This window comes from Rhinolophus hipposideros (genome assembly GCF_964194185.1).
Source record: "Rhinolophus hipposideros genome assembly, chromosome: 3".
Taxonomy (NCBI): domain Eukaryota; kingdom Metazoa; phylum Chordata; class Mammalia; order Chiroptera; family Rhinolophidae; genus Rhinolophus; species Rhinolophus hipposideros.
Window position 1 is genome coordinate 102400915 of NC_138049.1, and position 71722 is coordinate 102472636.

Here is a 71722-nt window from a genome sequence, read left to right on the forward strand (position 1 = left end):
CGTTGGCCTTCGTGCTTTAGACTTCAACCAATTTTAATTCCCAAGTAAACAGTAAGCACTCAGTAAACAATGCTCGACCAATGGGGTACTCTTTGGGGGGGACAGGGGGTGCGACCTGGGATCATCCCAGGAGTAGCGGCGGGAAGGAAGGCGGGTGAAGCCGCATTCCGCGGGAAGGCACGTGTGCTATTCGCTTCGGGTCGGAAGGGGGCGCTGGTGTCCAGGAAATCACACGCGGATGGGCGGGGCGTTGGCAGAGCCCTGGACCGCTGCAGTGAGTTGTGATGAGTCAGTTTCCTGCAAATGACTCCCCGCCCGCCAAAACTTCGCTTCCACTCTGGCTGCGCGTCACCCTCAGCTGAGGAGGGGGGAGCGGAGGGGGACCGGGGGCCGCAAACACGTCACGCTGACCCAGCCAGGCCTTCCGAAAGCCCCGCCACTGTTGGGAAACCGCGCGTTGTCCCGCCATCACACACACACACACACACACACACACACACACTCCCACTTGGCTGGCTCTCGCTCTCGCTCTGTCTCCTCTCACTCACGCACGCACAGGCGGGCAGTGATCTGGTCCCTCCTTATCTCCACGCCCAAAGCACCGATGAGTCAGATCTTTGGAAAATAAAAATAGACGGGAGCAAAGAAAACAAAACCTCTCGAAAGTCCTCCCCGAAACGCGACGTGGAGGGAGAAAAAGAGGGAGGGCCGCCCTAAAGTGTTTGGGCGTCCTAAAGTGCCAAACCCAGTTCCAAGATTTTTTTTCTGCAAGAGGAGGGCGCTGTCCCCCGAGGGCCCGGGGACAGGGCGGACGCCCTGTGGCCGGCGCTGGGCGGCGGCACTCGACGCGCGACTCGCCCTCCTGCTCCGCTCAGCCCTGTCGCCCTCGGAGAGGGAGTTCTGGACTAGGTCCGGGGCGCCCCCAGACGCTGGATGCCGCTGACACAGGCCGGGAGCAGCGTTGCGCCCCCGAAGCCCCCGGAGCCTCACCCCTCCAAGTGGCGACTCCACCCAGCCTACCACCCGGTCGCTGCGCACGGCAGGGTTCGGCTCCCGACCGCAGTCCCGCAGCCCCCCCTCAGCGCTGGCTGGGCCGGGGTCTCCCGGGGGTGGTGGGAGAGCTGCGAGGGCGTCCTGAGCTTCCTGAACCGAGTGGCAGGACGGCGCAGCCCACCCAGCGTCGGCCGCGGCTCCAGATCCCGGAGGACGCGTCGCGGGGCGGGGACCGGACGCCCGATCCTGAACCTCCCGGTGTCCCGGCTTCCTTGGGAACATTTTGTACCAGCCAAATAGGTCACTGTGCTGATGGGGGTGGGACAGAGACCGCGGAAGGGCAGGGCAGGGGACTTCTGGGGCGCCACTGTCCCCCAGCCCGGGCGGGGTTCTGACCTCACCCGGCCGGTTGCCCGGGGTCTCCTTGTCACCGTGAGTCACCTCGCTGACCCTAAGGGATGTGTTCAGACTTGTTCCCAAGAGCTGGGGACACAGCCCACTCTGACCTCAGAGCCCAGCCGGTTGGCGGACGCGACGGCGCTGGGGACCCAGACCTCAGGGGTCTGGGCGGGGGCGGTACAGATTGGATCCGAGAGCTGCGGGGAGCGGATCCCAGGTGAACCTGCTCGGATCCTCGTTCCTCCCTCGCCGGACCCCTCCGCGTACAGGGGCTTCCATCGCAAGCCGCGAGCCATCCGCGCCGGGTCCACGCCTTTCCTCGTCCCGGCTGAGCGTTAACGCGAGGGGAGCGTGGTAACGGATACCTCGTACTCTTGTACTCTCACCGCCCGAAGTCTCCGCCATATCCCGACTTCCGTGACACACGCTCTTCCAGACACACCCATGGGAGCAAAACCGAGACCCACGCACAGACCCACGCACGTCATTCACCTGTGGACACAGCACACAGACACCCTCGCGGACACACACTTAGGCGCATGCATGAACACAAACGCGGACACGCTCAGCTCAGCTCCCAAAAGCCAGCCCCGGGTCTGCCCTTGACGACCACGGCTCCCTCACCTCGGAAAGTGTCTGTCTCGGGGAATCTGCGCCGGGCTCCGGAACTCCAAGCCACCGATTTCAGCAGCTGCTCACACCTCAGCGGGTGCCGTCCGCCGCAGCCTTATAAAGGATACGGGGGGCGGGACTAGCGGGCTGCTCGGCCTTCTGCGCCTGGGACCGCCCTCCCCGGGGACACCGGCCCCTCCTCCACGCCCGGCTCAGATGCCAACCTTGCGAGCTGCTGGAGGGCGCTGCCCTTCTCCCTGCACTCCGCTCCCGGGTTAGTGCGCTTAACCATTTACCCCAAGAACTGAGCCACAAATGTGGATTTTTTTAATTGGGAAATGAGTTGGCAATCCCCTGGAGGCGATGGCACTGTTAGAATGAGCCCCCTTTCTGGCCCCCAGAAGATCACAAGGGATGACATGAATAGTAAATAAAAATCCATAAATAATAAAAATGGTGTACCTCACTTTGCAATTCCCAGAAAAGCCCCATTATACCACCACTATTCCCACAGATCCCTCATTAGACCACCTCTCCCCAAGCACCTCAGGCACCTAGACATCCCAACAAAACCTCTTGGAGGCCTGAAACGGATTCAATTTCCTCCATTTCACAGATGAGGAAACTGAGGCTCACAGAACAAAACCTATACAAAGTTGTTGGTTGGCAACACCTCAGGGAAGGAGGGAATTGGGAACACTTTGCCCTGGTCTCCAGGGCAAATGGGGAAAATTGGCATTGAACAAATCTCCTTGCACTCTCCTCCTCGTTCCCCATACCCACCTCTCTCGCCTCAACAGAAGGAACCTCTATGATTGTAGCAGATTTGATGGCTAGGAAGGGGAGGAGGAGTTGGTGAATGAGTTCTCTCTTGGATACTCCCCACACAGCCCACATACACTTCTGGGGAAACTGAGGCTCAGAGTTTAGTGACCTGACTCAGATCACACAGCAAAGAAATGGCTATGGTGTTTTGCTTCCCAACCAGAGCTCTCAGCTTGTTGACCTCTCTATTTCAGAAGTTCTAAAATGAGGGAAACACCCAGGATTTCTCATTTTTAGACAGCTTACTGAAGTGATATTGATGAAGAACAATTCTAGAAATATTCCCCCTGGTGCTTCTGACAGATACAGAAGCAAGTGAGGTGCCCACATACTTCCACCCACCTCCACACCCTAGCCGCCCTGACACCCCACTTTTGCTCCCTTCCTTCACCTAATACATTTGCAGTTCCTGCTTTTTAAAAATTGCAGAGAACAGTGTTATTCTGAACAGAAATCCTACTAAAAAATAGAATCCAGGCTTGGAGCAACTTTAATTACTAACATCTAGGGCTGTTCGGTGTCTGGAAATCTCTGCCCGGGCATGCCTAGTCTTCTTCCTCTAACACAGCTGACCTCAGGAGGACAAGCCTCCGTCTCCTCCACTGACAGGATGGCAGCACGGGTGGGGTGGGAGGGCACAGCACCAGACCCCCTTGCCTGCCTGCTATTGGAGTCAGGCCAGGATTGTAGCCTGACCTCAAGAGGGTCTCAAAAAGGCCAAGACCCCAGGACAGGCCCCCTCCTCCCCAGCTCCTTTCTCCAGCCTCCCTTTACCCCCTAACACATGCATACCCACACCACCCAAAAGCTGGGCTGTCAAATGTCCAGCTGAAGACAGGCACATCCTCCTACTGCCTTGAATCCCCTCAGCTTTCAGGCACTTCAAATAGACTTGACATTGTCTGACTGTTTACTTTGGGGGGGGAAATTTAATGAAGGCTTGTATTGAATTACTTAAAGTTTTGTGGTACTGAGCTTCACAATGAAATAATTCTTTCTGTTGTTTTTGTTGGGAAGTGAAGGTTGTTTTTTTTTATTATAACTTTTAGCTCACCACTACCACCACAACAGAACTCAACAAATATTATAAAGCACCTAAGTGCTTCCAACCATACACTTAAATGTGTAGCCAAGCATGTCCTTATAGGAGGAATTCTGCCCTGAAGATGGCAAAGGAGCAGGTTGTTAGAAGTCACATAGGACATCTGACGAGAGAGAGAGAGAGAGAGAGAGAGAGAGAGAGAGAGAGAGAGAGAGAGAGAGACCCCAGGCCAATGCCAAGGGATATGCTTCAAACCACATATTCTGTTCAGAGAAATCAGACCAAGTTCTTCCTGTGGTGTCTGGGGGTCTCCTGTCCCCTACTACCCCCTTTTCCCTCCAAAGCAGGCAGCAACAAGGACAAAACAGCCATCAGCCTCTTCTATGCCAGGCCTCAACATGTTGGGACTTGTTTCTGAGGGCCAGAGGGCCCCGTCAGAGCCACAGCCTGCTGCCTGGGCATGCTCCCCAGAAAGCAGGCGGCTTAGAGAAGGGTGATAAGGCTCAGCCTGGGTGACAAGAGGGTCCAGGTCAGCCCCCACCCAGGAGGGAGGTGATGACAGAAAGAAAAGGTCGAAAGCCCAAGCCTGAAAAAGGAGGATGTGAAGAGGGCTCAATGGTGGTTGCAGGAGCTGCCTGGGAAGGGAGAGGAAGTGCTGGGAACAAAGTCACCATTTCTCAGAAAAGGCCTGGGGAGTCCCAAGTCAGCTTTCAGAGGAATTCACCTCCAGACTGGCTCCCAAGAAGTGAGACCCCAGAGAAGAGGCAGAACAGACATATTACATTATTACATTACTAAGCAGAAGAAGCCCTGCTCACTTTTTTTTAAAGGAATAATGAGATGAGATCCAGAGCCCCAACCCTGACCCACTGGGGCCTTTATTCAGCCAATACAAAAATCAGGACTAACCATACAGTGAGAGAGAGAAATTTGTGTGAGAATTTGTGCTACAAAACACTTCCAGCCAGCCTCCCTAAACTGGAAATTTCACCTTGCCTAAGCCTGAAATTTCACCATGAGAAATTCATTCCTTTGGCATGAACTCTGTTCTTCATTAAGTAAGACCATATAGGAAAAGGGTTTAGTATAGTGCCTGGCACATAGAAATCATTCTATGAATATTAGTTATTATTATTGCTATTCAAACACCTCCCAGAAAGGCATTCCTTGAAATTGACTAATTACTTACACTTTAGTGGTATCTTTGGTAGGTTTCCCAGCAAACATACTCTGAAGTGGAGATTTGATTAAAGAATATTTCTTGAGAAGGGCATTCACAATCAACACCGGTGGAGGTATAAAGGAAACAGGATTGGGATGAGAGAGAGGAGTTGGGCTGTGATGGAGGCTGGAGGCCCTAGAGAGGCCTCAGCTGATCCAATAGGGAGCTCTGGCGCTAAGATGGTCCTGCAGAGTTTCCTGAATTGAAGCAAGGGGGCAGGGCCTTTATATCCTGCTTTGACAAGTCATTTGGATATGGCTGCCCCTAGAGTAGGGGGATGCATGACCCGGGGAAGGGGGGGGCTCCCTTATGTGAGGCTGATTCCTAAAAAGGACTCAACTGTAAGCATTGGTAGCCAATATGTCAGATATCCAGTGGGGAGAATGAGCGCCTAGGTCCTGCAAGGGGTTCTGGGTGGCACAGCAAGGTGTGGATGAGTTGCTCAGATCAGTTAGGGACTAGAAGGTGGTGAGGAAATCAGTGAATACAGGCCACCTGAGGAGTGAAGGGCTTGCACATATTGTTCCTTCTTCCTGGAGTGAGTGTTTCTGACCAACCTATGCTATCTCCACTCCTTTCTCCACTGCTTGAACTCCTGTTGATCCTTCATGGTCCAACTTACATGACCTTTGGGGAGAGTCCTTCTCAGGGCTCCCTCTGACTCCTAGAGTTCCTGGTGAGCAATCCAGTCCACTGTGTTTTGCTGGCCTGCTTGCTTTGTGTGCCTGATACATCCCCTGAGCTGGGAGCCTGGAGGGGATGAGCCGATATTTTATTTATCTTTGTACCCTTGAGACCTAGCAGCCTCAGCTGGAGCTCAGTGAATATTTACGGAAGTGCCATTTTTAGCCTGCACTCTGAGATTGGGCTTTACAAATCACTGACACCTTCCTGTGAGGTTTTCTCCTATCCTAACCCCTTCCTCCCCTACCTCAAAGTAAACACTCTCTTGAATTTTATGAACTTTTTTTCATTTTCAATAATTTTAGCACATGAATGCTCACCCATTTTTCTATGTAATCTTCTACATTTCCCAGCACCCTCTTGCAGGTTAGGCAGGGTCATGTGACTAGATCTAGCCAGAGAAATGTTAGTATAAGTAACATTTGTCTCATTAGAGCTGAGGCCAAGTGAAATTCTCCGTTCTTTCTGTCCTCCGTGGCTGTGGCAAAAGTGATGCCTCATATTCCAGATGGTGTCCACTCATCATGGTGGAGCCTCGATCAGCCTGGGTTCCTGAGTGACTGTGTGGAGCAGACCACCCCATCAACCTGTGTGGGATAGGTATGTGAGAGAGAAGTAACCCTTTGTTGTGCAAAGTCACTGAAATGTGGAGGTTATTTGTTACTGCAGCATAACCTACCTAAGATTTATCCATGTGGCTATGGTTTGCGGAAGTCTGCGGCATCCAGTGAAGTATACCTCTGGGTATTCACACTCTTTTGTAGCTGCCTCCCTTGAACATGTCTGGCTTGTACCCCTCTCTCTCTCTCTCTCTCTCTCTCTCTCTCTATATATATATATATATATATATATATATATATATATATATGTAAATATATGTAAATTTTATTGGGGAATATTGGGAAACAGTGTGTTTCTCCAGGGCCCATCAGCTCCAAGTCATTGTCCTTCAATCTCGTTGTGGAGGGCGCAGCTCAGCTCCAAGTCCAGTTGCCGTTTTCAATCTTTGTTGCAGGGGACCTAGCCACCATCCCATGTGGGAATTGAAATGGCAACCTTGTTGTTAAGAGCTCGTGCTCTAACCAACTGAGCCATCCACCTGCGCCTCTGGCAGCTCAGCGGCAGTTTAATGTCTTCAACCTAGTTGTGGAGGGCACAGCGCACTGGCCCATGTGGGAATCTAACCGGCAACCCTGTTGTTAAGAGCTCATGCTCTGACCAACTGAGCCATCTGGCCGCCCCTTGGCTTATACCTCTAGTAGCCAACAGAATGGGGAAGAAGTAACCTTGTGCCCATTCCAGGCCTAAGCCTTGAGAAGGTCTAGCCAACTTCTGCTTTTGCATTCCTGGGGACCTTGAGTTACATGTGAGAAGTCTGATTACTCTGAGACCGCCATGCTGTGAGAAGTCAGGTGAGGCCACATACATGCAAGATAAGCAAGGGCTTCCCCCACAGTAACTCCAGCTGATCTCCTAGCCGACAGCCAACCTCAACATGTCAGCCATGTGAGTGCGACCATCTTGCAAGTTGATCTTTCAGCCCCACTTGAGCTTCCCCAGTTGAAGCCACATGAAGTAGGGACAAAACATCCCCAATGAGCCTCTTCCTAAATTGTAGAATTGTGAGCAGATAAATTGTTGTGGTCGCCACTATGTGTTAACACGGTTTGTTGTGCAGCAACACATTATGAAAACAGGGGTCAATCATTTTCACTCTTAGCATCTAGTGATCACTTCTCCTGTTGATGGGCATTTGGATTATTTCCAATGTTGTGTTATTATTATATATAAGGCTGCTATGATTATTCTTATCCACATCTCTGGTGCACATGTACACCAGAACCCCTTGCTCTCCCCTAGTGCTACAAGAGTCGTTTCCTGCTGAGTGTCTGGACAATGGCCGCAAGAAGAACAGTGCCACCTCTGAGGTGTGTGATCTTCGACCTCAATATCTTCATCTATAAAATGGATACTTTCATATCTGTGATCTTACAATCTCCCTCAGAAGTTGAAAAAAAAACAAACAAAAAAAACACGAGGTAGACATGATGCTCCCCAGTTCCCAAAGGAGGAAACCAGGATACAAAGAGACAGTGTGACTTGTTGAAAATCACACAGCGGGACCCAATTTCTCCCCACTGGTATACAGATTGGTTTTGTTTTGTTTTCACAAGTCAACATCAAAGACGGCTGAGAAGTCATTGGACTGAAATGCAGGAAAATCTCTTACTCAGCAAATCCATCAGAAAACCTCCTGGGGCCTTTTACTAAGAAAAGGCCTTTGATTGTCCAAAATGCAGGTACAGAGACCCTGACAGGTTCTTCACGGGATATATAGGACCCGCCCGGACCTGGTGGGGGTCAGGGGGCTTACGTGGTGAGACTTCAGGGAAGGCCCAGTACTCCTTTGTGCGGGATGCCCGAACTCCCTCCATTATAGACCTTTCTTCCCCTAGCTCATTGATTCTCAACCTAGGAAGTGAAAAATGCTCTGGTCCTACATGGAAGAAGACGCAGGAAACAATCACAGTGGTTGCCTTTGGAAAGACAAACAGGTCCATTGTGTCACCAACTTCCAGGGGCACCATTAGCACCATTGAGTCCATGTGGACAGCGCCCCCTGGAGTTGTGCTGTGCAAAGCCGGCCTGTCTCAGGGTGCAAAGTAGGCTTATTCCTCATAATATATTTTTTAAATAGTTAATACCATTTTAAATAATAATTAACACAATGAAAAACCTATTCCAATTTCTGGTTCTATCTGAACCTACTGAATTAAAATTGGGTGAGGGTCAGCCAGCTACACAAGTGCACAGGTATTTTGAAAAATCTCCCTGGTGATTGAAACCTCCTCACTCTCCACCCTCACAGCTTTGGGAACCCTGATTTAGTCCATCTGTGTACAGGGCCCCCTTCCACTTCGGCGGAATTGAGAGAACTAGGACTAGGTGGGGTGGGAGCTCAAGGCTGAGTGAGAGGAGGCCAGCGTTGCCTCCCGGGTAGTCGGTCCGCTTTCCCCTCCCCCTCTCCACCGCCAAGCGTCGCTTCAACATCTCTGGCCGGCGCAAGTCGGCTGGGCCTTGCCCAGGCTTGCCTTTTGTTGCATCACTCTCTGGCCTTGCCGGGTGCCAGAGGAGCAAGCCGCCCACTCACCACTGGATAAAACCAGCTAATTATATCACCGGGAGAGCCAGGGTAGGAGCGTGTGGGCATTTTTCAGCTGACCCAGCCTGTTTCCACTTGTTTTGCACGATGGTTCTTGGTTTTTCAAAATAATAATAACAACTACCAACCAGGAAAAAAATCGCCTGGGGCTGTGCAACGTGCTGCTGAAGCAAGAGCCAGCCAGGGTCCACCTGCAGCTCCAGGAGAGACCCACTCCGCACTCCGAGCTTAAAAAAAAAGAAAAACAAGTCTCTTGATTCCCAAGTCTGGGCCCTGAGGACAGGATGCACTGGAATCAGCAGAATCAGAAAGACAAATATTGTTCTGACAGCAGCACAGTAATTTCTGTTCTCAAAATTCTACTTGTAGTTTAGTTTAGTCAAAAGTGCGGGGAGTTTTTGTGTTCCCATAATTTCCTGTAGTTATTATTTTTTATTTTTATTATTAGTTTCATGTGTACAAAACAATGTAATAGACATTTCACCCCTCACAAAGTGATAACCCCCGCTCCCCTAATCTACCCCCTACCCCTTTGACATCATATATAGATGTTACAGTTCCAATGACTCTATTCCCTAGGCTGTACTCCTGTGACTATATATATATATATATAAAATTATAGTTGACAATCAATATTATTCAGCTTCAGCTTCAGGTACATACTGCAATGGTCAGGCATCTACACTGTCCCGGAAAGGAGGAAGCTAAAGGAATTCATTACCATGGAATATAACCTGCATTTATTTTTTGAGAAGAAACTACATTCACATAGTTCACCGTCGTCAGATACAAAATGATATGCAGTGAAAACCCTCCCTCCTGCCCCTGCTGTCCTCCAGGCACCTATTTCCTTTCCAGAGTCTGTGGCTGGTTGTTTTTTGTCTCCTTCCAGAGGCAGTCCACAGCCCTTCATCCAAAATCCTGGAAGACAGATGAGTTTCAGAATCCAGAACTTGTCAGATTTTAGGCAGGCACTAAGGTGCATGTAACGTGTATTGCGTAACACCCCAGTAGGCTCTGTCCAGGATGACCCATTGTCCAGGTTTTAGCACTGTAAGCTCCATGTCCAAGGAACTTCTCAGTTCCAGGCAAGTAGGACGATTAGTCACCCTAGGTCTGCGGTGTGAGGTATTCACACTAATAGGGGTAAATAACAACTGCAAATGGCTGCACATCCTTTCAGCTCTAATTTGCTACCAAATAAACTTGTCACAAACCAAAGAAAAACCCTTTGATTTCAGATGTTTTTGGATTTTGGAACTGTGGATGAGGGATTGTGGACCTGTAAGCAAATATGCATATATTCTTTTCACCCGCCCAAATGGAAACACAGTGTCAGGTACCTTGCTTTATTCACTCATATTATCTTAGCGCTGCTCCACATCAGTACAAAGAAAGCATCCAATTCCTTTTTACTGTGGCATAGTACTCCATAACATGCATGAATGTCTGGGCTGTCTCCAGGCTTTTGTTATTACAAATGCACATAGTTTTAGATGTAGCTAACGCCACGGGCAGTGGGGTAGCAGAGGAGGCAGCGGATTCTCATCTCGAATGCTTATTTGTGACTGAATGTGTAAGTCCAAGCCTGCTCAGAAGTTAGGGGGAGAGACAAGAACACTTGCTGAGGTCTCCCAGATCTCATACGCGTGTCCAACCACTTACCATCCTGAAAAAGGCATTCACATTAAAAATAATTTTTCCAAGCAAGACAACAAATTACATGCAGACCTCCTGTATCAGGGTTCTCCAGAGAAACAGAAATATATATGCATAGGAATTGACTCATGCATTTGTGGAGGTTGGCAAGTCTATGATCTGTATTGCAGGCTGGCAGGCTGGCAATTTCAGCAGGAGTCCATGTTGCACTCTTGACACCAGAGGCAGTCTGGAGGCAAAAGTCCTTCTTCCTGGTAGTTGGAAATGGACTTAAGTCTTTTCTTTTAGGTCTTCAACTGATTGGATGAGGCCCAACCACAGATTGAAGGGTAATCAGCTTTACTCAAAGTCTACTGATTTAAATGTCAATCACGTCTACAAACACTTTCACAGCAACATCTAGACTGGTGCTTGACCAAACCATTGGGTACTAAGTTGACACAAAATTAACCATCACACCTATGTATAATAACCAACTCCTCAGCTTTGAGGGTTCCTCAGGGATGGGATGTGGAAATCCCCACCTACCCAGAGTGAACACTTACAGAGGAGATAAAACTGGGCCTGTGAATCAACCACAAAGAGTGTGTAAAAGTATCTAATGTGGGGTACGTTGCGAGGTTCTGAATACAGCCTGGAAAAGTTCCCTCAAATATAGTCCAGAAAGCCAGAGAGACACTAGAAGTTCATGAGTGACATTGACACATGCAGGCTTCCTCTTCTGTTGATTTTGCTCATTTTTAAATAAAAACATAAATTTTTAATGAAGTGTACCAACAGAGCAGCATTCATAAAGCCTAAATGTAAGGAGAACACAAGCTCTCAATAAAGAACACAGGGACAACAGGCTCCTTTCTCCCTGACCTGTGATGGTTCAATTTCAGCTTCTGGATAAGTCTCCAGACTTAACTCATTTTCCCAACTAGACATGGAGTTGCGTTCCTAAACTGCCAGTCACTCTGGGGTTTCAGAGGCTCCTTGACCCTCATGGATTCAAACGACCTTCCAGCTTCTCCTGTCTGCCAAGGGCTTTGCTCCACCCCAGGACTAAGCAATTTGCTACTGGTTTTCCTTTAAGAACAAAACAGACTAGAGTATATTTGTTCATTCGTTCATTTGTTCATTCATTCATTCATTCATTCATTCATTCAAGATACTAACAGCCCAAATGGTGACAAGTAGAGGCTGTGGATATAAGAGGAGACATGAAATACTATGCACCAGTAACAAAGGAAAGCAGGCTCACGTGGACAAAAATACCACTCAGGTCTCTGGAGACCAGGCCCAGTTAAAGAAAGGGACTGGATTTCAGCAGATGGGGCCTTGGAAGTCCAATTTGGGAGCTCCGTTCCTAAAACCAAGGGAAGATCCAGGTGGGGCCGAAGTTGATGCAATGATGGAAGTCTCCCATAAAAATAAAAGAAGACACAATTATAAATATTGCCAGGGCACTTCCCATGCAAATAAAGAGTTCTGGAAGCCTCCCTTTGTCAGCTTCACCATATGTCCACCTCTATGTGTGGCTAAATAAGGACCAGAGAGGTAGTGGTGTGTGTGCAAGGAGTGGCACTCAGGTCCACAGTTTTAAAACTCAGAATAACCTGAGCTGGAGGAAGACACAGGAGAGGCAAGAAAGAGAGGATGGGGACATCCTGCAGTGCCCAGCGCAGCCTGTCTCATGCATCCTGGACACCCCCTGCTGGCTCTACACAGGGTGTTCCGGGGGTTCCTTACCCCTATTCACTGCCTCCCCCAATAGTAGTAATAGTAATAATAACAATAATAATAATTAGTATTAATTAGCACTGTAGCAACTCACACTTATTGAGCATTTTTTATGTGCCACTCTTCTAAATAACATACTTTATCCATAGTTACTCGGTTAATTTTCATAACAAGTCTATGAATGAAGCACCATTACTTCCATCCCCATTTTAAAGATTAGGAAACTGAGGTAGAGACAGAAATTATATCATTTGCCTAAGCCAGGCCGAGACGGAACATGGATTTGCACCCAGACAGAGTGGCTCCAAAGGCAAAGCTCTTAACCACTAATAAGTAATAGCTAACGTTTTGGTCATGATTACCCAGTGCCAGCTGCTCTTCTAAGTGTTCACATGTATCAGCTCAATTAATCCTTACAGGTACTATTATTATTCCCATTTTATAGATGAGGCAACCAAAGCACAGAAAGGTCAAGACACATGTCAGGGTCACACAGCTCGGAAGCTGCAGAAGGACTTGACCCCAGACAGTTTGGTTCCAGAGCCCCATTCTTGTGCACTGAACTGTACCCTGGTGCCATGACTGGATTTAAGGGTAATCTGAGAGCAGTGGCCAATGTAAGCAGTGGCTTATATTTCTGTACATCACGTGTGGTGCCAACACTGTAGAATTTAATAAATACTCGATACATAGTTAATGAATTTTCTCCTACAATAATCCTTTCTGATATGTACAAAAATCGTATTCCAAGTTCATCACATAAAATCAGGAATATACAGATAGGTTCCAAGAAGAAATGCAAGTCATCTTCACTACAGCGGTGATAACAACAGCTAACATTTTGGTACCTTTCCAACATGTTACAAAACAGGGATCCCACTCTATGTCCTGTTTTGTAACCTCCTTTTTTTCTCACTTATCATTACATCGCAAATATTTTCCCATGTTCTTACATTTTCTTCTGCAACTTCTACACAGGGATAATCTGTGATTGCTCAAGTGGCCTGCTCAGAGTGCTGCCAGCAATGAACCAGAGTGTTGGCCCCCTCCTATCTACTCTGCATCCCCCACAGATGCCCGCTCTATACACTCGCCTCTCTCCTACTTCCTGGCGTCTTTGGAAAGCCCATGGCATTCCCTCTGCCTTCTTCCTTAGACTCAGGGTCTCCTCCACTCCTGCCAAGGGTGTGTCCCCATCCTTCCCAACACCCCTTATCTCTACTATCCTTCTTTCCCCTCTCCAAGTCACTCTACACCCATCTCACACCCTCCCTCAGTCACAATCAAACTTCCCATCCTGTGCCTCATTCTCACAGGACTTGCTGGAAACAATCCAATTCCATCGGCAAGCTGGCATTAGGCAATGTCTGTTGCAATGCGCAGAGTGACAGGGGATACAATGTCAGCTAAGGTGTTAGAGGCTACAGTGTAGGAGACCCTCCCAGGGATACAGGTGCATTTTGAGCAGGGCCCTCCGAGGGACAATTCCTTATACCTCAAAGGGGTCTCTCCTGGTGTGATTTCAAGCAAACAGACAGGGCCTGTGAGAGCTATTTTGGTGCAGGGAGCTCTTTTGATGTACTTTAAACCCCAACAGGGAGGCGGAGGCCTAATCCACCCTGAGGGTGGGGCAGCTTGGGCGCCTTTCACCATTAAGATGGAATGAAAGGCTTTTGAAGGTGGTGGCTCAAAACAGGTGGCTTCTTGATTCTAGCCAAGGTGTCTCAACCAGAATGGGGAATGGAGGGGGCCTGTGCAGACAGCTGGCAGGATGGAGGAAGCCTGGGTGGGGTGAAGAAGGAGCTGGGACTTCTTCCAGACTTGCTCTGCCTGAGACCTTATGCTGTGTGACTTCAAGCAGGTGCCTGTATTTCTCTGGCATTGTTGTCATAATAGCACCTATGCAACCTACCTCACAGGTTTTTGTAAGGATCAGATAAGTTCAGTAAAAGTTGTCCGCCAAGGGTGGCCAGTTTGCGCTGCCAGTGGTTAGAGCGCAGTGCTCATAACACCCAGGTCGCCAGTTCTTTTCCCACATGAGCTGCACCCTCCACAACTAGATTGAAAATGACGACTTGACTTAGAGCTGATGGGTCCTGGAAAAACACACTGTTCCCCAATATTATCCGATTGAAACAAAAAAAAAAGTGTTCTGCCAAGGGTAAAACCCCAAAGTCACGCATGGTTAGGACTCTGCCTTGGAAGGTGCAGAGAGGTGCACCTTTTCTGAAGGTGCTGACAGCAACTTCATTTTTAAAGCATTTCCTCCCTAGCTGCATTTCCCCTTAACAAGTGGAGGGGGCAGCGGGACTTGGTACTCAAGGAACCATGCCTGGGGCCCCTTAGCTCTGGGCCACTGCGGCCCCCTATTTATTGAGCGGCCCTCCAGAGCGGCTCAAATTTTATCACTGGTGTTAATTGGGAGTCCAGGCCTGATTCATTTGAACATTTGGGGTGACTGTGGCCTGGGTTGCCTGAGATTGAGTGGTTTTCCAAAACATACCGTATTTCCCCGAAAATAATACCAGGTCTTATATTAATTTTTGCTCCAAAAGACGCATTAGAGTTGATGGTCCAGCGTGGTTATGTGTGTGCATAGTGGGTGTAGCGTGGATCTGTTGGTACATTTAGATTTTGTGCGTTGAGTGTGTGTTGCTGAGCGTGTGAAGATGTGATGTGTGCATGTGTTTGTGAGATGCATTCATATGTGTAGGGCTTGTATGCTCGTATGTTGTACGTGATGTGGTAAAAGCGATATATGCATGCCATTTGTGTACAATGCATGGGTTTTCTTCAGCAGGGGTTTAAGCGCCTATTTTGTATTCCGTGCAGTGTGGAATGTCGCATGTCACTCGTGTAAGGAGGGAACAATGCGTTGTGGTGTGCGTGAAGTGTAATTCCGTGTGTGGGTGTGAGTCGTGTAGTCTCTTGGCAAGACACATGGTGCTTGTAGTGAGTGCATGTGTGGTGTAAGGGGCGCGCTGCGCGTGTTGGGTGCTGTGTGGTGTCTTACGGGATGTACTCCCGTCTTCCGCACGCCGAGCGAACGCTGTATGTACGTTCTGAAGTCTGGGTGGGGGTTGAGACATGCCACTAGCGTGTGGACGCATCGGCGTTCTGCTTGCCCATGCTCCGCCTGCCGTGGTGCGTGGGCTATGCTCACGACCGGGGAGACGTGTGGCATCGGTGGGGCCGAACGCGGAGTGCGCTGTGTGGGGACGTATGTGCTAGTGCATCTGTGCCGGGCGCGCGGAGTCCACCGGTGCATGCTGCGCGGCTGGGGTGCGCGGTGGGACGTTGCAGGAGTGCGCTGGCACGATGGGGACCTCCGCGGTGGGGCCGGGACCCCGTCGCGCAGACATGCCCAGGCCCGACCCCCGGCCTCTGCCGCCGCCGGAGCCGGAGCTGCGGGGCATTCTGGGAAGCGGGGCCACGCCCGCCGCAGGGGCAGCTGGGAAGCGGCGCGGGCGGCGGCGCTGCAAGTGGAGGCGCCGTGGGGCGTCTCGCCCCTCACCTCCCAGGCTGGGCGCTGTGGGAGCCGCCGGGGGTTTACGTTGTCGTACTTTTACTTCATAATGGCTCCTGTTGACCTAGCGCCTTGCCCTGGAAGTGTGTTTCCCCTTGTAGTCCTCACGGCCAGCCTGAGGGGGGTGCTTCTCCCCGTCGCGCAGGTGAGTTCCCTGAGGCTCCGAGACTGACGGGCCCGCCGGCCAGTCGCTAACACCTCGGCTTGCTGCGAGGGAGGTACGGAGAGAGAAACGGGAGAGAGAAACGCCGCGGGGAATGGAACTGCCTGGACGGCGCGACCCTGTTGAAAGGTGCTCGCCAACGTGTCTCCTAAGAGCTTTCTGAGTTTCTCACCCGTGAGGGACGGGGAGCCGAGGTTGAATGCCATGAAAACAGCGTTGGCAGGAGGAAGATGTTAGATAAACTTGTGTAAAATACTATACTTTCCAGGGGGTATGTAGTTGAATAATAAAGAAGCTAATTGTCCAGAATTATATTTAGTTCTCCTGTGGCGCGAAGGATGGACATCTCTTTTTAAGCTCCACACGGTCATGCTTCAGATTGGCTTCCGGTGGAGTGTAACCTCCTCCTCCTTCCTTCCTCTTCTGCCATTTTTCTGTGGATTCTATCGTATAGAATTGCCCGGTGTGTAATAAAAGCTAGGCAACTAACGGCAATTTCTTATGTTCCACTTAGTGCACTTTGGGAAGTTCTTTTATATGTTACAACACGCAGGGGACACGTTTATGTTTGACTAGATTTGCAGACGTCCGGAGGTTCTCGCTCATGGCCCTTCTGTAGTGTGGCTGGAGGAGTGGCGTGGAGGAGTGCTGGCTCGCCAGGTCATCGTCAGACATTCAAGAACTTTGCAAGCTAGTTGTCAAACCACTGGTCATTTGGAGTTGGCCGCGGAGGGAGTGCGTACACCCTGGACATCGGCTTCCCGCCCCCCTTCCTGGGATCGCGTTGACCGGCACACTGCTGGCTGTTTGCTCCTCTTAGGCCAAGGGAAGTCAGTCTCCCCAGAAACACATCCCCAAATAGAAATCAAGACTGTGGGAAGAGTGGACTGAGTGCTGGGGAGGCAACGAACACGCTCAGTGGTTTGGGGAGGAAACTCTGAAAACTTGGGGATGAGCTATCGCTCATACTTATAGTCCACTTTAGTTAATAATTATTTAAAATTTACCATGTGCCAGGCACTGCATGAAGCACTTTGTATGTGTTAACTCATTTGATCCCCGCAATGACCTTATGAGGTGAGTATCATTACTGTATCCCCCATTTTACAAATGGAGACACAGGCTCAACTGAAAAACGTGGCCCAGGTTATGCAGATAGTACAGTGGTACCTCGGTTTTCTAATGTAATCCGTTCCGGAAGACCGTTCGAGTTCTGAAACGTTCGAAAACTGAGGCACAGTTTCCCCATAGAAAGTAATGCAAAATGGATTTATCCGTTCCAGACCTTTAAAATCAACCCCTAAAAACTGCAAATTTAGCATGAATTTTACTATCTAATGATACCATAGATCCATAAAATTTACCGTGTTCGTAAACTGAAATGTTCATCTACAGAGACGTTCAAAAACCAAGGTACTACTGTCAGTGGTAGAATTTTGCTTTGACCCCAGGCTGTCTAACTCCAGGACACATGCTTTTAACTGTTATGCTACCCTGCCTGGATTATATCTATTAGATTATGCTTCAGTAACAACCCCAAAATCTCAGTGTCTTACAATAATAAGGGTTTGTTCTTGCTCACATTAGATACGGGCTGTGTGTCTGTTGTGGTTTTGCTTTGCATGTCTTGTTCTGGGATCCAGGCTGAAGGAGCAGCCCCTATCTTGGCCTTACCCCCAGAGAAAAGAGCAATTCTAGTAACATGATGATCCTTAAGAGTCAAGTAATGAGTAGCATACATTACTTCTCGTCACATTCCATTGGTCAAGTGCATTATATAGCCAAGCTTGACTCATTGGGGACTGAGAAATAGATTCCCCTACCTCTAGGCATTGCAAGTCACATGGCAACCTGTTCAGTAGTGAATGATTGGAAACTGTGTGAGTTTCCCCAGAAGTCAACCCTGAGTCAAGAATTTGTGGTAAGTGATTTATTAAGAAGTGTTCCTAGGAGAATTCAGAAAAGGAGTTGGGGAGCGGGACAGGGATGGAGACAACGCTAAGGGTCAATTTCAGGCAAAGTCCTAGGCTGAGCCTCCTCCTGCGGGGGTTTCTGAAGTGTAAATTATACCTCAGAGTCTATCCCAACTCAAGACAGGAAAGCTAGGCTTTCATATTTCCACAGCTCTCAGTCATTGGTTAAGGACAGCTCCAAGGGCACATAAGCAACTGGGCCCTTCGGGTTTTCTGAACCTGCATGCAGCAGCTCCCGTACTCCTGGAGCAGTCCTTCAAAAAGAGTCACAGTTGTGTGGCTCTTAGAAACAAAATTGCACATTGAGAGAAGGAACAGAGCCTAAAAAGGGATGTGAGAGATCTGGGCAGAGCACCAATAATGTCCACTAAAGGAACATTAATGCCATCTACCACACTGCCTCTATTTTATACTGTCTTATTTTGACAAAAAAAGGTACCATGTTTTCCCAAAAATAAAACCCGAACTTATACTGTATTTCCCAGAAAATAAGACTGGGTCTTATATTAATTTTTGTTCCAAAAGACACATTAGGGTGTATATTCAGGGGGTATCTTATTTTTTCACGTACAACAATCTACATTTATTCAAATACAGTCATGTCATCATCTTCTGGAACATCGTCATAACACTAAATGCATCCATCTGGCTGGCTATCTTAACTGGGGCTTATTTTTGGGGAAACACGGTATGACATTATTTTTCCTATAGTTAATGGTGTGGTTTTTTGTTTGTTTTTATTGGGGAAGGGGAACAGGACTTTATTGGGGAACAGTGTGTACTTCCAGGACTTTTTCCAAGTCAAGTTGTTGTTCTTTCAATCTTAGTTGTGGAGGGTGCAGCTCAGCTTCAGGTCCAGTTGCCGTTGTTAGTTGCAGGGGGCGCAGCCCACCATCCCTTGCGGGAGTTGAGGAATCAAACCGGCAGCCTTGTGGTTGAGAGCCCACTGGCCCATGTGGGAATAGAACCGGCAGCCTTCGGCTAGAGCACAGAGCTCCAACTGCCCGAGCCACTGGGCCGGCCCCTAATGGTGTGTTTTTGATGTCAGGCAGAGGAGCCACAGTTGGCTCCTATTGGAAGTCATTACAGGTTTCTCAGTAACTCAGTGTAGTATTTGATGAGCACGTGTCCAACATTGAAATCTTCCAGAGTGAAGAAAGATGTGTGCAATAACCACAATGCAATTCTGGCAGTAATCGCCCAGAGTTAGCGCAACTTCCACAGGTTAAGGGCACAGTCCCCAATAAGACTCCCCTACTTAGATCCAGCTGCAAGTTCAAGAGTCTCCAGGCCATCCTCACTTCTGACCAATTGGCTACAAATTTAGGGGTTCTCATGACTCCCTCAGGTTCCATAATTTTCTAGGATGATATACGGAACTCAGGAAAATGCTATAGTTAATGATTACAGTTTTTAAAATAAAGGATATAAATCAGAACCAGCCAAATTAAGAGACACATAGAGTAAGGTCTGGGAGGGTCCCAAATACGGCCTTTCCATGCCGCCTCCCTATGGAATCAGGATGTGTCACCTTCCCATACATGAATGCATTCACTAGCCAGGAGACTCACCAAAGCATTGGGTGTCCAGAGTTTTTACTGGGGTTTCATTTTGTGATAGGCGTGATAGACTGCATTCAATCTCTAGTCCCCCTCTAAGCACATGGTTGATCTGTGATTCTGGTGTGATCAGCTCCACCATGATTAATAAAGACACTGCTGCCACTCAGGAAAATCGGGAAGGGTTTAGAAGCTCCCTTCCAGTAATACAGGACAAAAACCAGAGAGATTCTTTATTATACAACATGAATCATCAGATTAAAGAATCATTGGAACCCTGAGCAAAATTTTTCTTAACTCCATGGGTAGATAGATATACGAGGGCTGACAGTTAAGTTCATGAACTTCTTGCAACAATGTTGCTAACCTTTTTTTGACGTCAGAGGGATTATTCATTATGAATTTGTACCAACTGGATAGTTAACCAAGTTGACTATTTGGAAGTGCTGAAAAGGCTGCGTGAAAAAGTTAGATGACCTGAACTTTTTGCCAACAATTCATGGCTCTTGCATCACGACAATGCACCAACTCACATGGGAGGGAGTTTTTAGCCAGTAAACAAATAACTGTATTGGAACTCCCACCCTACTCACCTATCTGGCCCCCAATGACTTTTTTCTTTACCCAAAGATGAAGGAAATATTGAAAGGAAGACATTTTGATGACATTCAGGACATGAAGGGGTAATACGATGACTGCTCTGATGGCCATTCCAGAAAAAGAGTTCCAAAATAGCTTTGAAGGGTGGACTAGGCACTGGCATTGGTACATAGCTTCCCAAGGGCAGTACTTCGAAGGTGACAGTAGTGATACTCAGCAATGAGGTGTGTAGCACTTTTTCTGAGGTGAGTTCGCGAACTTAATTGTCTGACCTCGTACATATACAAAAGGTGCTAAAAAAAATGTATACACATTTTAAGAAAGGAAAACTATTAAAATTGTAATACTCACTGTATACCAATAACAAAAGATGAATACAAGTCACATTTGACTTCTGCAATTACAAGAGGTGCTCAGAGTGGTTCCCATCAGCATCCAGACACTTCTGATGACAGCGAGCTACTGCTTGAACAGCGTTGACCAAAGTGTCCACTTGTATACATTATTGTGGCATCCCCGGTATACGTATGTTTTATGTTATATACAGTTGACCTTTGACCAGCGTGGGTTTGAACTGTACTGGTCCACTTATACATGGATTGTTTTCAATTGACCCGAGCAGTTCAATTGACCCACACAGGCCAAACCTGCTTTGTTCAAGGTTCAACCGTACGTTCAACCGTATGGTATGGGTTTGTTTATTTATTTAAACCCCTTGGGTGGACTGGGTTGCTTCTGTTGGGTTCAGCAAGATCGGAGTTTGGGATTTCACTTGATTTTGCCTAAGATTTTTTGCGTTGGGACAAGAAGCAAACTCTCAAAGCTGGAAGGGAAATGGGAGATCATAGATGGGGTCTGCCCTCTCCTTTCTCACACGGTGAAGTCGAGGCCTGGGAGAGGAAGAGAGACGAGCTTAATGTCATGTGGTAGCAAGGGGCAGATCTGGGACTGGAGCCTGGAGCTGGTGATTCCTAGGCAACCAGTTCTTGCTGCTGTGTCCACTGTGTTCTGGAGACAAGAAGGAAGCCCCACTACGGAGCTCAAACAAAGGTTTTCAAACCATAGAGATGTTTTGGGGGTTTGTATGTATTTGGCTAAGATTTCATTGTAAAGTAGATTTAAAGCATTAATATTTCTATTTTGCCAATTTATAACAATAAAATACTAGTAGCTTTAGGAGGAAATGCAAAGGGTCAATTTCCCATTGTTACCCAGTGGTCAGGACTTGGTTTTCTGTATCTTTCCTGCCCTCCACTCGGATCTAGCGTGGCAATGAGGACACGGAGGATAGATAGCAGCGTTGTTGTCTTACGTCTCGGGAGGTAAAAGAAAGGTGGTCTATTAAAATGATTCCTTATTTTTTAGTTAAAAGTGGGTGGCAGGATTTAAAATTTTATTCTTGATAATCTGAGTTCATGCTACTTGATCACTCCTAAGGAAAAAAAAAAGGAAAATGGGAAGAAAACAAAGTGTGCATGTGAGGGGGAAGAAATAACAGAAGATTACCATTGAATAAAGAAAAGCCGCAAGCAGAAAATAATGACGAGAAAACAGAAGTGAGAAAATGTTCTTCCTCTGGCTTTCTCCTCTCTCGCTCTCCCCACCCTTTCACCCTTCTATTTCTTTTTGGACTTGAGGAGCATAATCCAATTAAGAAACTGTTCTCAAATGCTTAATAATAAAAAAGGAGGAAAATCACCTCGTTTTGAATTTAAGAATCTTTAAGGAAAATTAATAAGGCTATTTTTGTGGTTATTCTATATTATTGATTAAAAAGACTTAAGAGGTAGTGTTCTGTCTCTTCAGTACATTGTTATGTCTTAAACACAGCGGCTACATAGAATGTGTGGACTTTGTTTGGATCCTGGTTTGAGAAAACCGACTATAAAGTGTCATTTTTGAGCCAAATCAAGATATTTGATTTTGGACTGGGTATTAGATGACATTCATTTTGTTAGTGGAGCTAACAATATTGTAGTTATACACAGAAATGTCCTCATTTTTGTTGTAGGTGCATTGAGACATGATGTATGAGATTCGCTTGAAAATATTAAAATATTACTGCAGCAAAAATAAAAAAAAAAAGAATGTAAAAAGAAATAGATGAAACAAACATGGCAAAATGGCCACACTTGAATTTGGGGAGGAGTTCATTATATTGCTCTGTTTGCAGTCTTTCAGAATAAAAAAGTTTTAAATGATCTCTAGAGTTCTGCAAGTTAAAAAGAAATGATGGTCGTTTTAAACCTCTAAGTGTGGGGTGATATCACTTATAGAAATAGATAACTGGGAAACTGTGTGACCACGTTTTACTCACTGCTTCAAAGCAGTTCCATGTCCCGTTGGTTGGAGACCTTTGGGAGCTCTTCACGCAAAGGTGTTCTTTGCCAGCTGAAAGGAAGTTCAAACCTTATAGATTATTTCCAGTTTCTTCCTGCTCTAGACAAAGCTTCTTAGGTTTCAAGGAAGAGAAGAAACTCATTGAATTTACCTCAGGAAAAGGGAGTTTAATGAAAGGATACAGAGCGCTCATGGGAATCCAAGAACAGGAACTGCTGCTCAGCACGGCCTCGTGGAAGCTACAACTGTTTTTTGTATACATATACATGTCGTATCCATATCCATATATATATACATACACACACACACACACACACACGCACACAGGGTAGCTTTTCTGCCCCTCTCTGTACATATACTCTGCTCTTATTACATACAGAGACTTGGCTTATTTATTCATCAGCTCAGAACTGGGTCATCAGGCCTTTCCCCACTTCCTAGTCCCCTTTCTACATCATAGCATTTATAATTCAAGTACCACTACTTCTTCAGTGCCTGTTTCCAATTTTTGAAAAGGCATCTGATGAAAACAGCTCCTCTTTGTTAAGCAAAGTCCTACAAAGCACAGGTAGCTGTGCTAATTACATCAGAACTGACCTTGGCCAGGGATCCACCTTGGAGCAATTAGCTGGAACTCTGGAGGGCAGGTCTGGAAGTAAAGTGTCCCCCAGAAGGGGTGTGGGCGGGCCATGCAGTGATTGACATCTCCAGAGCCCCTCCTCATTGAGGGGTTAACTGCTTCTGGTCAGAAAAATGAAAGCCGAGATGGGCAGGAGCATGACCTCCAGATGAGAGTAGCACACAATCAGGAACCACCAGCCCAGGGGAGGATGAGGAATGAAGGAGGGTGAAGAGAAGCCATGTCTGGCAGCAGATGGTGGGACCTGCAAGCCGTGGTAGTGCTTGCAGGTGGCATGTCACCTTTGAAGGCTCCATAGTGTTCTACATACAGTCTCTGGAGTCCATCAGACTCTGCGTTCAAATTCCAGGTCAGCTAATTCAGAAGCTGTGAGACCTCAGGAAAATTACCATCTCTGAACCTTGATTTCTTCATCTGTAGAATGGGGGTAATAGTACCACCCTTGCAGGGCAAGGGTGGTGATTAAATGAAATAACTCTTAAGTATTTTAACACTTATGAGTGTCTGGCTCATCTCAGCCGCTCACTAAATGTGAACTCCCTTTTTTCCCTCCACTTGGGATTTGAAGCTCCCCCATCCAAGTTGTGAAATGTGCTGGGACAAAGATCCTGAACTGGAGGTCAAAAGGCTTCTCACCCCACTTACTCACACCCTCAAATGAGTTCCCTGCCTCAAGGCCTTGCACTGTGCAAAGGTGAAACAAGCCTGCATAGGTCCAGAGATGCCCTGAGGGGGTTACCAGCCCTTTTCGATTCCTAAAAGTCTGCAAACCAGAATTAGACCACACATGGTTTGGCGTCGTAACTGAGAGATGTGCACATTAGAAACCAATGACTAGAAACATGGTGCAACAACATTGAAGCAATGCTCTTGGATGAGCCTCTCTCATTTTGAGAATTCACTGAAATTATGAAACCACCTGGCAGATCTCAGTCCCCTGCAGACTCTCGCTACCCTGAGGCATCTCGGCAGCTCTGTACAGCAGCAATTGGGGAACATCCAGCATCGCATGTCAAATGCCAGCACTGGGGGGCACTCAGGCTGAGGGGAGGGACACTGCAGTCCCAGGCCTGGGGTTCCCAGTCTTGTTGCCAACTAGCTCTTGTATCCTTGGGCAAGTCACTTTCTCTCTCTAAGCCTGGGTCCCCACATCTCTAAAATAGGAAGGTTGGACCAGATGATTTCCAAGAGGCCTCAAACTCAGGTAGGGAAGGGTTGTCTTGGTGTTTAAAAGAACGCTTAGAGTTACCCAGGCATGACATCCTCTCTCGCACTACTAGTGGTGTGACCCTGGGCAAATTGTTTAACCTCTATACACCTCAGTTTCCTTATCTGTAAACTGGGGATAGTTTATAGTGTAAGGTTGTTGTGAAGATTAAGAAAGATAATCCATGAGCGCATGTAACACAATGCCTTGCCCATAGAGAGTTTTCAATGAATGTTAGATATTATTATTCGGAGTGAATGGAGATTAAAAAAATACTTTTGAGAGCCGGTCCGGTGGCTCAAGTGGTTGGAGCTCCCTGCTCCTAACTCCGAAGGCTGCCTGTTCGATTCCCACATGGGCCAATGGGCTCTCAATCACAAGGTTGTCAGTTCAACTCCTAGAGTCCCACAAGGGATGGTGGGCTCTGCCCCCTGCAACTAAGATTGAACATGGCACCTTGAGCTGAGCTGCCTCTGAGCTCCCGGATGGCTCAGTTGGTTGGAGCGCGGGCTTTCAACCACAAGGTTGCCTGTTCGACTCCCAAGGGATGGGTGGGCTTTGCCCCCTGCAACTAACAACGGCAACTGGACCTGGATCTGAGCTGCGCCCTCCACAACTAAGATTGAAAGGACAACAACTTGACTTGGAAAAAAGGCCTGGAAGTACACACTGTTCCCCAATAAAGTTCTGTTCCCCTTCCCCAATGAAAAAAAAAAAAAACTAAAAAAAGGAAAAAATACTTTTGAAAGTGTAGCTCTATTAATCATGTTGACCTCTCAGGCTCCCCAGACTAGAATCAGCAGTTTTCTGGAGCAAAAGAGGAGCAAATACCAGTTTGTACAACAAAGTCATTTCTCTCCTACCATTCCCAAATTGCCCTTTATTGATACATTGCAATGAGAGGACCCTTTGCAAAACAATAATCTTGAAAGCCAGGCTTTAGGAAGAAGGAAATGATGTTTTTAGCCTGGAGGGCTTACCCGTTAAGGTTACTGTAAGCCAGGCTAAAGAGAACTCAGTATATGAACAATATTTCTCTAATTTCCCTGAGAGGGAACTAAATACGGATTCTTGGGTCCTGCTGCAAATCTACTTGCTCATACTCTTAGTGCCCCAGTTACCGCTTCTTGTCAGTACGTTTAGTAAACCCTGAGAGAGGTGTGTTCACCCTTTAAGCCCAGTGTATTGTGAGGAGGAAAAGGAAAGGGGCAGGGACAGCCGTGGTTCCCATGTGGAAGAACTGACCCCCAAGGTAGCATGGAGAGAGGGAAGAGGAGGAAAGGGAGAACTGTTAATGAGGTGACTGAATAGTATCTGTTAGATGTTGGTTAAATGGGAACAGAGCAAGATGCCTAATTAGCAAGTTGTCTCCTCCCTTCCCAGCTCCCACTCCCTGATGTGGGGCTCATGAAGACAGATTAAATCAGTAACAGGAAAAAAAGAAAAAAGAAAGGAACAGCATCTTCTTTGCACATCTGAGTGTCCTGTGAATGAACTGTTGCTCTTATTATGTCATATCATCGTCATCGAAATGTCACATCATTATCATCAAGAAGTCTTCATCTCGGGGCAGATGGGTGGCTCAGTTGGTTAGAGCATGAGTTCTGGGCAACAGGGCTGCCAGTTGGATTCCCACATGGGCCAGCGAGCTGCGCCCCCCGCAACTAGAATGAAGACAACGAGCTGCAGCTGACCACTGAAACTGGAGCTGAGCTGCGCCCTCCACAACTAAGATTGAAAGGACAACAACTTGACTTGGAAAAGTCCCAGAAGTACACACTGTTCCCCAATAAAGTCCTGTTTCCATTCCCCAATAAAAATCTAAAAAAAAAAAGAAGTCTTCATCTCAACGTCTCCAGTTCTGAACCCTTACAGGTCTGGGGTCATTCAGGAGCTAAGCCAGGTTCAGGCCCCTTTATGTCCCGGAAGCTGCCCTGTGCCCTCAGGGCAGGAACCAAAACACACTCTTCCAGTCTGGCTGGGAAATGGTTTGGGGGCAGGAGGCTGGGAATGAAACCTTCCCCATGGGATCACCCAGCCACTAAATTAAAGGGTGAGCCCACGCAGATGGATTTTGAAATTCCCAGATCGGAGTGCATCCCCGGCCTTGGCACTCTGGGCTCCCCTCTGGTTGCACTGCTCCCGGGTGGATGGTTCATGACCCAGAGGCTCTGCACAGTTTCTGAGTGTAAGTTCCTTTCTTTCTTTTTCTAGTCACTTCTCACGCTGCCTGATACAGAGGAAGAACTCTGAAAATCTGGACATTTAATCCTTTTGATGATTCATTATGGAAATAATCGTATAGGTTGGTGCAAAAGTCATTGCAGTTTTTGCAATTATTTTTAACTTTTTAAACCACAATTACTTTTGCACCAACCTAATAATAATAAACTCAGATCTTTTTTTTTAATTGGAGAAGGGGAACAGGACTTTATTGGGGAACAGTGTGCACTTCCGGGACTTTTCCAAGTCAAGTTGTTGTCCTTTCAATCTTAGTTGTGGAGGGCGCAGCTCAGCTCCAGGTCCAGTTGCCGTTGTTAGTTGCAGGGGGCACAGCCCACCATCCTTTGCCAACTGGCAACCTTATGGTTGAGAGGACAGGCTCTAACCAACTGAGCCATCTGGGAGCTCAGTGGCAGCTCAGCTCCAGGTGCCGTGTTCAATCTCAGTTGCGGAGGGTGGAGCCCACCATCCCTTACAGGAGTCAAGGAATCAAACCAGCAACCTTGTGGTTGGAGAGCATACTGAGCCATCTGGCCATGGGGAGCTGACCTCATTCTAGTTGTGGAGAGCGCAGCTCACTGGCCCATGTGGGAATCAAACCGTCAGCCCTGTTGCCCAGAGCTCGCGCTCAAACCAACTGAGCCCCCCATCCACCCCAATAAACTCAGATTTGAATCATCTATTTCTTTTTCAGTTTCTAAAAGTTGTAGTAAAATACATATAACAAATATACTATTTTAATCATTTTTAAAGTGTACAAGTCAGTGGCTTTAGTATATTCACAATGTTGTGTGACCATTACCACTATTGGTCTATTCCTGAATATTTTCATCACCTTAAAAGGAAACCCTGTACCCATTAAGTAGTCATTCTCCATTTCTCCCTCTCCCCAGCCTCTGGCAACCACTAATCTGCTTTCTGTCTCTACGGATTTGTCCATTCTAAATGCTTCATTTAAATGGAATCATATAATATGTGGCCTTTTGTGTCTGTCTTCTTTCTCGTAGCATAATGTTTTTGAAGTTGATCCATGTTGTAACATATATCAATACTTCATTCCTTTTTAAGATTGAATAGTATTCCATTGTATTGATATATCACGTTTTGTTTATTCATTCGTCAGCTGACATCCTTTATACTTTTAATGTGCTTTTATATGCATTGTGTATCCTCATAAAAACTGGGCGGTAGTCAGGGCAGGTACTATTCATTATTATTACGATTCTCCCCATTTTACAGATGAAGAGACTGAGGCCCTGTCCAAGGTCCCATAGCTGGTTTTTTGTTTGTTTGTTTGTTTTGGGGAATATTGGGGAACAGTGTGTTACTCCAGGGCCCATCAGCTCGAAGTCGTTGTCCTTCAATCTAGTTGTGGAGGGCGCAGCTCAGCTCCAAGTCCAGTTGCTGTTTTCAATCTGTAGTTGCAGGGGGCACAGCCCACCATCCCATGTGGGAATTGAACCGGCAACCTTGTTTTTGAGAGCTCGCACTTTAACCAACTGAGCCTTATGGACGCCCCTCTGGAAGCTCAGTGGCAACTTGTCTTCAATCTAGTTGTGGAGGGCGCAGCTCACTGGCCCATTTGGAAATCTAACCAGAAACCCTGTTGCTCAGAGTCACACTGTAACCAACTGAGCCATCCGGCCGCCCTCCCATAGCTGGTTAATGGCAGATGCAGAATCAGAACCCAGGTCTCTTGACTTTGGATGACCAAAACTTCCGTCGGACAGTTTGCTTGTTAAGCGTTAGTGGGTCCTGGTTGGACAGGTGCCCACTATATGGCAAGACAGGTGAGGACCAGTGAGAATTCAACCCTGGACTGTCCTAATTTTGGACGGGCCTAGTTTTGTCCACTGGCAAAGCTTGTCACTGCCTACAAGGCCAGATGCTGCTAGGCCTCTGCTCAGACCTCACTGAGAACTCACTCCCCTTCCATCTCCACAAGAAGCACCCCTGCTTTAGGACGCCATAGGAGGCTGGAGCCCAGGGAGGGCAGGGACTGTGTCTTACTACCCTTTCCTCTCCCAGCACCGAGCCTGGCTGTAGGGGCTCCATAAATGTTGGCCCCCTAAGGTATTTTAAGGGACTAAGGGTACTCTGATTTTTTCTCTCTCTCTTCGGCAACATAGCACGAGTAGCAATATCCCACCATCCAGGGCAACCCCTTCTGCTTTGTTACTTGCAATGAATAACAAACAGTTAGGAGCTCCAGCTCTCTCACACGAATCAGCAGGTCTTTGGGGAGTGAAATCCTGCTCTGCAGCAGCAAGGGTTTTATTTCTGCTAAAATAACAACAAAACCACATAATGAAAATTTGGAAAATTGAACAAAGCAGCAAAAATGACCCATAGTCTTACTACCGTAACATAACTGTTATTTTGAAGAATTCCCTTCCACTAGAATTCCTTTCTTCCTCCCTTCTTTCCTTCTTTCCTTTCTCCCTTCCTTCCTTCCATCCATCATGAAAGTAATATACAATATTATAATATTGAACAAATTATAATACTGAAAAACCTAATGTCTCACATCTAGAGACAACCACTGTGAACATTTTGTATATTTCCTTCCATCTTTTTTCAATGCCTTGTTTTCATAATTGAAATTATACAGAATACACAGTTCTCCTAGTACATACGTATTTTTTGTGTCATTAATTTTTCTAATAATAAATTAAACATATCTTATAGAAATTTCTAGAAAATTTACAAAAAAAGAAGGAAATCAACATTACCTAGAATCTTCCTGCCACAGATAGAAATTTTAACCCACATTTATTTTACGTAGTTATAATCCTAGTGAATACAGGTTTTTCCTACCTACCTTATAAGCATTATCCAATGTTGCCTCATAGTCTTTATAGTTAAATTTATTCTTTTATTTTAATTTTTAATAGGGAAAACATTTACGTGGTACAATATTCAAAAAATTCAAAAGGTGTTTCGTAGAAAGATTTCTTCCCACCTTGTTCCCCATCTGCCCATTTTTCCTGCCATGGCACCCACTATTACCCATTTCCTGTGAATACTCCATTAAGGACCCTTCTATGCATATCTAAACAAATACATATATACTTAAATGTATTCCTTCCCCAGCGCCTCCACTTTTTACACAAAGAATAAAGAACTACTACACTCTTCCTCACCTTTTTTTTTTTTTTTAGATTTTATTGGGGAAGGGGAACAGGACTTTTTATTGGGGAACAGTGTATTTTCAGGACTTTTTATTGGGGAACAGTAATGTGTTTTTCCCAGGACTCATCAGCTCCATCCAAGTCAAGTTGTTGTCCTTTCAATCTTAGTTGTGGAGGGTGCCGTTCAGCTTCAAGTTGTTGTCCTTTCCGTCTTAGTTGTGGAGGGGGCAGCTCAGCTCCAGGTCCAGTCGCCCTTGTTAGTTGCAGGGGGCACAGCCCACCATTCCTTGCAGGAGCCAAACAAGCAACCTTGTGGTTGAGAGCCCAGCTCAGCTGCAGCTCGTTTGTCTTCATTCTAGTTGTGGAGGGCGCAGCTCACTGACCCATGTGGGAATCAAAGCGGCAGCCTTGTTGCCCAGAGCTCATGCTCTAACCAACTGAGCCACCCGTCCGCCCCCTCACCTTCCTTTTTAATTCAACAATATATCTTAGAGTCTTCCTATTTATATTCAAAGAGAGCTTCTTCAATCGTTTCTTTTTTTACACCTTGTAGGATTTCCATCTATGTATAATAGATATAGCATAATGTATTATACTAATTTGTAGTTGTATATTTGTTTCCAACCTGTTACGAACAATACTTACGTGACTAACATTGTACACATATCATTTTACATGTGTGAGCATGAATCTCTCAGTAAACTCCTAGAAGTAGGTTTCTTCTGAGGCCTCTCTCCGTAGCTTGCAGAGAGACTGCTGCCCTCTTGCTGTCTCTTTACAAAGACGTCCCTCTGTGCATGCGCGACGCTGGTGTCTGTCTAAGTGTCCTCTTCTTATGGGTATACCTGTTAGATTGGATTAGGGCCCACCCTAAGGGCCTCATTTTAACTTCATTACCTCTTTCAAGGCCCTGTCTCTAAACATAATCACATTCTAAGGAACTGGGGGTTAGGGCTTCAAATTTGGGGGGGGACACAATTCAGCCCATAATAAGACCTACTATGTGCACGGCATATTAGCTCATGCCTCTTCACCCAGCACAGACACTGTGGGCCTTATTCCACAGACACTGTGGGCCTATTCACCAGATGAGAAGGCTGGTGTTGGGACAGGCTGGTAATGGCTCATGATCAGGCAGCTGACAAGTAATTTGATGGACCCAGCTGCCATCCACCCACCAAAGTGCTTTTCAAATTGCAGGTCATGGAATCAATTGAGTGAGTCACATGAGTGTTTTCAAAAATAATGGCAGTATTTGAGTTCATGCTCTGCCCTCTTCCATGTCGCCCTTCAGCGGGAAAGCAGATGGAACTGGACTGCGTTTTAAAAGGCCATCCTGCAGGCAGATGGGAGATGAGTGAGGCTCGAGGAGTGGGAGGAGGAAGTACCTGGGCAGGACCTTGTCCAGATGGAAGCAAGAGGAGACGGCTCTCCAGACAAGAATGGTGAGCGTGGAAAGGACCTCCTAGAACTCAGTGTGCCACTCCCATTTCATTGGTGAAAGAAACTGAGGCCCAGAGAGGAGGAAGTGATGCAGTGCTCTAACGTCCTGTCTTCTCCCTCTCCTCAAGCCAGCTGATTTCTCTCTGTTTCCCCGGGGGCCCAGCACACCATTCAGAATAGAGAGTCAGGTGTTTACAGGAGACTCAAAACCTGGGAGGAAATGGGACAGTGGGGCAAGAGTCCCAACTATATGCCCCTGACCTCTAGTGGTGTGTAAATGTGTGCGCTGCACCTGAAGGAAGAGCAAGCAATTGCTAATCACAAACAATCTTAGAGCATGAGGATGTGGATCACACACACACACACACACACACACACACACACACACACACACACCCCTCCTTTGGAGACACCCATCAGCCAATATGGAGTCAGCATCAGAGGGCTTCCTCTCTCTGGTCTCCTCTTCCCTCTTTTGCCTGCATCGACTGGAATTGTCCAAGTCCTCCCATGTTTCTTCAAGTGAGGTTTTTGCTAGACAAGCCAGTTTTTCTTTGGCTGAAATCAGTCACCTCACAAACTTGTCTGCTATTCTGCTAAAAGACCCACTCGCCCAGTGTAAATGGTAAATGTGGAGCAACCAGCTCTTCAGGGGAAAAAGATAGATCAACAACTTCGAAAGAATCGATAATAGTAAAATGGCAGTAAAATAACTAGGAAGTAATGAGTTTTGAATAAATGTTACTTTTATTTATTTTTTTTTGTTAAAGATTTTATTGGGGAGGGAGAACAGGACTTTATTGGGGGAACAGTGTGTACTTCCAGGCCTTTTTTTTTTTCCAAATCAAGTTGTTGTCTTTTCAATCTTAGTTGTGGAGGGTGACGTTCAGCTTCAAGTTGTTGTCCTTTTAGTCTTAGTTGCAGGGGGCAGAGCCCACCATCCCTTGCGGGATTCCAGGAGTCCAGCCGGCAACCTTGTGGTTGAGAGCCCACTGGCCCATGTGGGAATCGAACCGGCAGCCTTTGGAGTTAGGAGCATGGAGCTCTAACCACCTGAGCCACTGGCCCGGCCCCTGTTACTTTTATTTGTAATACAATTTATTTAATTGTGAGTTTATATCATGCACTCTCAGCAGGGGTGACAATCAGTTCTTGGTGGGGGACAAAAACAGTCTTACTCTTTTTATATATAAAGCACAGATTTACTCCAGTACATAAACAGACATCCAGTATAGCTGTGATATTAACATGTCATGGGGAGGGTGGTAGGAGATTAGGAAAATAATATCTGAAAAGGCTCCTTAGGAGGCAATAATGAACAAAAGGTTGAGAAACACTGGTTCGTATAATTTAATTTTTAATGATGGCTGGGTTTAACAGCCAGCTCACAGAATTCCTGAATAGGTAGCAGTTGGCTCTTGAAGCCTGTATGAGCAGGCTCCAGCCCACCTGGAGTGAGGTGGGTGGGGGGCAAAGTAGAGAAGGGAGAGAGAAACCCCATCTGCCACCCAAGCAGTTCATCAAGCTGGTAGGAAACGTGGCAGCGTGGGGTATTAAGAGGACAAAGAGAGTCCCTAGCCCCCCAACAAATCAGTGGGGGCCACCCTTGTTCAGCCATGGAGTCTTCACCCAAGACCCTGGGTCGTGGTCCAGGTCATCCCATCAGGTGGTTGGGTCCCAAGTCCTCCAACAGCTCCATCAGTGTGGCAGATGGGCCATGGCGTCCTGCAGGGTCCCCCAACCCAACAGAGCACAACAGATATTTGTGCACACACCCTCTCACCTGTCCCCTGGAAGGGAGGCTCAGAAAATTCAAATCATCTTTGTTCAGTGCCTCTGGTTGGGTGGTTCTGCTGAAAGGCCTACCTTAGGCCAGTGCGGGAGTCAGAAGGGGCAGGGCTCGGTTTCCCACTGGGAGCCCAAGGGGCCCATTCAGTGATGTTTCTTCCTCATCAGATGTTCCCGGGAGAGTAATGAGGATGACACAGCCCTCAATGCTTGATTAGGTAGAGCTCCCGGAAACTTGGACGGCTTTGGGCACCTTTCAGTGCTGGCTGGGTTGGGGGAGGGGAGTGGGGACGCTAAGCACGCAGTTGCCAACAGACACCAGCTCGGGCGGTGGGGCCTTCGGCCACTGCGCAGGAGCAGGGTTGGGGAGGAGGGTGTCCTCCTGGAAGCACTGACAAGGAGCTGCTCTGATTACTTCAGGGGAACTTGTGCAGTCACCAAAGGCACTTTGTTTTCTGTAAACAGGGCAGAGAGGAAGCATCAGGGAACTTAGGAAGAGGTGGTGCCCTCTTTCCTTTAGTCTGCCTCTCCCCCTTTCCTGACCCATTAGGAGGCCTAGGCTCTTGCCCGCTGGCTCACAGGCCCTCTGGATCCTGCACAAAACCTGTGCATGGCTCTCAGAACCTCATTCTGCAAAGGCCCAGCTGCATCCCAAAAGGGTCAGGCTGAAACCCACCACCCCCAAACAGGCACACTCCTCTGCAGCTTTGCCTTTCTGTCTTCCTGCCGTGTAAAATGGGCCTAATCACTGCCTTCCCACCCAATCAAGGAGTGGGGGATCATTGGTGTGCGCCATGCTCCAAGGCTCCCCCATCAAGGCTCTGTTGGTTGTGGAGAGGAGTGGATCCCTGCCGTGTGTGGCCCCGGCTTCTCTCGGCAAAGGTCATTTACACGGTGTGCTCATTCACTCACTCTGTAAAGCCTCTGTGGGCACTTGCTCCGCTCACTACCCACAGGATTGTCTCTGGTGGTCCCTAGACCAGCTTCCAGCTTTGGGGCTTTTCCAGGCTTCCCTCAGGAGTTTCCTGAGGCCAGCCTGTTAGGAGCTGAGGGAGGCTGGGACCTGCCCTAGCAGGTGATGGCCAGCCTCCAGCATGATCTAGGAAGAGTGGTGAGGGTCCCAACACGTGAGCTACATGCCTGGGAGGGCTGGCCAAGGAGAGGGGCCAGAGTTCAGGGGTAGGACTTGTCATTCTCATAGTCAGCATGCCCTCTCCACCTCAGAGCCTTTGCCCACGCTGTTCCCTCTATCTGGAACTCTCTTCTTTCTTTTTTCATTTGATTAACTCCCACTCAGTGTTTATGCACTAGCCCAACCATCACTCCTCATTTCCACATTTAAGACAAATCTCTGTGATTAGTGTTCATAGCAAAGGGAAATTGTTTATGGGAACTAACTTTTTTGGGGTGAGAAAATTTGATTAAGGCCCATGTCTCCACTGGAAGTCTCCCAAGAGCAGATAGAATGTCTGCTTTTGCTCATCAGTACACCCCAGTCGAAAGATTTATTGAATGAATGAGTGAAATGAGTTACCACCGTCCCCATGTGGCCTTCTCCCCTTTGTGCTGCAATCAACCATTTACATGTCTGTCTCTCTAGACCTCGAGGCAATGAGATAACTCAAGGGGCAGGATATTGGGGAATGGAGCCACGCTGATTGAATTCATATCCAGGCTCTGCCGTGTACTAGCTAAATAATAACCTTAGGCAAGTTATTCAATGTCTCTGTGCCTCAGTTTCCCCTTCTGTAAATTGAGGATAATAGTACATGAGTTCATGCAGGTGAGATGCTTAGAGCAGGGTCAGGCAGGTAGATGCTGCAATGAAGTGGGTGTCTGTACCTCTGGCACCCAGACCAGGGCCTGGGGCATCACAGGTGCTCGCTCACTGAAGGCTTCTTGATTGAACCAGCAACATGTGGGGCTGGTCCTGGTAAGAAGAAAACTGAGGGATGGGCAAGTACAAGCTGACATGAGGATGGAGGGTCCCCAAGGTTACAGAGAAGTTAGATGACCCAACACCCCCATACTCTGGCAAAGCTTTTTCCACCTGACAGCAGCAGTTCATTCCAGGATAACAGTTGATTCCAGTTTGTTTTTTTTCCCAATACTTGGAGAACCAGCCGCATGGATTCCCCCCCCACCCCTACCCCGCCCAGGGACACCAGCGCCACCAGCTGGCACCTTCTCCCCAAAGGGTCTGGGTTTCAGCTCCCTGGCCTGCCATCCTCCAAACTTCATTTTAACAACTGCAACCTTTTCCCTTTGTTCTTCTAGCCCTAGAGATGCCCTAGCTGCTTCTGCGCTTGTGACCTGTGATACTTCCGTATTCTCTCTTTGCCTTTTCAATTCTTCAGTTCCTAATGAACAGTTTTTCATATTTGATTCTGCCTGTTAAAATGACTGGTGTACTTTCTGTCTCCTGATTGGACCCTGACTGATAACACTCATCAGATCCCCAACCTGAGTGGGCTCAGGCTGTGACAGTCAAAAGCAGGAGCCAGCTCCCCACACACCTACCCGGCCTCCACTCCAAGGGAAAACAGCTGCTTCAGCCCCTTTTCTGGAATCCTACGGACTACAGAGGGATGTGCCATCTAATCCGCCCTGGAAAAACCGGGCCAGCAGTTAAACCACACAAACAAAAGAGCTGCAGCTCCACACAGAACGCCGCTTGGGCCGAGGCCAAGACAAACAAACAGTCACAGCGATCTGAGCCCCACCAAGGCTTCAGGCTTCCTGGGCCCCCACAGAGGGGGCTTGAGGAGGAGGGGCTGAAACCCAGAGTCTCTCCTTCCTGGATTCCAAGTCTCCCCTCACTCCCTCCAGTATTCTCCAGAACAGGCTGCCCTGTTCTACTCTAGAACCTTCTGGAAAATGTGGAGCTTTTCATGGCTTACCTTCCTGGTACACATCAAAGACCGTGAAGTGAACATGAGGAGCTTCTGAAAATATCGCTGCCTGGACTCCACCATTGGTATTTATTTATTGGTATTTACTAAAGCTCCCAAGAGTTGCTTGGCAGTCACGATTGAAATCCAGGGAGTTAACAAAATGTATTAGAAGCAACTCTCAAATTTGATATGCATTAGGATTACCTGGAGGGCATGTTAAATCACTGCCAAGACTCCCCCCCAGGTTTCTCATTCAGTAGTTCTGGGGAAGGGCCTGAAAATGTGCATTTATTACAAGTTCCCGGCTGATGCTACTGGTCTGGGGACAACACTTTGAGAACTCCTGGCTATGGAGTCGGAGGGCCCAGGTTCAAATCCCAGCTCTGCCAGATGCAGTTGACTACTTATAAATGTTTAAATGCTGGACAAACAGCCACACAGTGTACCTGCCCGTAATAATGTTCAATGAATATTGTTATCACTGTGAATACAATGATTAGGAGGCCAGGCTGCAGAGCTACAGCATGTGACTTTGAACCATCGTCTTAATCAGGGCCTCAGCTTCCCCATCTGTAAAATGGGGATAATGACACCCTGGCTCAGCCCACTTAACAGGTTTGTGGAAGGATCAAAGGAGTTCCCTGATGTGAAAGTGTTTTGGATACTTATAAAGACCAGTAGAGAGTTTTATTAGAAAGGGGTAAGGCAGGCACAGCCCCATCCTGGAGCCACAGGCAGGGCTCCTTGCTCACCGAGGACATCTTCATGTGGTGGTGAGAGAGGCATCCTGGTGCCTCCCTCCAGCTGCCTGATGCTTCCCTGCCATCCTCAGTCACTGACTTTCCTGGGTCGGGGAATGGCTAGTAGGTCTTCAAATATCTAAGTGGAAAAAACAGGGTGCTGTGGGTACAGCACCCCCCACCTCACCAGCATTTCTGCTAAAAAAAGAAACGTGGCAGAGACCAAAAGTGTGCAAAGATCTCCCTCCCCAAGCCTTTACCACACTGGCCGGCCAGGGCCCCTTCCTCCTTGACCCTTCTGCTCCCTTTCACATCTGCCCACCCACGAAACTCAGCCCCCCCTGCCACCAGGGAGGGGACATGGGCAAAAGCTGCGGTCCCCAGAAAGCCAAGAGGGCTGGAGGAAATGACTGTTCTGCTCAGGACAGGAACTTGTCCATTTGATTCCATTCCTTTCAGTTCAAGGCACAGACACATCGCCTGTTAGTAAATATGCTAGTTAATGCTTTCTACATTAAAAACAAACAAAAACAAAAAACAACCTATAGATTTGGGAGGTGTAGCAGCCTCACAAAAGCTGAGTTGCAAAGAGCTGGGAGCCCCTGACAGCGGAGACATAAGAAGTGAGTTGTCCCCTGACACGGCTGGTGGGGAGGGGCACTCAGGCTTGACTTTACTCAAGGCAATTTGGCAGAACAGGTCAAAAGCCTGAAAATGTGCGTACTCTGACCCAGGGGTTCAGGTTTAGGAATCCATCCCAAGGAAATAGCACAAAATGATGATGCTGCTTTGAGTCTTGGCTCCAATGGTGGGTGACCTTGGGCAAGTGACGGGCTGGTCCCTAAAATGGGGCTTAATACTTGCATCCCATCCCACAGCGTTGAGGAGGAAGGGACACAAGGCTTTGCATGCAGTAAGTGCTCACGAAGGTCAGCATCTTGGTTGGGGATTGCCCCAGCTGCAATCCACAAGAGGATTTGGGAGGTGAGTCCCGGAGGTAGGTGGCCAGTGGCACAGGAGGAAAGAAAGCCCACACAGGCACCATTCTCCACACGGAACGAGCTGCCTGCTTCCAGAGGTGAGAAAGACCTAGGTGTCTCCGTTCCTTTACGTCTTGCGTTTAAATGCTCAGGACCATCTGCCTCTGCAACTCTTTTCTGTGAGAGAAAAAGAAAGCTTCCTCTGGTTTGAGCCATTCATTTTGCTTTTCTGGTACATGCCGCTGAGTTGAATCCTTATCTGAAACTGGAGGCCAGTGGATGTCCCCTCAGGATGTTGTCCAAAGGACCCATTGTGAAGACCCACTGGGACAGGCAGGTGCTGTGGTGCCAACATCACATCAGGGAAATCATCTCGCCAAGGGACCCCATTCAGCCTACCCACCCCTTGGAGCCTGAATCCTCAGTGAAGAAATGCCTCCTCGGCAGGCGTTCATCCCTTTTGCCCCAGTCTCTGGCTGACTGGCATGGACACCCCCCCAGGCATACGGTCCATGCCCCCAACGCTTCCTAGAGGCGTCTTCATTACTTACCTGTATTGGGTCTCTGCTCTGTTAGGCAAGCCAGCACATCTGACAAGTGAATTGGTGTCAGTGGGTTAACGTGTCACCCTCCCAAGTAGCAAATGTGCATTTCTGACAGCGCCAGGACACAAGACTATATACCCAGAGCCAAATGCCGTGACACAAGAGGCTGCCCTGCTGCTGGTCTCGTTTCCTCTGTTCCACTCCCAGTTCCTCCTTCCTCCCTTCCCCTCCCTTGGCACAGCTGGCTATGGCCACAGCTCCTACCTCAGCAAATGCCAGGTCTCCACCCTCCAGCTCCATTTGGCCTGAACTACCATACTGAAAGCAAAAGGAGCTGGAGCAGAAAGGAAAATAATAAAACCACTGAAAGAGAAGAAACAGCTGGCAGAATATTGGAAAAATTCCCAGGCGGGAATTCCCAGCCCTCAAGGGCTGTGCCAGGCTGAGGACATTCTGAAAGGGCAATCTTGAAGTTTGTTCTTAGCCTTGTTGCCAGTTCACGGGAGTACCTGTCCCCTGGACTGCGCCCTGCCCTGGAAGGGTGTATGTACCAAGTTGGAGTTGTGTTTTGAGGATCAGAGCAGAGCTGGGGTGGGAGGGAGAAGCTGGGGTTCAGGGGAATGGGGGCGAAGGGCATGGACCCTGGAGGGTGGGCCGGACAGTGCCTGAGGGTCCAGGCTTTCCTGGGGTTCGGGAGGCAGGGTCTTTCCTGAGGCAGAGCACAGTGAGGAGGAGCGGGCTTGGCAAAGCCCAGTGGTCCGGAGGGCACTGCGTGCAGGTGTGTGAGGGATGGGGGGCTCACTAAGAGCCTTTACAGATGCCATCCAGGGGGTGGCAGCCAAAAGAATTAAGTTGGCTGCTCTTCCCTGAACCAGAATGAGATCCTACATCCGTTCAGGAAACGTGGATGAAAACTGGAAGAGGTTGAATCAGGGATATGGCTTGTGTCCCTGGAAGTCTGGAGCCGGCTCCCAGTGGTTGGCAGACAGGGAGACAAAAGCAGGGGCACAGCCCCGCACGAAAGCATGCTCCAGCCTCCAGCCACGCACGGGGACCTGCAGGCTGGTCGCCACTAGGCCGGTGCTGGGGTTGCTGAGGAAGAAATGGGAAGGGTCCCGTGGTGTAGGGCTGTGAGGACAGGCCAGGGGTGGGGAAAGGGAGTGCGTCTGCAGCTCCCCGAGCTTGGAGATTGGCTGATGGAATTCGGAGAGAGAACCGTGCCGGACCTTGTACAAATCATCACGTCTTCTGCCCGAGCCTGGGAGGCCTTTTGAGCCCCTGGTTGTAGGCTCAGGGCTTGACACCCAGAAAGCCCCCTCACCCCTCATGAAGTGCAATTAATGATAACAAAAAGAATTATCTACTGTAAAGTGGTAGTCAGTCCTCTTTGATGGGAGGAAACAATTTCTGCCAAGTTCATTAATTCCAGGCAAGGTATGGCCTGAGGAATGTTCCCAGCCCTAACTACTGATTCTCTGTCTTCACTGCTCTCCCCCTCCTATGTGCGGCCAGGCGGGTGCACAGCCCCCTGAACCCCCAAGTCTCTTCAGCCACCTGCCTCCCCAATTGACTTCAATTGACACCCCCAGGTTACTTTTCTGAAAGCAGTGATCCCTAACTTCCCCTGCCCAGCACTCGCCATGACGCAAACCAGCCCCCATTACCTGGCAACCTCTCCTCTCACCCTTTCTCACTGAGGGTCATGGAGTGGTAGAATGTCAGGGTCAGAGCATGGGCTCTGGGTTTGAATTCCACCACTCAGGGCCTACGCTTCCTCACGCGTGAACTAGAGAAATAACCGTAACTACTTCATGTGGGTGTTTTGAGGATTACATGAGTAAATGAGGATAAAGTACTTAAAACAGTGCCAGGCAGGCAGCAATCTCCATAAATGTGAGCTACTACTACTGATCTTTTTGTTGTTACTCATAGCGTGTCCACAGAGGACAGATTTTTGTTTTGTTCACCAACTTCATCCTAGCGATTCAAACGCTGTCTAGCACACAGCTTCATGAATGTGTGTTGCGCTTATTGTTCCACACCCCCTGTTCCACCCAAGCTCGTCCCTGTAACACACTTTATACCTCCCTACCTCCATGCCCTGGAAGGGCCACACCCCATCCCACGTAATTCCCCCTACTACTTCGAATTTCCAGCTCCAGTCTCCCTTCCTCTGAGGGGCCTGCTCTGGGGTCAGAACCTGCTCAAAACGAGCGCTCAGGAAAGGCTCAGTGGTTTGTGGCTGGGGTTTTCTATGCTTTGGCTCCAAAACAGCATTTCCTCACTGACTTGGCACTTAGCGCTCACTGCCTCCTGGGGTGGCCCTGAGAAGTGGAGCCCCCCAACTACTATACATGTCCCTTATCTTGCGGCTTTGCCATTCAGAGAGGGCTTCCCAGGTGAAGACACCTGAATCATTAAACATGTGGTCTCCAAACCACAGTTTCTGGGCTTCCTAATTGGTGAGTTGAGAGACATGGCATCTGTTTGCCCAAGAAATATGAGCCAGGCAGCTCCGCCTCAGCAGGCTGCTTTCCCGCCCTGGATGGGGCAACAAACAGCTGCCTCTAACTTGGCTGTTTATGTGCTAAAAAAAGAAATTCCATGGTGACCAGCTGACTCAAGCCAGCTCCCAATGTGAGGCGGTAGTTTCAAAGTAATCCTGATGACACCAAATGTTCTCCACCCATCCTTTATAAAAAGGAAAAACAAGAGCAACACGAGCAGGAGCATGCGTGAGTCAGTATTCTGAAGCCCTGGAGTGTCAGTGCAGTATCAGAGCTGGAGATGGATCCGGAAGTGGCGGCCTAACAGACCCCTCCCCTAACTGCAGGCTTGTCTCTTGCAAACTCAGATATAGGTGCTCCCCAATTACTGAGAAGGCCCATCCCACCGTGAGGAAGGTGCTCTTTGGAAGGCTGGGCCGGAGACTGGCCCAGAGTGGCAGGGCCAGACCAGGCTGTACACAGGCCTCGAATAGCATTTCATGTTTCTCCACAACCAACAGACATGCACTCATGACACACCAGGCCTTCTTCTAAGTGTATCACATACGTAGCTCTCTCTCCATCCTCACACACAGCCAGGAAGGCAGGCCCAATTTTCTGCCATTTTACAGGTGGAGAAACTGAAGCTCAGGCAGGGTAACAGGCAGCACTCGAAAATGGCCAGGCTGGATGAGGCAGCCGTGCGGGGCCCAGAATCCATTCTGACTCTGGGGCTACGTGGAATTCAGCACCACCTCCTCCCCTCCAGTACTGCTGCCATGCCTCACACCTCCCAGTCGCGAGCCTGAACTTTGTGCTCTACCCCACTTCCCCCAGGAGAAGGGCACTGATAAGAGGACATCGCCCAGGTTTACAGTTTCCTCCCAGTCTCTCTGGCGACACTTGGGCCTGCTGCTTCCCTCCTCCCCCACTCAGTCACACTCATGTACACACTCAACCACCCTCACACACACACAATTACACTAGTCACAGTCACCACCTCTGCTGGATAATGGCTGAGGACTGATAGGCTTGGAGATTTACGTTCTAGAAAATCATGCCTGCCTCTCCTTGCTGCCTTTCCCCAGCCACTGGGGATATAGGCTTCTGCCACATTTCATGTCTAATAAATGAGCCCATCTCGAAGGACCATGGTACCCGTGCTTCCACTACCTGAAGGCAACCCAGAGCGTCCCGATTGGAGTTGACAATCCGCTTTCTTCCCCACGCTGCCACCTTGTGACCTGACCCCAGAACTGCGGGCTCTGTGCCCAGGGGATAACCACTTCCCAGGGCCAGTCCAGGAGCCAGGTGGGGGGGTAAAGGCCAGCCGAGGAAATGAAGGCGCCTCTTCCTTCACCTGCTCCTCACAGGCACACTCCGTGGGCCTACACTCACGAGGGTGAGTGTGCCACTTCGCCCAGCGTGTGGCAGGACCCTATGGCAAAGCCTACACTCGTCATCCAGTCACGGGGTTGTTGGCCTATATCCATGCTTTCTTCATGTCCTTAAGAATCATCCTAATAGTGGCTTCGGCTGAACCTCAGTGAGGAAGGTGCAACAGCAGGTGACTGTGTGACCTCCACCACTAACCCAGGCGCTGCTCTTCACTCCTTCCCTGCAGCCTTGGAGAGCTGCCTCTGGCCTGGAGGGGAGCTCAGAGGGACCCGTGACTGACGCTCCCTTTGACCTCACTGGCCCCACCCAGGGACACTTCCTGATGAGGCAGTCCAGGGCGTGTCCCCACTTTCCCACATGAGCCCAGAGCCATGTTTCAGGCAGTGGTTTCACCCAGTGTCTTATTGTGACTTTTATTTTTGGTCCTCGGTGCAGTGGGATGAATCAATCCTACTCCGAAGGTGATGGGTCACGGTCCTCACTGGTCCTGGCCAGCCGTTTTATGTGTTCCTCTCTACTCTGTGGGTCACTCCCATTCCCTTAGGGTGCTCCCATAGCAGCCAGCCCAGTATATTCTTTTATTTGTATGCATTCTAAAGTGCAGGTTTTGTAGGCACGGACTGCCACACAGCATTGTATAGTGCCTTCTTCTTTCTTTTGGACCAGTATTATTGAAAGTGTCTGGGACAGGGTTCCTGTATACAACATGCAGGAGAGTGGTAGTGCCTTAAGAGTTCACTGAGACTCTGTATTAATGATCATGGAAGTGACTGCACTTTTTTCTCAGGGGTTTCCTAGAACATACAACCTAAGGATCGTGGACCGTGGGCGCCCCGACCAGGCATGGCTGTTCGGAGGCCTGGGTCCCCACCTCAGCTCAGCTCTGCCAGAACACTGAGACTTCCAGCAGGTCTTTCACCCTCTGACCCCTACGTCCTCATCCATTAATCAGCAGGTTACACTAAGGCTCTTCTAAGGTCCCATCTATCTTCAAGTCTTTGACACTCAGAAAGCTGTTGTCTAGGGCTCACCAGCCCTAGTAGTCTGTGATCTAATAGAGTCTTACTGAACACCTACTCCGAAGCCAGATGGTCTAGGTTCCAATACATTTCCCCACTTGCTGGGTGACATGAGATAAATTACTTAACCTTTCTGTGCCTCTACTTCCTTAAATGGAGCTAGTTAACAGCACCTACTCTCCAAGGGCTGCTGTGAAGATTAAATGAATTAATATAGGTGAACAGTGTCTGGCACCTACCAACCAGTCAGTAGATTTTTTTTTCATTTAAACCCTATAATAGCCCTATGAAGTAGTATAATTAGTTCCATTTTACAGATGACAAGATCAAGGCTCAAGGAGCAAAGTAACTTGCCTGGGCTTGCATAAGGATTGCCAGGAGCCAAACCCAGGTCTCCAGACTGAATGCTGTTCTTCCCACCCGAGACAGCCGTAGGGCCTTGATCCCCAATGTACAAAACCTTCCTTGTGCTCATCTGAGTGATGAGAGGTAACCCAGGGGCCACTGTGGAAAGTTCCTGGCCCTGGGGGTCTTCAGTCCTCATCGGCCCCCTCCTCTCGTACTATGACTTTGACACCTAATGGCCTCTCTGAGAAAGAGCTTGCTTCCTCCAGGGGTTTCGTGCGGATCCAGGCCCACCGATGCCAAGCCTATTCATAGCACAGACATATGGCTGGGCGGGGCTGGGCTGGAGGAGCGTGGGCCCATGGGCTCAGGCCTTGGGTCTAGTCCTGGCTGCAGATTTCCATACTCGGGGGAATTTGCCTTCTCTAAGCTTCAGCTCCCACATCTGTACAACGGGGGTAGTAACTCTTAACAGGGTCATGTGAGGACTAAGTTTTAAGAGACTATTTCAGTCTTGACGCAACACTAACACTTGCCTGGCCCCTGGAGAACTTGCCTTGCATGAACCGTCACCCACCATGCATGTAACGTTTTTCCTTTCCCCTCTAGGAAAATGACTGTCTAGACTGCCACCCTTATTCTTGGTCTGGAGTTGCCAATTCTAGAATATCCCTGATGGAAAGAACCTGCAGCCCATCTGGTCCCAGTGTGGCAAACTCTCCTCCTACCAAAGGCCATCTCTGCCTGAAGCAGTAAATGGGGGGGCGGGGGGGTCAGAGTTCAGCTGCAAGGACACTGTGGTCCATTTGCTCCCGGGTACAGTGTGGAGAGGGCAGAGGCCGCCATGTGGGGTCCATGCCACCTCTAGCCCAACTGCCCCCTCCTACAGATGGGCAAACCATGTAAGTGAAATGAAGATCCCTCCTATTCCTTCACCTGACCCTCAGGGTTAACCAGCTCTGACTGCCGTGTTAGCACAGGAGACGGGTTTTGTGCGCCACCTGAACCAGCGTAGGGCAGGGCCTACATCACACGTGGTGATTACAACCATCACACAATTGGGTTCATAGGCTAACGTCTATGTCTTTTTGTCTTTCTTTAGAACTATACTAATAAATTTCAGGACACAATTTATTCACAATCCACTTGACCTCCACCTCAATGACCTGTAACCATTAAAACAGTGTGTGTTTGTTACTTCAGCCATTAAAATTGTATGTTTTAGAAAACAATGGAAGTACTTGCTGGGACCCCTAAGCCAGCTGGAAAACAAGAAAGGCCAGAAGAAAGCAAAGTGTAAAGAACACCTTGAAAGTGAGGAAGAAGTCCTTATTAATAGCAGGCCTAAGGGCAGTGCAAGCTCAGGATCCCTGGGAAAGGAAAAGGGACCTAAAAACCCTACCTAACTGGGTTGTTTATTCACATCCTGCCCACTCCCAGAACTCCAGGGCTGGGTAGGCCAAGAAACAGCAGTTTATCTCCAGTGGGGAATGGTAAGTAAAGTTGTCACGAGGGAAATATGGTATCGTGGACTCAGGCTTGCTGAACACCTGGGAGTTCAGGGACAGGTGTCTGAGAACCACCTCTGGGCACCCAATGCAGGGCACTTCTGAGGCCCCTCCTGGGCTTGGACTCAGCTGTGAGTTTCAAACCTGGCTTAACCTTCCCACTATCTTCGTGACCTTGAGGAAGGGACTTCCTCTTTCTGGAATTCAGTTTCCTCATTTGCAAAATGGGGCCATGATATCACCTCCCCACACAACGAATAAAGTTTCCACACCCAGCACAAAGAATAAAGAAAAGAGGATACAAAAAAACTAAGAAAACCAGAAGCTCCTGGGTCATGTTTTTCCTCTTTAGTTTATGTGTGACCTCTAATATTTCTACCAGGGTCATGGATTACCCTTTAATTAAGTATGAGTCAAGGGGATGAAGTAGACGTAATGTAAAGGAAAACACTTGACAACTTTCAGGGCCTCCTGTGTGCCAGGCACAGCTGTTGCTTTACACGCATTACCTCAGGTTTTTGTCCCGACCAGCCGGGAAGGGAAGCAGCGTGGCTCCCACTTCTTGGCCGCAGAAACCGAGTTCCCAGAGAAGTGAGGCTTCACTCTTACGAGAGGCCGTGGCGACGTGGCAGGAGGGGGTGGACAAATGCATGGCAGTGTTACCCAGGTCAGCACTCCAACTCTGGGAAAGCGGAATCCTCTCCCTCTCCTGCAACATGACCACAGAGTCTGAGAAAAGCTATCCCCATCATAGCCATATTCCAGGGACCCGCTCCTGGGGGACCTGCTCTGGGTCAAGGTCAGTTTAACTTATTATTAAAAAACAGCCTCGTGTCCAGCCAGCTTTCAGTGTATGAACTTACTTTTAAAAAAAAAGAAATGCTTGCACCTGGTATTCTCTTCAGTAGCAACACAATGCACTTTCTAAACAAAATGCCGATTATACTGTGATAAGACACATCTAACAATGATTTAATATCTTTCCGGAAAAAGAAAAAAAAGAGCAAGTTCAATTTCTGAATGTCCTACCATTTGTAGGCAGATTGCTTCTTTCAAAAGGCAAGTGCTGATAAATGGTATTTTGGAAATCCTGTGGGTAGGTAACCCACTTGTTCTCCTGTGCTAGAGCCACCACCTGTGTGCACCCTGGTAACATAGCGCCCCACCCATGCTGCCCCACCCCGATACTGAAACCCGGGCTGATGGGGTAATGCTCTGAGCCGCCCGGAGGAATGGGGCAGACAAGTCCCTCTGTGGACCAAAAAAAAAAAAAAAAACACCCTCCCTCCTTATAAGAGCCAGCACAATTCTCACGCTCACAGGTGTCTGTCTGCCTGTTGCTCAAGAGTCTCACTCTGGCCCCAGTGAGAGAAGTGATAAAAAGGCGAGATCAGGGGACAGCCTTTGGGGCTGGCACGAGCACAAACCACGGGGTGAATCAGTCCTGCAATGACTCCTGGAGCCTTGTACTGTTTGCCCTCCGTCTGAAGTTTTATCTGCCAGGGAGATGGGCAGGCGGCCAGCGCCCTCTCAGGTGAGGGGTTGAGCAGCCAGCCTGCGGCATGCTGCCACACCAGATGTCATGACTGGTTCCTGAGAAGCAGCACTTCTCAGGGTCGGAAGTCAGGAGCCCAGCACCCGGAGACGGCTCTAGCTGGGCTCCGTGGGTCCTTCACCCTAGGCTCTTTACCTGCAGAGGAAAGGTGCGGGCCGCATAAGGAATTCTCACACTGTGCTGTAGGAGGCTGACACTTGATTGTTTAGAATATATGCCTAGGTCTACCCATTTTTTAAGAGCCTCTTTTAAAACATAAAATCTACTCAACCATATGTGTATTTGAACACGCTGAAATGAATTTATGCTTCTAGATTGTTTGGGGGCAGACCTTCCTATCCTGTCACTTCTGGGCTTGCAAAATGAGGTGTTAAAAAATGTTACCATTTGCACTGACCAAAATACAGGAAAAATTGGGTTCTGAGGTCAATCTAAGACTGCATTCATCAAATCATTATTTTTCCTATCTTTAGAAGCCGGTATTATCTACCGTGTTTCCCCGAAAATAAGACCTAGCTGGACAATCAGCTAGCTGTAATGCGTCTTTTGGAGCCTAGGTCTTATTTTCAGCTAGGTCTTATTTTCAGGGAAACACGGTACTAAACTTTTGTTTTTTATAGCAATATCATTGAAATTGTTTTATGTATTTTATACTTATTTTCATTCCAAAAAGAAGTTTGTCTAAGTGCACAGGTTTAAAAATCACCATATCTTATGTATGACCTCTAAATTCTCTAGCTGACTTTCTATCTAATCTAAACCCTGAACAAATTCACAGGGTCTTAAACTTGTCCACATAAAGCCTTGAAGTTTCCTGCCTTTGCTTTTATGTACATCTTTCTTTACATGGCTGGCTTTCTAGCCAAATCCTTCTTCAACACTTAGCTCAAGTACAATCTCGTCTACAAAACACTTCACATGGCTCTTGGGCCTAAGCCTGTTTCTTCCTTTGCAGGAGGGAACAGTCTCCCTCACGTGGTGAGGTTTAAGTGAGCCGGTGGTTTGTGTGTAAAATGCTGGCGCCTGAGTTCAAGTAATGCTAATTATTATCACTATTGTCTTTATTGCTGTCTTTATTGTCGTTGGCAGAGGGGGAGACTTTGGAGTCCGAGGAGACTCACTACTACTAAACAGATGTGTGACTTCAGGAAAAGACTTTGGTCTAATAGTCTCAATGGGGCAGTACTGCCTCCTGGTGGGTGATTGGGAATTGGACTTTTCTTAAATTTGTCGTCACCCAGGTGAGGGAGCATAACCGACTTAGGGACAGATAATAGATGTGTCACACAAAAAATTGCCCAGGCCCACAGGACTGAACCTACTACAGGTATAAAATGTTAAAAATATTTGCATAAGGCCATTACAGAGAGAATGATTAAATGGAATAAAGGCATTGTCTAGAAATAGAGTAATTAATTACCCCATAAATTTGGATTACTTTTTCCTAATCGTTATTCCCTTCCATCAAAGGATGGATACCACCGGGGGTGCCAAAAAAACGTATGCAAGTGGACACTTTGGTCAACGTCGCTCCAGCAGTCGTTTGCCATCATCAGAAGTGTCTGGACACTGACGGAAACCACTCTGAGCACCTCTTATAACTGCAGCAGATGTGACTTTTCATCGTTACAGGTATATATTACAATTTTTTTTCCTTTCTTAAAATGTGCATACTTTTTTGGCACTCTGTATTTAATACTTACACAGTGTAAGTGCAAGAAACTGTTTTGATCTCATGTATTAATTCAATTAAACCTTCGTAACAGCCTATATATAAGACAGGCACTCCATTTTCTCCCCTCCCCGTCACGTTATATGTGACCTTTTTTGACATTAGCTTTAAGGCCCATCTTATCTGTGAGATTATACTTCCTTTCTCCAATTCAGCAGTCTGTTGTCTTAGCATCGTCTACTTCAATTGAGCTTATTTCCCCCTCATATTCAGGTAAGTCTGATCTATTATAACTGGCTCTAGTTTTTATTTTGGTACCTGTATGTGCCTTCACTCTGAATTTCTCTGTAGGTCAAGTATGGAATGGGTCAAACAGTCATACCTAACATACAGAAATACATACTATTTTATAAAATGCTTTTTCTGTGTTAAGGCTTTATCTTGACTTTAAAAAAATAATGAACATCGAATACAGATTTCACTTAAGAAGTCAAGGATCATTACAGAATGTATTTACAAAATGGGGCCCCAAGTCTGATAGGGTTGATTGAGGTCATTCTCCGTGTCTGAGCTTGAGTAAACGGGAGACCACCTCAAAATCAGAGCTGACGAGAAAAAAGCACAGTACCTGTGCTCAGCACATGGTAATTCAATTTTAATTCCCTTCCTGTCTCATCTTTCTTTTCTCCCACACCTTGCTCAAAGGGTATCCCCAACACCAGCACAGCGAATGTAACAAGGGAAAGCAGAATTTTCTGCTGGCAACAATCTCATCCAACTGTTGTGTAACACCAAGGCAGGTACCCAAGGAATGCTAGGAGTTTTCAGTCCAGCTCCACAGCCTCTATACAGAAACAGAACCAGGGCTGCTTATCCCAGCCAAGTTAAGAGGCAAGAACAGGGATGGGCAGTGTGTGGCCAGTAGGCAGAGCCCCAGGATAAGGGTACAGATGTGCTTTGTTCCACGTACAGGGACGCCTAGGACTGGGGTAGGGAAGAGACAAATAGACCACTGTGGGATCAAACCAGATCCCGGACTGCTCTTTAGCATCACCTGGGAAACTTGTAAAGCACACACGCACAGAAGTTCCCAACTCAGGTAAACTAAATCAGAGCCTCTAAGGATCAGAGCCCAGGTATTTTCAAAAGTTCCCCAGTGGATTCCAATGTTCCAGTGTGCAGCAAAAGATGGAATAAAAAAAAAAATTGACAAACACAAAGAATCATCAGTAGTACCCTGTGAGGTATGTTTTTATTATCCCAAATTTTACAAAGAAATTAAAGAAGGTAAGTGACTTGCTTCAGGCACATAGCCAAAAGATAGAAATTTGAATCCAGAATGGCCTGATTTGAAAAGCCATTTTTAAAGAGCTATCTAACAGTTTTAATCCTTCATCCTCTTTCCCATCTGCCTATCCCATTGCAGAAGCCCCTTTCTCTTTAAAAAATTGCCCAGACTCCTTTAACCACAAATGTCCCCTCGAATCAATGTCCCTGCAAACTGGACAAGGGACACAAAAGTAAGGACCGGCGTCAGTGGAAACACTCGGTACACACGGGGAATGCAGGAATGCTGGCACTCTTGCCTTACTCAACACCAACAGGGGTCCATATTGCTGAACGCTTCCTGAGGGCATTACTGCACACCAGTCAGTGTAAGCCTACCTGACAGCTGTTGCTTCCTGAACACGTCATGCCCCATTGAGTGCCATACATGCATCCCATCACCACGTTCTCATACTAACAGTAGGAGGTAGTTGTTTCCTATTGTTATACCCATTGTACAGATGAAAAAAGTGAAACCCCAGACATAATATAGCTGGTCCAAAGTCACCCCGGCTACTGGCTTCAAAGCCTTAGTATCACAGTGCTCCCTGGAACTAGCACCTGGATTAACTGTTGGGACAGTCCTTCTCTCAGTTCTGTCATGGGGTTCCTGCGTGACCTCGGGCAAATCTACCTTCTCACTAAACACAGGACTGGACTTTGGACTCCAGCCCTCTTCTAGTTAATCTACACCTGTTCCTGCAACCTGGGTTACACTGTTCCGGCTCCATCACTGCTGGTCTGCGACCTTGGACTTGTTCAGCCTTCCCTGTACTTTTCAGTCTCTTCCTCAATAAAGCAGGATGACCATATCCGCATTACTAATACCCTTTTGATTAATTTTCTTCCTGTCAACTGCTGTCAAGTTCAAAAAGTTGGCCCTGGTTCAAGTTTTGGATGATAGACATGTACTTAAACTTTACCTTAAAAACCCTTCCATTTCTACTCCTCTACTGAGAATCAACATCATTTAAGGAGTCATGGAACATTCTTCCAAACCAACAGACTGCAGGTACTGGTGGACAATTAAAAAGCTTTAAGCATTAAGTCCATTGTTAAAATCTAAGTGATCAAATCTAAAATCTAAGTGATCACTTAACCTAGAAAGAAGATTTGGTCTTCTTTCCCCCAGCAACTAAGAAATTGTTAGTTGCTGCACAAGACTCCTAATTTGGGCCAGCTGGTTTTGGAACCAGAGAAGGTCCTACCATGAATCTTTGCAACAGCCTCACCTGGTCATGGAATTCTGGGGTGTCCCCCGTAAGATTCCATTAAAAAAAAAAAGGAACAAATTGTGCACTTTTTTCTATGACAATAATTTAAAAGGCCCTAAAGTTTGATGTTCACCAGCCCTTGTCTAAAATGCAGTACTCACCAGTGTTGCTCACATTCCTAAAAGGATTAAAACTGAGGTCAAGAGCAGGAGACCGATTAGCCAGAAATCAGCCATAGCTTTGAAGCACAAGATGAAGTCAACGCCAACACAGAATCAAGGTTGGCCCATCCACATCAGTATGGCTTTGTCCGCCTGGAAACTGTATTCAGTCGTTCGAGTATCCGTGAACATCAAGACAAAGCTAAGTAGGTTTCTGCCAAGAAATGTCTTAAAAACCATGGTAGCTGCCCATATGACAGCATGTATTGTGGATTTATATATTACATATACACCTCAGACGTACACGCATGCTTCAGTTGTGTAAAAGGAAAAAGGTCAAGGACACATTTTCTAGCTGTAAAAATACCTGATCACGTATGCCTAACTTTCAAGACAAAAATCTTAACAAGTTGCCTCTAACAGAAAGATTGGAAGAGGTCACTATTTTCCAATGTAGGTACAAGTCACATTGTTTCACAACTAAAACGATGTGCTCTAAATCCTGACAACCACTGAATGGCAATTTTACCATTGGGTGGAGAAAGTAAAAATGTAGTGGAACAGAAAACAAGGGCTTTCCACCTCAGGGATGATGTAGATGCCTGATCACTGCACTGTACACCTGAAGCTAAATAATATTGTCAACTACAATTCTATATATACAGATATATAGAGATATATATGTACACACATATATATGTAACTATATGTGTGTGTATACATATACATACACACACACATATAATTACAAGAAGTGGAGTTCAGCATTAGGAAGACAGTGGAAATGTAATGATGTCAGAGGGGTAGTATATGGGGCGAGGGAGGTGATCACTGTGTGAGGGATATAAATGATGTCTATTACATTGCTTTGTACACCTGAAATTTAAAAAGGGGGGCTTTGAAGTCAAGGCTGGCCTGGGTTCTGAATACACCACTTTAAGTAGGACAAGTAATGAATAATGTGAGGAATTGTTTTCTGCCCTCTTTTAACAGTGACACCCTACACAACGTTTGGCAAAGGAATCTTCAAAAATTTCCTTTCCTGGAGGCTCCACAAGGGTGGAGCATTTTAAACTTCCTCTCCTGACCACCTCAATTATCTGCACTGCAGCTTCCAGCACCCAAAAGGCAGCTTAATTTCAAAGATTCAGTTCTTTAGCCCTCTCCAAATCTTCAGTGTGCTCATTTACTCCTTACAAAGTGGGCAACTCATCCTCACTTCTGAAAGCCAACTTTATGTCATTGTCAACGTAAGTCCTACCAGGACTGCAAGTTCATTCAATTTCTTGTCCCCATTAAACCTGGCAGCTGGGATACATGAGCCAGCCATTTATTTCATTAGCGCAGTCGGACACTCCCAACTTCTTGGCCTTCCTTTCAGTACTAAAGCTGGACAAGTTAACCCACACCTGCTTACTTGGCAGTATGGCTCAAAGTCAAAAATCATCAGACTGGAACTACTTCATTGTCTTAGAACCCTGTTTTACCTCCAAACCATGGGGCAGTTAGCTGCACTCACTTGTTCCTGCCCTCTAAACGACTCCATGATTAAGGTACTACTCTTCACCGGATTCTTTACAGTCTTTCTTTACCTGGAGCTCTGTTCTTGCCAACCCCCATACCCTGCCCCAATCTGACTCAAGGCACTTGTTTTCCTCTGCTGCCAGCTAAGGGGCTTTTGAAAGGGCACTCAAAGATTATTTGCAACCTCACTCCAGGTCCAAGAGCCTTTCTTTTAGGGCATGTAAAGCCCTACAACCAACACCTCTTAAAATTATTCTAATCTAAAAACGGTGGAACATGAAAAAATTGTTTAGTCCAAGGTCTCAACGTACATGAACTCAGGTTAAATACAAGCATTTTCTTTCTAGATACTGAGCTGGTGCTATGCCCTTATCACTGTGTCCTCCCATTCCCCACTAAGTGCCTGAGCCATGGATTGCCATGTGAGGAAGGTACGACCAAAGCCGATTCAATGACAAACCAACAGTCCAATTTGCATTTACTTATAAAGCACTCTTGTTGGTTTTATCTAAAATTCATTACAAAAAATTTTGGTGGCAGAGTGCCAGCTGGAATGGGTTAAGACCAAGTTACCAGCTGCTTAAGCTTAAAAGGACTTAGAAATTGTTTCCGAAGGGAAATTTTCTTTCAAAAAAGTTTTAGCTCTCGAAATTTACAATGTTTTTTATACTGATCTTTTCCATTTCAATGCCAAATGACAATAGTACCCCACACTGGAAAAGGTACCATTCAGCAACATTTTCCCTTGGATCTGAAGTTTTGGGGCTTGTCAGCAAATAACCAAACACTAAAGGAAGCTAATTTGTCCCAAATGAAATCTGAATGAGGTATGTATTAAAACGAAGGTGCCCATTTGCAAGTGCAAAGGACTTTACAAAGAACAAAAGTCACCTACAGACTTGTCTGCTTAATTTTGCTCCAGAAATAAAGAAATATTCTCCATCTCAGGACCTCTCCAAATGATGAAAGCATCAATGTTTTCGGAGATTTTCACTTCAAGACTAGGTACATACATGTACTAACTCACAGTAAAGGCACTAAATGGCCAGATTCTAAGATCTCAGTAAAACAATCATACAATGTTTTTATGCAGGTCAGAGAACTGAGGAAAAACTGAGATTGAGAAAATTAATGTTCTACACATGTATTTAATGTTAGTCTGGGAAACATTTTAGTTGTCACGTGTTTCAGATAAAGAACTGGGATACTAAATGAGTCTAAATAACAAATTTCTACAATACGGGAAGTTGCATAAATAAAATTAAGCAGTTATACTAGATTTATCTGAAATTTTCAATGACCTATTCTCAGAACCTTAAGTGTACCGTGCTTGAATTCTTTTGAAGTATCCAATCAATAAAACTGGATGAAGACAATTTGTGTGGACATATAAAATCGTGTTTAAAACTAAGTTTTATAAAAATATACTCCAACCCAGTTTTTCTTCAGCTACTTTAATTATAAAAATCTTTCAGGTTCCCCCGCCCCCCCAAAAAATGGAAAACCAGAAGGCAACAGTCCAGTACAAAAATACAACTGGAAGACATCACCACCAACTAGATCTGGCAACTTAATCATGTTCAGGATTCTGAAAATAAAAGCACATTAAGACAAAATACTACATCAGCAGTTCTTACATAACCAGGGATGTTATCACCTGGAAGAACTCTTCCAAATAACACAGAGCTAGACCGCCATGGAAAACTGAGCCAATGGTCCTGGAATCAGGCTGTGTATATTTTGAAAAATTTCTATGATCAACACTATTCCTGATAAAGCAGCCCTATATTACGATGAACCATGACTCTACAATAAAAAGCAGCCAGGCCTTCCCATCCAGATATAGGTGAGTCTAACTAAAGGGGTGGAGAAGCCATCTACATGATCTCTGTACGAAACTATAAAAAGTGTATCAATAGTAGGTTATGTTATTTACACATAAAATTAAAATTTCTCTGCCTAATTTATCTTTGTCTTCACCTTTCTGCTTAAGACATGGAGTTCAGAAGTAACCAACCCACAATAATCTGAGAACCACAGATCGCTGAATATTCTTGAAAGCATAAAAACCAACTATAACCCTTAGGTTTCTTTAAGTTATCACCAAGTATTAATAGCGACCTCTAGCGGACACCGACAGTTATTACACAAGTCAGTTTTAGTAATTTGCAGTATCATGTTCAACTTAGGATGCATGACCAAACTGGCTAATGGAACTTCTAATTTAAAAACTACAGTAATTTCAGAACTTTTAATAGTCACAATTTAAAAGTGCAATATAAGATTTTAACAATTCCTATCTTCCATATTTTTGGCAAGCCATAAAATTGTGCTGGGGCTCCTGGGTTTTAAAGTGATTGCAAATTTGGACCCAAAGTCAGGATAACTCCCTAAGGTTGACTTGACAAACTCAGCTTATTAGTCACATTCCCATAATCTATTATCCTTTTTACAGAAACCCTTCTAATTTAAGACTCTGGAACCACAGTGTACTTCTGAGAAAGCCCATATAAATGTCCATTTATAAGAGTAGTGTAGTTATTAATGTATCATTATGACTTCTTAGCTATTCTTACCTTGTTTTCAACAGGAACAGTATTTAGGCTATGAGGAAATGACAAAAGAGGAAAAGGCCCAAAGCCAAAACTCCCAATAAATCAACACTTGTCTTCTTTAACAAGGCTCATACTGAACCTGAACCTCACTGATACCAATTCTCCTTCATGACGCCAATGACTCTCCTCATTGGTATTTACATGAAAGGTTAGGACCACTGGAAATAATCTCTTTAGAACCTACATCTTATAAAATCTTTAGATTCAACTCTTAATGCAATGACTTCTTTCATATTCAAGTCAGTACAGAATAATCCAAAACTATCATTAAATAGCACATTTAAGGAAACTAAGCCACAAGAGTGTTGCATTATGATTTAATCTAATTGCACAAAAATTTGAAATTACAACTCCTCTGGATTTCTAAGAGGAAGGTTATGCATGCCTCCATATTCAATTCTGCACTGTTACATTTAAACCATATAGTGAATTTTACATCATGATGGATCAATTTAGAACTCCCATGCAACACTTGAAATTATATATAATGGAAGCAATTTTTAAAGCTTTGTGGAAAGTTCTCATGCTAATGACACAAGCTTTTCTTATGGGCAACTTTGGGTTATATGCACCAGGGTTTGCTAAACTTTAAAATGTTGGTCACTGAGTATCATGGACTTGAAACTGGCTTCTACTCCTAAAAAAAAACGAAAACAGTACTGTCACTTAGGTGACAACCAAATAGTCCCTTCATTTCAAAAGCCTCTACTTTGTTTCTTATAAAATTTGTGTAACCAACTGCTTTCCCGGGGACAAGAACTATGGTAATAGTGGGCTCAACTATTACACAATTACGCTATTATTTTATTAATTCAAAAGCACTTTACAAGAAAATATAAGTATGGCTTCCAATAGGAATGTTATACCTGAACTTGACACCAAGCTCAGATTTTAGTTTTGCAAGGAAAAACAGGCTTTCAGGTTAAACAACAATTTGTAACCAAAACTTTAATCCCAAGGATTCTCACAAAACATATTACAAATGACAGCATGAAAAAAAATTTTGCACAGTAACTCAAAGTTCAGCTCTACAATGTACCCTTAAACTGGCAGGACACTGGTTTCTTGGATAGTCTCAAATTTCCAAATGAAGAATGTTACAAAGAGCTATGTATTCATATACTTCAATCACAGAAGAAACTTATGACCTAGGCAAGGTAAACTAACTTTCTTGAAACTTCTTTGATTCTACACCAACTGGACAACCTCTGCCCAGCGTGAAGACTAGTTGGACTTTTTTTTTTTAACCTCTAAATCTAGTTTTAATGACGCAGCTTTAATTTTTACCTGGCTTGTGCTCACAGCAGCTTTTGAAGACTGCATGTTCAACTGCAGCTGCATATTATATCCCAGCTATGGAAGATTTTAGGTTCAATTTTTGCCAGTTTCCGTAATATTAAACATCACACTTTAGCTGGGCAGGAGAGGTTTATTATCTATCAGTCTCTGCAAGACTAAAAAGTTAAAAGCAAATTCGATTTTGCTTAAGGGAACATTGTAAAGTAACAATTCTTGATATTACATGCCTCATATGATTCATTTCAAACCATAGAGAATTACATTTTTATGTGTCACTGTTCCAAGACAAACAAATGTGAACAGCTAAAACATCTTAAAAATGCACCAAGCTTATGAAGTCTCAAACAAAACTTGAATTTTCTGTACATACTCCTGTCAAATGAAGTCATTTCCTGTACACCACTCCTCTTGAAAACTGGTCTTCTATTTCCTTTCATTTGACCTAGATCGGCTAAAAAAACAGAAAAACAAGTTGCATCTGTAACTTGGTAACAGTGACAAAACATCAAGATTTTTATGGTAGAAAGTTATGAAAATCGTTGTCATAACGGCTTAGGACCTATTTCTGTTTCCAGTACATTATGTATGCAAAGTCTTAAATGGCTCAAGTCATTGAAGATCTTACCTACGAGACCTAGAGAAGGATCGGGACGGCTTGTGATTTCTCTCCCGAGACAGTGATCTCTCTCTTCTCCTATCTCTAGAAAGGGACCTAAAGCCAGTGGGAAAAGAAAATTAGGGCCATTCAGGACTATACGCAAGTTATTTCTAATAATACACCTTTGAAAACTAAAAGCTATTTCATCCTTACAACTTAACACTGGCTCTACATACCATTTGAGTTATTACTAAAGCCAATGGTCTTCTACCACTAACCAAGTCATTTGCAAAACAGCAGCAATGCTGCCATTTCTGAGAATGTGGCCAATAAAGGCAGTATTTACCTGCTCCGACTGCGGGAGAAGCTTCTCCGTCTTGGAGATCTAAAAGCAGAAACAGGAAAGTTAGGCTAATTGTCAATTAGTATTTATGGCGTGAGGCATTTCCCAACTTTTGAATCTCACTGTTGGGCCCAGTGAATGTGCCGAAGAACTGGCACCCATCATCCAAAAAAATAAAAAGTAAAGAAAAAAAAAAGGCACAGAAGGATTAAGGAACCAAAAGCTCAAGTGAAAAGCAGGTATTCCAACCATGGATTCACTTTAACAAAGAATGCTTCACAGCAGATCTGTCCAATGCAAAACTTCATGTCAAACTAACTTCACTACCCAAAACACCACACCAAAATGTAGTCCCACAAGTAGTTCCAAAAACAGTACCATAAACCAGTATTTGGAACCCATGCAAACCTGTAAGTCCATGACAAGACTTAGGTACCAGGTGGATAGTGTAATTCTGTGAAAACGCGCTAGGTGTAAATACTGATGCCATTAAGTGCTACATTAGAACTGCATTTGTGATCGTCACATTTAAGAGTGTGTTTAGACTTATCAAAATTACCTTAGCTTGGCCCACTTCACCCCCAAAATTTTAAAATTTTGAAAACTGTTAGTAAAACCATTTAAAGGTGATAGGAGTGAACAAATTTTTGCTAGAAAGGAAAGCTAAATCTGTTAGTTATTAAAATTTTTAGTTTGGCATCTCACACATGCAAATAAGTTTCACCTGAAGGTCTAGTTACATTATGAGTTCCCTATCACCCTTAAAAGTTTTATTCAAGCAATATATATGTACATTACCATTCAATTATGCACAGCCAGCCTTTGATCCAGAAAAAAAGAATTACTTTAAGCCGCTTACTCCTTATTTTAACCAGCAGTAAACTGTATAAGCAGGAAAAACTTACTAGTTTTGGGTTTCAACAAGCTAGAAATGGTGGTGAGGCTGCCGGACTGACGGCCAGGAAGAATTTGCTGAAAAGGTTTTGCCAGATGTTGCGTTGGATTTAGTTGGTTGGCGAAGGGGGTGTTGTGGATTTTTCCTGCTTTTTTGTTAGCCGAAGGCTGCTGCTGTAGTTGTTGTGAAGACATTTGGTAAATAAACAGCTGAGCTGATTGGCCAGGAATGTGTGGGCGGTCGAGGTGGCTGCTGCCGATTTGGTTAAGGTTGGAGAGAAGGCTGAGAGAAAACAGCATGCTCGGGAACCAAAGGGCGGTGCAACCTGACGACTGGCCATGCCTGGGTCATGTGAAACGACACCAGCCAAGCTGAATGGGGCGCGCTGGTCACATGACGCTGAAAGGGCTAGTTGACTGGCTAATGCAGACTCAGAGGGTGGTGAGAAGAGACATGATGGTGACTCTGTAACGGGGTTCATTTTTATTAATAGATGGACCAAAAAGCACAAAAAAAAATGAAAAACAAGCCATCAGTACAACCATCTATTAGCTAACAAATACGCTTTATTATGATGGGCAACAGTGTGTTTTGTTTTTCAAAATAGCAAAAGGGGCAAGATTTTGAACTCCTATCTCCTAGGACTTCACTCACCTGTAAGAGGTAAATTCAGTCCTATAGAAACTATTTTGGAGGTTGGAGATGCGGAGTTAGCATCCAAATACTGCCTGGTCCAAGAATGATGCCATTTTCAATTATAAAAAAACTGAATTCTCTCCTATTTGGGTTTGAAGAACAGATGACTGGGATTACTTTTTAGCCCCCTTTATTGGTCAGTGACTTTAGTTTCAGAATGATTTCCATTTTACCAGTTGTAACATTAAAACAGCTGCCTGTTTGATAAATATTACAATCGTGCTAATAGTAGAAAACACATTTTTGTGAAGAGCTAGAGTTGAATGTAATGTTTGTCATTATGGAGTCAAGAAATGGAAAAAGGCCTAAATTGAAGTACAAGGGAAGACTTGGAAAGATGCAACTAGAAGATGAACTAGAAGACAGATCCAAGATAGAAGTTACTGACTACCAACATGAACCTAAAGACAAAAGCCAACACTCAGCACAACTCACATACCCCAAACTACACCCAGCAAATGTTTCATAAAAACTTCCGATTCTTCACAGTAAGTTTAAAACCCACCAACAAAGTTTAAGAGAAATACCTGCTCCTATTAGCTACTCCATTACACCAATACCTCTAAGCACGCTCTCTCAAGTACCTGCGGCGAGGTGGAGGACTCCTTCTCCGATAATCATCTCGAGGGCGACGACCCCACGAGGGAGGTGGACCACGATTTCGACTTCTCTTTTCACCATTCGACAGTTCCACTCTTACTCGGCAGCCACATAGTGTTCTAGAAGGGAAGAAACATTACATTTAAAGCCACACACTTTCTAAGAGACATGTGTTAAAGCAAAAACTATTCCCAGTCTGTCTGATGAGTCTGTCTCATCAGTGGGCTCAGTGTTAATTTAACAGTTGCAATTAAAGTGTGAAAACCCCTGAATTCATCCTCAAAGAACTAGTTCTTCTGTACATCCTGTTGTGACTTCTTCCTTGGAGATCTCAGCACTTGTTTAACTGATCTTACTACACTGTATTTGTTGGTCTCCCCCCACCCCACCCATGTAAACAGAGCAATAACAAGAGAAACATTTTGACCATTTTACATCACATCACCCCTTCCCCTCAAATCACTATCCTGATAGTTGACCAAGTGCAGCTGGGAATAGTAGAAAAAGGCAACTATTCCTCACTCACTCTTCATTGGCCCATAATCATTAAGTTTAGATAAGCCACCATATTTGGACAATGGGAAGAGATGGGGGCCTGGAAATGTTTTTGCAATCTGCTTGGATACACAACCTTTTATACAGCTTTACAGCCAACCCTCAGACCATTTAGTTTTGGGATTTTAAGGATTAACAATTTTCCTTGGTTTCATGAAAACCAATGGTTTGCAAATACCAAACAGACGGTGGAAGGATTCACTATTAAATCAGCCAACTACCTTAATAGGACACTAATTACAAAAGGAAATGGCTATACAATCCATACTTCCTAAAGGAAGGATTTCAAACACAAAAGATAATGGTTTAATAATGGTCCCCATGTTAACCATCATCCAGCTACATACAACAAGCATCCTCTTAAAGAGGATATTTAATTCCACAATTGTTTTAGAAACAATCAAAGGTGACAACATAACTGATGATGAAGAATTTAGATTAAAATGTTGCAACCATATTTTGGATGCAGCTGGATCCACCAAAAATTGACCATTAAACTTTTCTTCAAAGACCAGTCAACTTCCTACTGAACTTCCTACTAAACTCTACTAAAACTGTTGAGTCCTATTTTTGATTGCAAAATAGTTTTATGTAAATCTAATAACATCAATTTGATAACCACAAAGCCATCCAAAACCACATATTCCCAAGGGATTTTAAAAATTAGAAACACATATACACCATTAGTATAAATCAATCATTAAATTACCTCCCATCTAGCTCTCGGACAGCATCGGCTGCATCTCGGGGATCTTCAAATTCAACAAAAGCAAAGCCGGGAGGGTTTCTAGCAACCCACACACTTCGGAGTGGTCCATAATAGCCAAAAGCTCGTTCCAATTCAGTCTTGTTGCCGTTGTTTCCAAGATTACCTACATAAACCTTACAATCCAATGGACAGGAATCACGATGCATTTCTGTAAAAAAACAAAACAAAAAAAAACCTCAAAATATTTTAATTTACCCAAACAATCTACAGTGAAAAAACAGATTCTTAAAGAATGCCAAAATACATATCCAAAAAAAAAAGTAAAATTACCACTCTTGAAACACCCATTCCTCCCTAATCGTTACAGATAACTGTCAGGAAGCCAGCACAATTTGCTTAAGAATGCCTCCTTAAAAAGAGAGGGGGAAAATAAACACTGGAAGAACATTTACTAAAATCTGGGCACTGAGTTAGGTACTTTACCTGTTATTTCATCTTGAACAAAAGCACTTAGAAAAGTAGGATAACCTCAGATGCAAATCCTTTGGAAGCTCAAAAACCAAATCAAATAATGCAGAGAACAGTAGTTAAGGCTAAACCATTAGAAAAGTCGTACTAATGTGCCTTGTACGCCAAAACTTTAACCAGCTTCATTCCTAACCAGCAAGAGTGTTATACATTTTATCTCATAGCAGCACTATTCTTAACAGCCAAAGGTATTAACCCAAATGTCCAACAATGGGTAAGTAAGCAAATGTATTAACCGTATAATGGATTATTCAGGAAAGTACTGATAAATGCTACAAACACGGACGAACCTCAAAAACATGCTAAATTATAGAAGCCTGACACCAAAGTGCACGTATTACGATTCGATGTATATGAAATGTTCAAAACAGGTAAATCCAGAAACAGGATTAGTGGTTACCAAGGCTGGGCAGGAGGCGCACTGGGGAAAAGGGAGTGGTTGCTTAATTGATACAGGTCGAGTACGCAGGAGAGGTAATAAAAATGTTTTGGAACTAACTAGGTGTGATAGTTCCACATTATGAATGTAGTGTAGCTGAATTATACACTTTAAAATGAATCTTGTGTTAATATCACCTCAAGGGGAAAAAATTAGCCGTTTCTTATGCAGGAATTTACTGAAATTTGGGGGCTCGTATTTGATAAACCTTCACCGAGTCGCCTCAGCAATGGTTCTAGCCACCTTGCAGGCCGGTTTCCATTGCATCCCAGAGCACCCTACTCAATAACTCAGCTCAAGGGCTTTTCATGAACAAACACCACGCGTTCTTTTCACTCTGGACTAATCCAATTAAAAAGAAACAGTCCAGACACATGGTATCTGCGTGACCCCACCCTGCGCCCAGGAGTTGAGACCAAACCACTGAAGACTGTTTAAAAAAAAAAAAAAAAAAAAAAAAAAAAAAGCACAAAAAAACCTTTGCCGTGACCAGTTTCAGGCCTACAGATTAATGGGAAGTAGCTACAAGAACACCACCGCTCACGGAAAATCGGTTTAAAAAAATGGGTCCAGGCTGTAAAATTAAATATTTTTTTTTAAGGATTATAAAAGTTATATTTACTCACGATGCTACATGTATTGCATTCCCTTAGAAAAATGGAGAACTGTTTATGTACCCAATTTCCACATATAAAACTTTATACAAATTATTTGTAGCACATAAAGGCCTCTGGTACAGCTAAAATCCTGACACTATGAAGTCGAATTAAAATAAGATGAAAACAAAGGTGAGCACAAAAACCATTTAATATGGATCGAAAGGTCCAGTCTTGATTAGTGACTTGAGAGGAAAAAAAAAAATCCTAGGATCTTAAGAAAACGTGGAGCACAAAAAAAAAAAAAAAAAAGGCGCCATAAATTCAAAGGCCGCGGCCTGGAGTACAAAACGGTTACCGGCTCCCCCTTTGCTTCAACTCTCGGGTCATCCCACATCCCGGTTTACCCCAGTTGAGGATTATAAACAGCACTTCAGGGCCGGGGTACGGCCTCTGGGGTCCTGGAGCCCCCGCCACCGCCCCGTGCAGAACGTCACAAAATGGCGGCGGCGTCTCTTTGTCTCAATCTGGCGCCGCCATTGGGCCTGGCCCGACTTCGGTACTGTTAAGTTCCATTTGCCTCTTCACTACTTTGGACGCTGGGCTCTTACCGAAATCTTGGGTTAGAAACACGAAGGCTCAAATCCACACGCCCACGGACGGCTCTTCCGCTCCCCTCCGCCCAGCTTCCACAAGCACGCTCACAGACCCGGCGTCCACGAAATGGCGGACCACCGCCGTCTCCTTGCCCTTATTTATACGGCATGATGAGTCACGTGATTGGACTGGCTCGCCCAATGAGAGGCCGAAGAGGCCGTGACGTAAAGGCTACAAACTCAGCGAGAAGCGCGGTTGCTGGGAGCGTGCTCCGGCCACGCCGGCGGGTCCGTGGTCTCGTGCACATCTGCGCTCCAGCCGCCTCAGACCGGGGGCTTCAGGTGTTGCCCCGTTGCCGAGCTCCAAGTTATTTTCAATCCCCTCTCCCTCAGTCTCCAAATCGACTGGCGTTATTCACACTACTGCCGTCACTCCCAAACACTGATAGAGCCATTTGCTCCTAATGAGATTTAGATAGTAGATGAATTCAGTACTTGATCCTAGCCAGCGGTTGGGCTGGAACTAAGACCATCGCGTTTACAAACGTTGCTCCAAAGGTCACTGGGCTGTTTGTGACCCAGCTGCCATCAGATTGTGCCCGCCCAGGTCCTACATCGATGGAAAAGCCCGATCCTGGAAAGTCAGCCCGACTCTGGCTGGTTTTACGCCTCTCACCCAAACTGCAAGGTTTGGCAGAGACGGGTGGCGTCATCAGCCTGAACTCTTAAAATGTTTAATAGAAATTCAAAGGCAAATGAGACCATTCAGGCCATCTGGAAACTTGTCACCTTTACCGAATAACAATAAAAGGAAGTTCCTAAAGAAGACTGACTTTAAATTCTGGGCCCCAAAACAAATGCCAGGAAGGGCAGCTGTGGTTTTTCTCCTGGAAAAGGCTTGTGTTGATCTGGGGTGGGGTTGTGGGTCCGTGGGCCACTCACACCTTCCTCTGTTTTCCACTCCGCCTAGGAAGACAGAGCTGCAAGAACTATTAACTGTTGGGAGAGAAATACTGCAGTTGTGTTAGTAAAATCACCATGACCTCCCTATTCGGAAGAGGGAGTTCAGCTACCTAGGAAGTGTGTCTGGTGTCCTCATACTTTCTCCTGTACCCCCTTGCAGTGGACTTTGACTTACACATTGCTAAAATTTATTTAAATCTGCCCTCAAGGAAAAAGGAAAAACAACAATACCCTGTATCTACTGTCATTAGCTTCAAGATATGCCAATTATTTAAGACTTAGATCTCCCAGATATTTTCCTTTGAAGCCTTATCTCCCATTGTGGCTCTAAAAGGTTTTTCCATTGTGGGGGGAAAAAATACAAAGATTTAATCACCCGGAGCCTTAATTTTCTCACCTATAAAATGGGAATTACAAGAGAACGGGGGAATGGGAACTCCAGTTGTTGAGCCAGGCTCTGCACCAGCCTTACCTGCAGTGTTTCCCAGGTGAAGGGGGATTCTAGCAAAACCTCTCTTTCACATCTTTTCTTTCCTTCTCTAAATGCTTTTCTGTTCTGGCTCACATATTTGCCTTGACTTGCTCCTCTCCTCTTTTTAAGTTTTTCTTCTGCCAAAGCATAATGCTTTGGAGTCAGACAATCCTGGATTTGGACCACAGCCCCACTGCTACTTACAGCTAAAGTATCTTAAAAAGAATCCCTTAACCTGTTCAGGGTTAATTTTTCTCTCTGTGAAATGGGCTGGTACCTTGCAGAGTTGTTATGTAGGTACTGTCTCTACCCACAGAAACTTCAGTTTGTCTATTGTGGTCCTTCCTTCGTCCCCAGGACCTGGAAACAAGTCTGGCACACAGCAGGGTATCAATGCATATTTGTTTACTTAATTAAGTAATTAAAAGAAATATACATGCAAATCACCTGGCACAATCTTTTATCCAAAAATGCTGACTCTTTTTAAATGTTCTTTTCACATCTCAGTATCCCATTCTTTCCTACAATTTTTCCTGGGTTTTTCCGTTTGTGTTTGTAATGCTAATCTAGCTTGTATCTTTCAATGGAGCACGCTTAATCCCTCCGACTGTATTTGTGAATACATTTTGAACCTCCTCTGTCCATCCACACACACTTTCTATCTTCTGGTAACTACAGCCAAATGAATTATCTATCCATTTAAATTGCGGAATATCTTACTGTTCCTTTTAATTTATTCAACCGCCAACCATTCTTGTCCAGATCCTAGAACCACGTGAAGCTTCAAGAGAACATATCAGAATTTCTTGGTAGGGACAGAAAACGGGGATCATATGTTGTAGTGAACATCTCTTGATTTTCTTTGGGAAACTAGCTTTCTCACAGTAAACCATGTTACTGATTCAGGTCTGGTTGGGCCCTACAACCCACTTTTTCGGGGGTAGGGACATGATCACCCCTGGTTAATTAAATCATTCCAGTGCTTAGCCCCACTCCCACCCTAATTAGAATGGATGAGTAATCCAAGAATAGTCAGCAGCTAATTCCAGCACTACTGCTAGGCCAACCAAAGAGAGGTTATGCTCATTTCCTCCGACTAGTGGGGTCCTGAGCCAGGTCAGCCATCCTGTTTCCAGAAGGGAAGAAGCAGGCTCAGGTGGACCCAACCTAAGGAAGGGGAGCTGAGAGATGGGGAATAAGGAGCCCTGGACCTCTTGTTGAAGAATCCAGTTCCATTTTCAGAATTCCCAGTTATTTGAACATACATGTTCCCTACCTCCTCCCCCAACTTGCCTAAGCCACTTTGAGTTGATTTTTTTTCCTGTCACTTGCACACAGAAAATATTCCAAATATAGAAATTACTCTGACACAGACTTCTCACTTCCTCAAGTTGAGAACCATGGCACCAAGTTATGTTGCAATTCTAAAAAAATTCACCTGTTACCAATTCACTGAGTACTTTTCCTTTTTTAATGTAAGGAAAAAAACAGTTACTGATGGCTAGGCATGAATATCTATGTAGAAGAATTAATACTTTAAATATTGTGGTTGACTTCAAGTATCCATAAAGGGAAATCTAATAAGAGTATAGACCTTAACAATATTTCATTAATTACTTGGTTTAGTCAATGTCATGGCAGGAAGCACATAGCACATTCAACAAAGAGTTACTGAAGAGGTAATTATGTACAGAGGTATGGGCAGGGTTAGGAAACTCCGCAAGGGAAGGAGGGACTCCCTGGAGGCAGCTCTTAGGCCCAATGGGGCAAGGAAGGGAGCAGGGTTACCAGAACCAGCTAAGTACTGTAGCTACAAAACAGAGGTCACTGTGACCCTAGGGAGAGGCACTGCAACAGACCAGTTGCAGTTTGTTTGTTTTTTGTTTTTTTTGTGTGTGTGTTTTTTGGAGGTGGGGATGTCAGAGGTGGAAAAACTGAACTACTCTCTCTTCCCATAGTCCCATCTTTTCATGATGCGTCCTATATAGCACAAAGCCACCTGGAGACCTGAGAGCACAAGAGCTGGGTGATGCAAGCCTGGAAGTCAGCCTCCAGGGCATAGAGCAGAGCAAACTGGAAAACTACTCTAAGTCTATGCTGTTTAATAGCAGCACCTGGGCACATGTGGCTATTTGAGTCTGAATGGAGATGTGCTGTAAATGTAAAATACATACTGGATTTCATGTATTCATGTAGTCATGAATTTCAATCCAATTCATGGATTTCATGTAGTCAATGTAAAATACATGCTGGATTTAAAAAGAAAGAATGTAAAATATCTCAGTATTAATTTTTATATTGATTACATGTGGAGATGATAATATTTGTGATGTATTGAGGTAGAAAGTATATTATTAAAATTAACTTCATCTATTTCTTGATACTTTTTTAATTGTGTGGCTCACATTATATTTCTACTGGGCAATGTTGATCTACCAGGACAAATGTAAAATAACCACACACAATCACAACACATAATCATTTAAAAACTCATTTTAACCCTATGGTTTCACTTATGTGTAGAACCTGAAAAAAACAAAGAAAACAAAATAAAAACACTTATAGAAACAGAGGCGAAAGGGATGGTTACCAGAAGGGAGGGTGTGAGGAGGATGGGTGAAAAAGGTGAAGAGGAATATAGTCAATAATATTGTGGTAAGTTTGCACAGTGACAGATATGTGGACGGAAAAGGGGCCACATGTTAAACCTGACAAGCTTAGGAGACTGAAAATAACCACATAGGATGGCGTGAACATAAAAATTCCTAACTAAGCTGGGCCTTGGCGGGAAGTCACATCCTTGGCCTGTAGCTTCCTTGACAAAGGTCAACCTTTACCTTAAGTGAGCCTGTCTGTCTTTTTGCATCTAAGATAACATACCTTTGGAATATCAGAGTAACTCCTTTTTCTGGACCCCTCAGGGGGCACAACCCACTACACCAGAACAGGAAACTACAACATCCCTTATTGTTATCTAATTCCCCAAGTACCATCTCTTTGTGCTGTAAAATGCTATTAACTATACTTTACCCACCAATGTAAAAGAAGTGTGTCTCTCCATTTTGCTTTATATGCAATCCCAGAGATTTCCCCGCTTTGCTTTCTCCCACCCCCTTAATCTACAACCGATGGATTTCATGTAACTCTCCTCCTTTGATTCTAACGTATAAAATAAGTTGCAAAATGGCCATTTTTCTGGAACATATTCTCAATCCGTTGAGATTTTGCTTCTGAGCAATTGTCGTCAGTTTGGCTCAAATAAACTCTTACAAGTTTCCCTGAGGCCGGATGTTTCTTCGTTGACAGATGATTACTAGAATTAGTGGGGTGATCACATTGTAAGGTATAAAAATATTGAATCACTATTTTGTACACCTGAAACTAATATAACTAATATAATATTGTATACCAACTACACTTAAATAAAATTTTAAAAATCAGGGAGAACTTTTTTTTACTATAATAAAATAAATTCTCAAAAAAAAATCAAATACTCATTTTAGTTTCATATCCTGAACAACTATGTGAAAATAGTGTTTCTGCAAATTACATAGTTTTAAGCTTTTTTAAATAACTAATTGCTTTGATGTTTTGAGATATCGCCCTTCTGTGTATTTTTTATATGATTCCCTGAAATAGTTTTTTGGATATTACATAGTTAACAACCATTCATTCATTCAAGAAGTATTTATTAGGTACTTTCTATTTTCCAAACACTGAGATGGATTTGGAGGAAAAAGTAGTAAGCCAAAACAGAGCCTCAGGTTGCCAGCGTGGGTCTAAATTCTAATATAGAGGAACATTAGAGAAAAAACTACACAAGTAATAGTGAAATTATTTATGTGGAAAATGGTCTGGAGAAGGAAGTGGTGTCGTAAGAACATACCTTAGGAGAGATTGGCCTGATTAAGTAAACCAAAGAAGGCGTCCCGGAGGAAGTGAATGATTGAGCAAAAGCAGGAGATATCAGGCAAATCTTGTGAGAGGAGTGAGAGAATGTTTCCTGGAAGAGGGTACAGAATGTGTAAAGTTCCTGTAATAAGTTAGAAGAATTTTTTAAAATAATAAATAAAAAAGCCAGTGTTGCTGAGCACAAAAGTGAGGGATAGACTTAAATTTTTATTATTTAAAATGTTCATTTTATACATGTATTGATTCATATATCAATAAGTCCTTACCAAGCGCCTAATAAGTGCTTTCAATAAAGCAAGATGAATCAGTCACATTCATTCAGTCAATAAACATTAATTGAATACTTATTATATTTCTCTCTGGAAGGCTCAGAGAACTGCTATAATATAAAGGTAGGTTAGAAGTGTGTGCAACCAGGAGACTTTCTCCCTCCTACACATAGAAGATTCCAGGTGACAACTAGATTTTTCATTCTCTGAGATGGGGGTTTATGTCTTGAAAGGAATAATGATTGATTCTGGTGTTTTGATTAATATCAAATTTATCAAGGTTTAAAAAAAATTTTTTAAAGATTTTATTGGGGAAGGGAAACAGGACTTTATTGGGGAACAGTGTGTACTTCCAGGATTTTTTCCAAGTCAAGTTGTCCTTTCAATCATAGTTGTGGAGGGCGCAGCTCAGCTCCAGGTCTGATTGCCGTTATTAGTTGCAGGGGGCACAGCCCACCATCCTTTGCAGGAGTCGAACCGGCAACCTTGTGGTTGAGAGCCCATTGGCCCATGTGGGACTCGAACCGGCAGCCTTTGGTGTTAGGAGCACGGAGCTCCAACTGCCTGAGCCATCAGGCCGGCCCAAAGTTTTAAATTCTTGTATCCAATTCTTTTTGTATGGTTAAGCTAACCCTCTCATCGTTATTTTCTGAAAATCTAATTTTTTAAATAATATCAATAATTCCCACTGTCCTTGGAGAAAGCTTTAATCGAATCACAAGTTAAGCAGAATTTCCCTAAACAATTAACCTTATTTAGACACTTAATGGATCTAATTCATTTATATATATCAAGCAACATTTGTACATTGAATGCATTTTAATTTCTGAAACATTTAACATAGCCAACTTAAAATTCTAACAAGCAAGATATCCTATGTTCATGGATTAGAAAACAATATTGTTAAGATGGCAATGCTACACAAATAATCTACAGATTCAGAGCAATCCCTTTCAAAATTTTATAGCCCTCCCTTTTAATAACTTACTCTTTCATTAAAAGTTTTTTTCTTATTATTAATACATACTTGTTTTAGAAAATTTGGAAAACACAGGCATGTATAAAGAAAATAAGAATCATCCATAATTACACTACCAATGAGAGCTAATCATTCTGTGGCTGTTACTCTTAAAACATTGAACTTTAGTTCACTAAAACTTCTCCAACCTAGCCATAGATTGTCTTCATGTTATTTCCACAGAATATAAAACAGAAACATATGTCATATAAAAAAAACATACTCATACAGAATAAAATGAGGTTTCTTTATAAAGTAGTTTCCTACAAAAACCTTCATTTACCACATTCCTATGAGTCAGAGACTCTAATACAGACTATGGAGCCTTTATTAAAATAGTAATAAGAAGAGAACTAAGAGGAGAAAGGGCAAGGAGCTTATTTCCAGATTCCATCCCCCCCACCCCCCTCCCCTCAGACTCCTCATGCTGCTAGAGGCAGGGTGTCCACTCAAGTGAGAGCCTGTTCCTTCTAGGGACATAATTCCCTCGGCTGTCAGTCTTGGAGTCAGATAGGAGGAGACATTAGTGGAATCAAACACTGAGTTATACTGAGTAGTCACAACCCTAGGATTCAGAGTTCTGAGCTTCAGGGTAAAGAGGGAAAAAACTAAGGTAGAAAGAAATGGAGAAGAGACTTTTTTTAGAAGAGAAGAAAAAAAAGTAGAAAGGAAGAGATAAAAGAAAGGTAGTCTACAGGCCTTTTTGCCCCTCCCCCAGAAATGGAAAAGCCAATCCTCAAATTCATATGAATTTGCAAAGGGCCCTAAGTAGCCAAAAATAATATTGAAAAATAAAAACAATTTGGAGGACTTACACTTCTCAATTTCTTTTTCCTTTTTTCTTTTTTTTTTTTTAAGGAGGGCATAGCTCATAGTGGCCCATGCAGGGATTGAACCAGCAACCTTGGTGGTATTAGCACCACATTCTAACCAACTGAGCTAACCTGCCACCCCTACATTTTCCAATTTCAAAACTTACTACAAAGCTATATAATCAATTCATTGTGGTACTAGCATAAGAATAGACATATAGACCAATGGAAGAGAATTGAAAGTACGGAAATAAACCCATACATCTATAGCCAATTGATTTTTGACAAAGGCCAAGACTATTTAATGGGGAAAAAATAGTCTCTTCAACAAATGGGGTTGTGACAACTGGATATCCACATGCAAAAAACTGAAGTTGGACCCCTACCTCATACCATATACAAAAATTAACTGCAAAGGGATCAGTGACCTAAGTATTAAATCTAAAACCATAAAACTCTTATAAGAAAACAGTGGTAAATCTTCATGACCTTGGATTTGGTGATAGATTCCTAGATGTGACAATCACAGGCAACAGAAGAAAAATAGTTAAATTGAACTTCATCAAAATTAAAAATGTTTGTGCTTTAAAGGGGATTATTAAGAAACTGAAAAGGCAACTGTTGCTTAATAAAGAATTTGTCAGGTCTTTGTCCCAGATTCCTGGCATTGAGCTTCTAAAACCCTTGGAATTTCCTGAGCAACCACGTGATCAGAAGGTTGGGACTTTGAGCCAGCTCTACTCTGGGGAGAGAGGCAGGGGCTGGAGATGGAGTTCAATTATGTATCCAGTGATTTAATCAGTCGAGCCTATGTAATGAAACTGATTAAAAACTCTGATTGAAGCTCCGTGGAACTTCCTGGTTGATGAACACATTGATGTGTCGAAAGGGTGACTGACCCTGATTCTATGAGGGGAGGACACAGAAGCTCTTCCAGAGCTTGCCCAATGCATTTCTCTATTTGGCTGTTCCTGATATGGATACTTTATAATAAAAATGCAACAGTAATTATAGTGGTTTCTTGAGTTCTGTGAGTCATTCTTGCGAACTATCGAACCCGAGGGGGTCATGAGAACCCCTACGTTTGTAGGCACATGTGCAGGTGGCCTGGAGACCACAGAAATTGAGGGTGGTGTCTGAAGTGGAAGCAGTCTTATGGGAACCATGGCCTTGAATCTACAGTTTCTGATGGTAATTCTGGGTTGTTAATGTCAGAATTGTGTTGCAATAATTGAGATTGAAACAGAACAATAACTTACAGAATGGGAAAAAATATTTGCAAATCACATATCTGATAAGGATCTAGTATCCAGAACTAGTATTATATAAAACACTCTTAAAACTCAATAACAGAAAACAACCCAATTAAAACATGTGCAAGTGACTTGAATAGACACTTCTCCAAAGAAGATACAGAAATGACCAACAAGCACATGAAAAGATGCTCAATATCATTAGTCATTAGGAAAATGTAAATCAAAGCCACGATGAGGTACAACTTCACATCCATTAGGATGCCTATA

The 71722-nt window shown here is 45.2% G+C and overlaps 2 protein-coding genes and 1 long non-coding RNA gene across 8 annotated transcripts in view; 1 reads left to right on the top strand and 2 right to left on the bottom strand.

The window, feature by feature from the left end:
- CDKN1A (cyclin dependent kinase inhibitor 1A) overlaps positions 1 to 2115 on the bottom strand; it is an 8669-nt gene extending 6554 nt beyond the window's left edge. The window contains exons 1-2 of one of the 6 annotated variants that reach the window (XM_081039653.1): positions 2017 to 2096; positions 116 to 269 (exon numbers count right to left, since the gene is read on the bottom strand). In XM_081039653.1, coding sequence (XP_080895779.1) covers positions 116 to 125 — 10 coding nt within the window. In that variant the 5' untranslated portion in view covers positions 126 to 269; positions 2017 to 2096. Of the gene's footprint in view, positions 1 to 115; positions 270 to 990; positions 1258 to 1499; positions 1721 to 1757; positions 1885 to 2016 lie in introns of those variants that run through there. The other 5 variants (XM_081039656.1, XM_081039652.1, XM_081039654.1 and 2 more) reach the window with 5 other exon arrangements.
- A 13652-nt stretch (positions 2116 to 15767) lies between these two features.
- Positions 15768 to 37067, top strand: LOC308496179. Its single transcript, XR_013993129.1, has 3 exons — positions 15768 to 17090; positions 30981 to 31131; positions 35195 to 37067. It is a non-coding gene; the product is annotated as an uncharacterized lncRNA (long non-coding RNA).
- Positions 37068 to 55821: 18754 nt separating this feature from the next.
- On the bottom strand, positions 55822 to 62931 carry SRSF3 (serine and arginine rich splicing factor 3). Its single transcript, XM_081044793.1, has 6 exons — positions 62769 to 62931; positions 60595 to 60802; positions 59315 to 59449; positions 57143 to 57181; positions 56824 to 56910; positions 55822 to 56649 (listed from the first exon to the last, which is right to left on the bottom strand). The coding sequence occupies exons 2-6, from the start codon at positions 60798 to 60800 to the stop codon at positions 56622 to 56624; spliced, it is 495 nt and encodes a 164-aa protein (XP_080900919.1). The 5' UTR covers positions 60801 to 60802; positions 62769 to 62931; the 3' UTR covers positions 55822 to 56621.
- Positions 62932 to 71722: the final 8791 nt, after the last annotated feature.

Coding starts and splice junctions, on each gene's coding strand:
- SRSF3 (XM_081044793.1), bottom strand. CDS start 60,800: ATGCATCGTGATTCCTGTCCATTGGATTGTAAGGTTTATGTAGGTAAT. Junction 57,182..59,314: donor AGTCCTCCACCTCGCCGCAG/GTACTTGAGAGA, acceptor TTCTGCTTTTAG/ATCTCCAAGACGGAGAAGCT. Junction 56,650..56,823: donor TCCTTCTCTAGGTCTCGTAG/GTAAGATCTTCA, acceptor CTGTTTTTTTAG/CCGATCTAGGTCAAATGAAA.